The 57,677-nt window shown below is 43.2% G+C and overlaps 2 protein-coding genes across 2 annotated transcripts; one reads left to right on the top strand and one right to left on the bottom strand.

The window, feature by feature from the left end:
• Window positions 1–11,952: 11,952 nt before the first annotated feature.
• On the top strand, window positions 11,953–16,036 carry LOC147860617 (uncharacterized). Its single transcript, XM_087324477.1, has 8 exons — window positions 11,953–12,112; window positions 12,619–12,642; window positions 13,575–13,680; window positions 13,803–13,871; window positions 13,984–14,477; window positions 14,769–15,030; window positions 15,400–15,608; window positions 15,750–16,036. Exons 1-8 carry the CDS (start codon window positions 12,108–12,110, stop codon window positions 15,814–15,816), a joined length of 1,236 nt encoding a protein of 411 aa, XP_087180603.1. The 5' UTR covers window positions 11,953–12,107; the 3' UTR covers window positions 15,817–16,036.
• A 12,839-nt stretch (window positions 16,037–28,875) lies between these two features.
• On the bottom strand, window positions 28,876–31,574 carry LOC147860616 (cytochrome P450 78A11-like). The gene is made up of 2 exons (XM_087324645.1): window positions 30,476–31,574; window positions 28,876–30,142 (listed from the first exon to the last, which is right to left on the bottom strand). The coding sequence occupies exons 1-2, from the start codon at window positions 31,559–31,561 to the stop codon at window positions 29,513–29,515; spliced, it is 1,716 nt and encodes a 571-aa protein (XP_087180771.1). The 5' UTR covers window positions 31,562–31,574; the 3' UTR covers window positions 28,876–29,512.
• Between the last annotated feature and the right edge of the window lie 26,103 nt (window positions 31,575–57,677).

Here is a 57,677-nt window from a genome sequence, read left to right as displayed (position 1 = left end):
GGTTGAATCTACAAAAAAACATAATACCAAGTAAAATATTTTAAAGCTAAATACCTATTCTCAGGTATTTTAGCTAATAAAGCTATTGCCCACTATCACATAATATCAAAAAGCTAAATACCTATTCAAAGCACATTTTGCTATTAATAATTATCACTATAAGGTATTTTAGCCATTAAAGCTATTACCCATTTTTAAAGCTAAATACCTATTATCACCACATTTTGCTATTATCATTATCATATTAGCTATTAGAGCTATTACCCACTTTTAAAGCTACATACTTATTCAAAACACAATTTTGTTATTATCACTATTAGGTATTTTAGCTATTAAAGCTATTACCCACTAATGTAGGTGCCTCTTATGTATGGGTGACACTTGGCACTCGTGCATCTATCTTTCTCATGTATAAAAGGGGGGGTGAGTAATCTTATCAAGGGGGAATATAGACGTGAAATACTATTGTAATCAATTGACATGAAATACTATTGTAATCAGTTGACATGAAATACTATTGTAATCATAAAGGAAAGAAATACTATTGTAATCATCTAGGAATTATCAATAAAAGTTATTTTGCTTCTCCTCTTTCTTTGACAAGAAGCCCGACACCTCTCCAAACAGAATCAGAGATGCTCAAAATGGTCGGTTCTCCGATTGTACATTGCAAAATCATCCATAAATACCTGCATAAATGCCGGTATATAATCCGAAAATATTTCCATGATCACTCTTTGAAATGTTGTCGGAGCCATTTTAAGATCGAACATCATGATGACTGCTACAAATACACCCCATTCGGTGACAAAAGCTGTTTTTCCTGGCCATTAGGATGCATCTGAACCTGATTATATCCACTGAATCCATCGAGGAAATTGTATATTTCATGACCATCCACTGCTCCAGGACTCCATATGTGAAAGGTAACAAAAATGCACCTGTCACTATGGCCGCATTGAGTTTTCAATAATCGACACATACCCTGATCTTGTCATTCTTTTTGGGCACCATGACTATCGGGCTCAGCCAAGTAGCTTTCTTGACCAATCGGATGAAGCTGACCCGCACTAATTTGTCAATTTCCTCTTTCACCTTTACTTCATAATTGGGATTTAGTCGATACCGTCGTTGTTGCACCGGCTTCGCATCTTTGTGCAGATTAATTTGATGCTGAAAGAAGCCTGGATCTAGTCCCTTCATATTTTCGAACGACCATGCAGACACATCTCAGTATTTCTGTAGTAATTCAACGAGCTTTGTCTCGTCGGCCAACTGCATCTCTTTTGCTATCAACACTGTTTTTAGCTCTATATCATTGTCGGCCAGATTTAATTCCTCTAGTGCAGAAGCATGTACGCGTTGCGATACTTACATTTCTCTCGCCATTGCTTCATGCTGATGATGGACCTCCATGATAGTTTTTTCATCGACCGGATTATCAGCCTCCTTTGCTTCGTCACCAATATATGGCATGAGTACTTCGACGATGTTGATTTCAAATAAGGGAATAATTTTTGGATTGTCCTCAAAATATTGATTTTCTTCCCCGTCATTTAATCCCTCCGTCATATTGACAGCTTCAACATACAAAGGTACACCTTGTTGTGATGTGGCGACCCCTTTCCTAACTCAAAACTCGAATATTTGCTTTGCCCTTCAAGAATGTTAGAATATTCTTCTGCCAATTCTCTTTAATATTAGCAGTGCGAAGCCATGGTCGGCCTAGTAACAGAGGGTAAACTCCTTGTGCATCTAAATGGAGTACGATCACCGATATCTGAAATGTATGGCCACCAATGACAATATCGAGTTATCAGATCAACCCTATTGGTCGAACCGTACTGGTATTTGCCATTCGTATCCAGAATGAACATGCTTCCCAGGTGGTGATGCCTAGGCGATCATAGGTAGTTTCGTTAATAACATTCACTCATGATCCTCCATCGACTATGTTGCCCGACACTTCTTAACCCTGAATGATTGTAACCTTTGATCGTAGGGCTTTGCTCGTCCATAATTGTCGGTCCTTTTGTTGGATTCGTAAAATTCATCGACACATTTTCTAACTCTTTTCTTGCGATAATGGTTGCCACCTTTTCTGTGAACCGAGGAACTAATTTCAGTAAGCCAGTCAATGGTAATGATATCTGGGAGTCGGCCAAGACTTCCCATGTTTCATCCTCGTCAGGTGTATCCGTTGGTATGTCCTCATGTCGACTTCTTGACTTGTCTGATGTGACATTCGGGCCATTACTCTCTTGTAGCATTCTGTCGACATTGTTGTTGTTGGCTTCCTCGACCCATTCCTTTGCTACTTTCCGAACTGCTTCCTGTACATCCCACTCGGATTGTTTAGCTTTACTGTGAGTGGTGACTTGTTGAACCTCTGCAGTTACCATGTTTACTCTTGGTGCCTTGCCCTTATCCTTTGTTGGGCATTGATTTGCATAATGACCATCCTTCCTACAAATATAACAATTCGGCATTGACAGCCCACCGGATTCGCCAAAATATTGTGTTGTTCTATTGACAATTGACAGTTGTAGCCGACAGACACAATAGGTCGAACATTCGGTCAAGAAGATTGTGGTGGAGAGATGGGTTGGTCGACCCTAGTTCTACACCCAGAAAATAGGTCTGCAAAGATTAGTTATTATGATTAAACATACGCTTTTGATCGACTATTAGATATAATATCATCTGTGCAGCAAAGGCTGAATTCGAACATATGACACAACAAACAATACACAGAGTAGTCGACACAACAGATACTCTAACTACCAAAACTTATATTAATCAAAATAGATCGATACCAATGCAATGCTCTCGGTCCCTTTTTATAGGTGACTCGAGAGTCTCTCTCCAAGATTTACACTTGCCTTGTACCTACAATTATACAAAACCGTTCTATTTCTTAATATTACTCTAATTTTTATACTTGGCAAAATTATATTTCAAACTATATTTAAATTTTGTCCTTTCATATTCATACGACTTTCGACTATTGTTCATACTTCTTCGACTACGACTCCTTTTCACATTCGTCTGACTCCGTCCGTTCGACTTCGGTAGCCGACTAGCTAACAACTAGTCATATGTTTCACTCTCCACACCTTGTTGATGGCATTGACATTGGCACAAAACTCCAAATGTAGAATATAAAGGAGAGATGAAAAACTAGTGGGAGCTAGGAATAAAGGGTCCCTTGGCTAGATAAGTATGAATGAGGCATAAGAAAAGGCGACGAAAACCACTTCTGTGTCCTTTTCTTACTTCTTAAATGATAAGTGAAAAATGTTCTTCCTCTCTCTTCTTTTGGTTTACTTTAAGCTTTGCATTATTCCTTTGTATTGGCATGGCTAATCGCTGATTAATAAAGCATGGTCATTCTTTTATTTGTATTTTCTTGTTCTTGTTCTTGTTTCTTGTCATGGGTGTTGATGTCTTTTGTTAAACAATCGAGGTTCATATTGATCGTATTGAGATACATGTATATTGTTGGTGGTGGTGCCCGCCAATTGATAGTAAATAACTAGAAGCTGGTGACTAAGACACCCATGGGTTGGAGTTTGTTATGAAATGAAATGCTTAGTTACTTATTATGAGGAGTAATGTGCTTAATACATGGAGTTGAAATAGAATAAAGGTAAAAAAAGAGTAGATTGAAAGTAAATACTACACCAATGTGGTGACACTTAGAGGTTACAACAACCACCAATTAGGAGAATTACAACTCTACCAATGACGATACAAGAGAGAACATGACAATCATACCTAGTACATGTTGTATCTTTTAAGCTCGGGAACCTTTAGAGAAAGTGGGCATCTCTTTTATTGTTTCTAATAAAATACCATATCCTCCATATGCATTTCAAATGACCTCATTTTCCCACTATAGAGGCATCATACACCCTCTCGGTGTGTTCAAGTAGCCTATCTATTTCATTTTCACAAGCACGACTATTTCTTTTACATTTTTCCAAGAAATTTCATGTAGTCTTAGATTGATGCACCATGAGTTTTTACAAATATTCAACATTATTTTACCAGACTCCCCCTGTGTATACCACTTGCTTCACGACATGAGCTTTGTGTTTTCACTCTTCCATGCCTTTGCCTATTTCCCATTACCCTACTTTCAACAATAGTAATCTTTAGCAAGCATTCATGATTCCTTCGAGGCATACAAATCTATGCTTGAGCATTGACGTTAATTCATCACTTGACATTCACGAAACAAATGATATTATTTGGCTAAGGGACAATGACGCAACTCTTAGGATCCCGATTTGAAGGTATCGAAATAAGGTTGTTATAGATCAACAAGCTACACTTTTTTTTTCCCTGGAAAAATATCCTTTCATTAGTTATGAACAATTATTACAATACAAACTGACCTACCATCAAGTTACCATTGATCTGGTGCATTCTTCCTTAGGTCCCATCCCTCAAGGATAAATAGTATGAACACTCCACCACTCCTTAACCAAGTTATGTGATTGGTGGTGGGAACAACCATACTGGTGGTGCTAAGCACCATTTAGGTCTTGAATTTTGTACTGTGAGAAAAGGGGCCTTCTTCCAATAGGCAATAAATTTGAGACGTTGCAACACTGCAACATCCGTCTCACCTTTAATATCCTCATACCGCCCTTTCAAGGTATGTACCATCTCCATCCAGACATTTCGTACACTTTCCACCGGATGAACAGTAGTATTACCAAACACCTTAGAACACCTAGTAGTTAAAATAAACCACATTGTGGTGGTGCATAGTAGCTCCCATACTTCTTGCATTGTCTTTAACATGTAAGGAGCCTCCATTTGACTTCGTTGCACCACCATTATCATTCCTCTTTGAATTCTAATAATCGTGTCATTTGGGCATGCCTCATATGGCCACATCACTTGTGCCACTGTAGCCCATACTACCATACCCCACAAAAAATTGCAATCCCTAAACATACAAGCAATAACTTGGAACACTCGTCTCTTTACAAAGGCATCCAACAATAAACATGATCGTTATTATTTGAGCTATAGTTTGGCGACCATGCCACTCCGTTGCAATCAAAGGAACCCCTGATACATGGGTGAGGCACGCGTACATTCTTATCTTGTTGAGCTATATAGGTTGGCGACCAAGACACTCTTGCTCAATCAAAGGAACCATTCGATACATGGGTGAGGCATGCATACATTCTTATCGAGCGAGTTCGAAGTTACGGATGGAATGATGGTTGGAGCATGAGAGGTTTGAGGTTTGAGTGGATGTGATCGAAGGTTTTTCCTTGTTGTTGATGAATGAATGAATGAATGAATGAATGAATGAATGAGGAGTTTGGAGAGGGTCCATTTACACACGTAATATAATCATAATGTATATATTGTATGTATTATACAAATAATAACGTATGTATATGGGGAAAACGAAGGATGAAGAGAATGTTGCGCAGATCACTGTAGACGAAGAGGAAGAGATGGCTGACATGGTACACCAAGGGAACTCTCACGCAGCGCCCCCGACAACTCCTCCACGGTCGGCCTTCACTGTCGTCTTCACACCGGAAGAAGAAGAGATATTGAAAAGAGAGGTAAGTCGTCTACATTCCTACTCAATAGTGTGTAGGATTATAGGTTTAAGGCCAGATAGAGGAGATTTGAGAGATCTCCTACAAGCGGCTTTCCAACATAGGATCGGAAAAATCGTCGATGTGCAATTTCTTGGACATGCTTTCTATCATTTAGAATTGGATACCGCTGAATCCGTTGTGGTAATGTTGAATGCAAATACGATTAACATTCGAAATGCAATAGCTTGTTTTATGCCGTGGAAACCGGGCTTTGATCCCGTCGAAATGTTGAATTCGGGGCATCGTTTGACCCCGATTTCCGTGGTTTTCCCGAGAATCCCTAAGGAATACATGGCTGTACTCCCATCAATTGCAGCAAGAATCGGCACGATTCTTCCTCCTCGAGAGGAGACAATAGGAATGAAATTAACGGGATACCCATCAATTCGAATACTAGTTTCCTCAATAGAAAATTTACCTACTCAGGTACTTTTACCATCGCTTACCGGGAACTCGACATTCATGCAAAAATTGGAGTATATAGGTATGCCTGGACAATGCTTTTATTGTAAACAGCAAGGCCATGTTTTGAAAGATTGCCCAAAAAAGAAGAACGGGGTTAGACCCCAGAATGGTACAAATAACGTGTATACAGACGTTAACCATGTTAATCTGGATAAGAAGCAACAATCTCATTTAGGTGGAGGAAGAGGAAAGGGGAAAAATGTTCAGCCATCCAAGGATGAAAAAGGGAAAAATATCCAAACATTCGAGGATGAGATATGGAAACCAATTGAAAAACGGCACTCAATACCCAATAAATGCATTGAATCTAAGGGTGCTCACGTAAGTATAGGCCGTTATGATGCCATACAGGAACTAGATAACTCTTTGTCTCAAAATGATGTTCAGATATGCCAAATTAGTAATGTTTCTGAACAATCTACTCCTAATAGAGAAGGGACTGAATCAATTAATAATCTTGTTATGGCCACTCAGAGCAAAACAATGGAATCAAGTAAACAACATTTGAACTTGAGTAATGTATCGCGAAACCTTCACAGATCTACAAAACGTTCGTCTAGCTTGAGAGGGTTAAATGCGAACTTCATTCGCACAATCCCGATAAATTCTCAAGTAGAAAGTACTAGTGATTTTGCAATCAATCGATGGAATGCCACATATGGGTTTGAGTTTTTGAAATTTTTGGGAGACATAGTTGATAATGGCAGTGCATCAATACGTGTTCATGTTCTTTTCAAGACTATGCAATCTTTTGTAGGATTTTCTTTCCCTTTTTGTGGATATGATAAACAAACATGGGTGGCAGCGGATGTTAGATTGGTTATTAGACAACAAACACTACACTTCGCAAAATATGTTAATTGTGACAATTTTGGGGAAGTATTATTAAGGGGACTAGAGGCAGCAACTATACAACTCTTGCCAGTGTCTGATGTGATGGGGCGAAGGCAAGTGGTGGTATCCTTAGATGCTGAGATCCTTCCAAATTGTGGATATACCTATATCCATGAAGATGGACTATCGGAAGGTCAAATATTGGCTAAAGCTCATCATCATTATAGAATGGTACGCGATACGATACCTTTACAATCGAAAAGTGGTGAACAAGATGGTAGTGAGGCCAATCTTGAGCCGTTAGCGAAAAACATGAAAATGGCATCACAGCAACCTAAGTTCCCTTAAATGCGAGTGATGTCATGAAATGTTCAGGGGTTAGGGGGCCCCTTATATAGACGATACAAGTATCGTCTCCGTCAAGAAATTAACAAATGCATAGTGGGTGGATCCCTTGACTTTCTTTTAATACAAGAACATCATTTAAATACTTTTAGAATTTCTCGGTATGGTTCTATTTTATCTGGAAATTGGGACATGTTTTGGTCCCCCGCGATAGGCAACACGGAAGTCCGTGGTGGGGTTTGTATGGCTATTTCTCAGAGGTGGATTCCATCCATTATACAAAAACAAGTGATCATTCCTGGAAGGGCTCAATATGTTATTATGCAAGAGGGGGAGATTATATGGGGACTCTTGAATATATATGCTCCTAATACTGCTTCTGCTAGGCAACAATTTTGGAAAGAATTATTAGAGCATCTGCCTCCCCTTGATCATTGGTGTATCGCTGGTGACTTCAATATGCTTGAGGACCCCATTGATAGAATGGGAGGTAGCTCAACTACGATACATGGCCATGAATTAGCAATGTGGGAACAATTGGTGTTCTCCTTACAAATTTTAGATGCTTGGCATGCTCCTTCGATGGTTCATACAAATACCTCTCTTTTATTTTCAAGATAAGATAGACGTGTAAATGGTACTAACTTAGCTCGATTGGATAGATTCTATGTATCTGGCAAATTTATTTCAGCAACTGGTACAATACATATAATGCCAGGGACTACCTTCTCTGATCATGCTCCAGTGATTCTTTCAATATCAACCCAAAACCTTAAAGAATTCTCCAATATGAAGATTCCTGAAAATCTGCTGTTAGACAATAGCTTTTCCTTACAAGTGGCTCAATTATGGTCACAAAAGGATGTTGTACAGGAATCAATGGCGGTGCGGGTAGCTAATGGCTTACGATGTATTTCAGAATTTTTTAGGGGTAAATCTAAGGAGAGGTTCTCTATGATCCAAGAAAAGGAGAAATGGTCTCGTACTTCTCTTGTTTCTCTACAACGATTACAAGAACGTTATCCACACTGTACTTGGATTGCTGAGAAAATTGGGTCAGCAAAACAAGAACTTGCTGTACTATTAGAAAAGCGTGCAGAATTTCAATACCATAATAGGGCATCTAGTTGGACCCAAATGGGTGATAAATGTACAACTGAATTTTTTCATGCAATGAGACCCAATCATAATGCGGTTTCAATCAAACAACTACAAGATGAGAATGGGACAATCTCATCTGACCCTAAAGTGATGAGAGAAATAGCCACACGATACTATTCCAGCCTACTATCAGCTATTTCATTCTCCGATGAGGATTTAATAAGTCGGTCTTGTGTATGGAATAAAATGAGTTCAAGAATAACACAGGGTATGAATGCCGGTCTTCAAGACGTTCTTACTCATGAGGAATTGAGTGAAGCACTCCAAGCTTTGCCTAAGAATAGTTGTCCAGGTATGGATGGATTAACCCCATCATTTTTCATTAAATATTGGGACTTGTTTAAATCAGATTTATGTACAGCATTCCAACAAATTCTTCGAGAGGGCACTATGCCTTCACATTTTACAGAAGGAATAATTTACCTTATCCCTAAATCAGAAGGTCCTTCATTGGACATCAAGAAATGGCGCCCAATTACATTACTGAATACGGTGTATAAAATCCTAGCTAAAGCGCTTAGTATAAGACTTGGTACTATAATGCCTATAGTTATACATCCGTCGCAAACAGGATTTATTCAGGAAATGAGCATATTGGATAATGTGTATACATTTTGGGAATCTGCTGCCTTGGCAGCCAAATCTAATCAAGAGTTGGCCATTGTTATGCTTGATTTTGAGAAAGCTTATGACCGTGTTGACTGGGAATTTTTACAAGGTGTACTGGCTCGTTTTGGTTTCTCGAAAGAATGGATAAAAGGTATTTCTTCATTATATAATTCGGCACAAAGCAGAGTCTTACTGGTTGGGAATTATGGACCTTTGTTTACTATTTCTCGATCAGTTCGACAGGGTTGTCCTTTAGCTCCTTTCTTGTTTCTGTTTTTTGCTGAGGCAATGATTTCCTTTTTGAATGCTGGTGATATTGGTATACGCGGAATACGCATCCCATTCTCACATATAGAAGTAAGGGACGCTGAATTTGCAGATGACACTGCCCTATATTTAAAAGGTGATTTGGAAAATCTGCAGAAAACAGAATTGGCCATATCCACATTTTGTAAGGCTTCGGGTGCACTGGTTAATTGGAACAAGTCCTTTGCATTTTCGGTGGGGGATGTAGAGCCTCCTCTATGGAGTCCACACCCGCAATTTCGATGGATACCATCAGGTTGTCCAGTTCGATACTTAGGGTGTACGATAGGTATTGATCTTTCAATGGAAAATCAAGTGGCACCCCTCCTATTGTCACTGCGGAAAAAGTTGTTGTTATGGAGTTCAACCAAGCTATCTTTTGCTGGTCAGATTGTAGTGGCTAATCAGGTTTTATTGGCTTCAACATGGTATGTTTTGTCATGTTGGATATTCTCCAAGTCATGTATTCTGAAAATACGTAGATTGGTTCGTAACTTCTTGTGGTCCGGTAAAACAGAAGGCAATGCTCGGTCCAAAGTGAAATGGGATGTTATTACCTTACCTCGCTCTAAAGGAGGATTAGGTATTATTGATCCAGTGGACCAATCAAGAGCATTGTTAAGTAAGTTGCTCGTTAGAGGATTTATGCCGGGGCAAGAGATATGGAAAGTATTATTGCTTGACCGTTGCTCAGATTGCTTTCCTCGCTTAGGTGCTCCCTGGTCGAAGGATGTGAATTGGATATTTAGGGAAAATTTCCGAGTACCTTCAGCCACTAGATGGGAAGACAAATTTATTAGGACATTATTTGCAGCATGGAAACAAGTACTACCTGGTTTGCTTCGCAATAAACCGAACCCCAAACATTATCTTGAGTATCTCAGACAAAAGATAGTTTGGAACCCGTTGTTTACAACATCAGATGGTTTTGTGTTGGGTTCTAGACAATGGTTATCGTGGGGAAAAATGACAGAAGGTCCCGCGAAAACAGTTCAGACTTGGAAAGAATTTTTATCGCGATCGTTGGAAGAACAAAAAGAAATCTTACGTAATATGCATGGTGGACATATAATGTACCAACAAATTCAAGAAGCTATGAGTAGACAACCCATACCACCCAATAACACTGACCATAGATGGATTGGGGTTTTTTCAAGATTGGAAGTACTCTTGGCTGTTAAGGGTTATTCAAATGATAAGACATACCGGTTGTTTGAGGTGGATGAAACAAATCAATTGTCTCAGTCCGGGGAAATGGTGATAGATTACCCCTATGCCATTGAGCACAAGATAAGGATAATTGGATATGCCGATCGTAAATGGTATATTGATCCAATGATAGAGGAAATAAGGACACATTGGAAGCTGTGGGTGTTAGCTAAAAGACCGGTATTCAGATTAGATTGGGACCCAATTGACTATCATTGGACAGATCCTTACACGGGTAACAAGTTCAATTTCTTCCAATATTCTGTACAGTTGGGAAGACATGTACTTTCAGATACACGTGATGTGGTACCAGCTGCATCTCAATATTGGAATCAACAAGGTATTACTCCCCAATTCCTTGCAAAATTCTGGGCTATCTTATGGGCAAGAAAACAGCAACACAAAATATTATATGTACAGTGGTTAGTTGTACACAAGGCGTTGCCGGTTGGCACATGGTTGCATAGGATGGGAGTGTCTTCATGTTGTACTCGATGTCATTTACAAACGGAAACTCAAAAACATTGTTTATGGGAATGCATTGATTCTCAACAGACATGGCAACGGATCCTTAGAATTTTCGCTAATTATTTTCCCCCGTTGGTTCTCACTTGGGGCATGGTCGTTTGGACATCACTTGCCCGTGATGTGTTCCATTATGGCATCGAATCTATGGACCATGGGTTTTACACTAAAAATGGACGTGTTCGTACATTATCACTGATGTCATTACAGTTTTCAGGAGTAAGGAAGGAAGTTCAGCCAATATGGGAGATATTGAGTAGTACCACTGTCTATCACATTTGGAAAGCTCGGTGTTCTCTCGTTTTCCATAATCTGAAAACACCACCTGCTGAAGTGATTTCAAATATTTGGTTAGAGATAGTTCATGCTTTGAAGGGTCAATGGGATGGTATAGTGGGAGATTCTGATGCTAAAATTGCTCAACGGCATGAGTTTCTTATTATCTGGACAACTACTCCATTTGTGACATCCAGGTACACTACTCCTTATTGGCATTTTCAGCCACCGAAATGGTTGTTTCCCCCGCCGATTACATAGAGGTTTAAAATCTTGTAATTTGTTTATACTAATGACAGGATATCTTCTTTAAAAATAAAATAAAATAACGTATGTATATGTACATTTTGGTGTGCATGTGTTCTTATGTGCATTTCACAATATGTATATGTATATGTTTTATGTATATGAATACACATATGTATATGTAAATGTATGTGTGTGTGTATGTATGTATGTGTATGTGTGTATGTGTATGTGTATGTATGTATGTTATGTATGTATGTATGGATGTATGTATGGATGTATGTATGTATGTATGTTATGTATGTATGTATATGTATATGTATGTATGTATGTATGTATGTATGTATGCCATATAGAAATACTGTCTCCTTCCAGCTGCTCTCCTCCTCCTCTGATCTCTCCACTCAAGCTCTTCTCCTTCACACACAGAGAGGAGAGACAGAGAGAGCTTCTGTTAAGTACATCTCTGCTTCTCCATAACCCAAGTCTCAGTTTATGAGGTAAATATCTCTTTCTCTTTCTCTCTCTCTCTCTCACACACACGACGTTTTTCTTCTCCTTACTCTGTTTCTCTTTACTTTCTTATTTCTTCTCTCTCTGCTCTGTTTTCTACTCAGCTTCCTCGCTCCCCTCTGCTTTATTTTCACATGTCTATATAGATCGGCAGTGTTTCCATTCCTTTGTCATCATCTCCTCCACCACCACGATCTTCTTCATTTGATAGATCCATAATTCTCTGTTTTCATCGCCGTTTTTTCAGTAGAAAAAGCAAAGTTCGCAATATAGATCTATTATTACTTTTCTGTAAGGGATGTATGTATATTGACTGTGTATGTGTATACATATTTGGCATAATTCTTCCTCTATTTCTTCTCTTTCCGATCTGCTCTGTTCTACAGTGTTTCTCTTGAGTTTTTTTACGGTTCTCCTACTATTATTTCTTCTGTTGAACTGACCCCATTGTTTCTTATTTCTTATTTCTTCTACTGTTCATTCTTTTTTGCAGCACTAAGGAGAAGCCAACCCTTGGGTGAGTCTCTTTAAATTTTTCTTTAGAATTTGTTATATATAAATACATTCAATTTGTAGTGTTGGTTTTTCCATTTTTCAAGCTAGTAGGTTTTGTGCTTGAAATTATTCTCTGTAATTCATGATGTCATATGTGATTATCTTATATGCATCATTTGGCATTCATAGGATCATTTAGGGCTGTGATGAATGTATTCAATAGTAATAGTTTGTGAAAAGGTAAGGTAAAATGCATAATTACAGAGCCATAAATTTGCTGTATCCTGATAGTTGTAGCACCGCACCCATAGGGTGCAAGTCACATCTCACTGATTGAGAAATTTATAGAATCCATGTGTGCTCTTAATTTCACAATCTCTCAATATACCGTTAGATGTATGAAGTATTTCTGCATGAATTCACTTTTTTGCATATACAACCGTTCATGACGATGGGGCATTTTTGCTTTGTGTATGTATGGATAATATACCCACAACAGATAAATTTATGTTGGAAATATGGATAAAAATATTGATGCTTTCACATTGGGTTGTATAAATTTATGTTGGCGATATGGATAAATATATCCATGCTTTCATATTGGGTTGTACAAATTTATGTTGGAAATATGGATAAATATATCCATGCTTTCATATTAGGTTGTATAAATTTATGTTGAAAATATGGATAAATATATTGCTGCTTTCATATTGGTTTGTATAAATAATGTTAGATAAGATGAACTTATTTCGTGAATATTGATAAATATATGATGTTTTTCTTATTGGGTTGTATAAATAATGTTAGATAATATACATTTATTTTGTAAATATGGATAAATATATTGAGTTGAATAAATAATGCTAGATAAGATGAATTTATGTTAGATAAATTTAAGCCGTGTTTCATTTTTGGGTTATCCTCAACTCAAACTACATATACATTCTACTTCAGTGGCACGCGGATCAAGACCCGCAAACGGAATATAGCAGCTCCTTTAGATCCTGCAAGTTTTGCGGATGCTATTGTCCAAATCTATCTTGAACATGATGGAGACTTGGTATATTTTCTTTGAATTTTCCAAAATAAATATACAACATCATATTTCCATAGATCGATATAAAACCACATCATGCTTCTATATACAGTTTAATTTTATATCATGGCCCTGTTTACTTCCAGGAGCTTATTGCCAAAGATATTGAGGCTTCAGATCTTGACTTCTCAAGATATGGTGAAACCTTTTTCGAGGTAATTGCTGCATAGATGTTTATTTTACTTTTTTACTATTTTTTTAGAATTCATTTCAAAATGAATAATTTATGGAGTTGTATGGGTATTCCTAAAACTATGATATGTACAGGTTGTGTATACCGGAGGTCGTTTTCAACTCGGGACAACAAAACCTGAGGAAGATGAAAGGCAGCATTTCTCGATCTTGAACTGTGAACCATCACGAGAGAAAATTTTGCCACATGTTCTCTTTATCCAAAAGATCATACGCCGCCGCCCGTTTATGATAAAATCCCTTGAGAATGTGATGCAAAGGCAGCTCCAATCATTGGAACTTTATGGACAAGATGATCGCCTAAAGTTAGCAATATTTACTGCCCTCACTTTTTCACAAAAGCTCTCTGGTCTTCCTCCCGAAACTATCTTTGCGGCCTTACTAAAAGACAGCCTTGTTGCCAAGGGCACTGTCCTTGGCTTCATAACTGATTGCTTTAAAGAATACCTTGTGGAGAACAGCTTTGATGATCTAGTTGGGCTTCTGAAACGTGCTAAAATTGAGGATCGCCTTTTGGAGTTCTTCCCAATGCAAAAGAGGAGCATCGATGCATTTGCTGACCATTTCAGGTTCCATCTAAATTCTTTCTTTGTGGAAAAACACAAAACATATGCCTAGCCTTTTGGTTATCAGAAGAACACCTCTAGGGATTTTATCAAGTACCAGAGTACCCCCCAGTCTTCAAAATGGTATATGTTATAGAGGGTTATTCTGGTAATTTTTGGAAACCTAGGGTATTCTGGTAAATAGGAATAAAGCTATGGGTATTTTATGTCAGGAGATATTCCCTTTTATGTTTTTCTTGACATGTGGACATTAGCTTGATATGGATTTTTGTGCTATCTCTTTCTTTGTTGCAGCAAAGCAGGGTTAGGTCAGCTTGTTGACTACAACAGGAAGAAGGTTTTTGATGTGAAGTTGAAGGAATTAAAGAGTAGCTTGACTGATCAGATTTCTGAGGAAACTGACATGACAGAGGTTATTGAATCTGTGAAGCAACGCCGCAAAGAAGCCACCTTACCAGATGTGGATGTGGTACAAACTGTGTGGGATGCTCTAATGGATGCTATCCAGTGGTCAGGAAAGAATCAACAGCAGAATATCAATCTTGCATTGCGACAGGTAATGTCTTTATAATTCTGTTTTTTTTTCTTTTTGCATATATGTTACAAGGTTCTCGAATTTGTCTCTAACATTGATGTTGTTGTGAACTAATTTGAAATGGGAAGGAGACACTAGAATGGGCACTTTTTTGTTGGTAATTTGGTTCTATATGGGTATGTTAGATGCAATTATCATGCATACGATTCTTAAATATGGTCATTTTTGTGTGTATTTATTACCAAAATGTTTCTTTTGCATTTTTTCCAGAATACCAATTTCTAATGAGCTGAATGCCTTAAGATTTAATAACAGTTTGCTTGGCCATCAAGCAAACGGTAAAACTAAATGCCTAGCATTGATTGAGGAAGAGATGTCCATTCATTACAGGTGAAAACATGGGGTGCTTTACTTGGCTCCTTCACTACTACTGGAAAGCTTGAGTTGGAATTGATGTATACCATCCAAACATATTGCTATGAAGATGCAAAGCTTATGAAATTGTTTCCTGAGATTATTCGAGCTTTATACGATCAGGATGTAGTTTCGGAAGACACCATTGTTGTCTGGTTCAAAAGAGGCTCCAATCTGAAAGGGAGGTAAGGATGTATACAGCTTTTTGTTTTGCTTGATTAACTAGCAAATCTCCATTTTGTTGGTGTTCTTCTCACTGATGATTATTGAATCTATATCGATGATATATTTCTTACTTACATAATTGATTTTCCATCTGTTTGTAGACAAACATTTGTGAAGGGTCTTGAACCATTTGTCAAATGGTTGGAGGAAGCAGAGGAGGAAGATTAGTTTTCTTTTGAGTGATGTTGAACTTTGACACAAAGGAAGAAGTTTGATAACCTCAATTTCCACGGGGTATAGCTTTGCGGCTATTTGCTGTAGCTCTTAAAAATTTGAGTTGGTACCATATAGCATTGTGTGATTTTGATATAAGCTCATAATCTTTGAGTATGTGCTTTGGCATGAATTACTGTTTATGGTTTTAGTAATGATTGTTGTGTTATTTTCACTGAATTTGTCCGAGAAAATATGGATATATGGTGGTGCTATGTATCAACTTATAAATTTTGATTGAGGAGACAATAAATTGTGTGATCAAGTGTATTAAGGAGGGGGGCAGGGGTTAAAGTGTGCCTCAAATCTCAATAGTAGAGAGCATAAATATGGAAGAAGAATTAATGGGTTTCTACATCTTTATTCCTGCTGTGAATAGAATGTGATACATGCGAGGCTGTATTCAAGAGAATGTTGGAATGATACAATTCATAATGTTAATGCTCGAGAGAATGTTGTAATGAACAAACTCTTTTACAGACATTGATCTTTCCAAAATGATGGTTTGTGCAAAGGTCGAAAGGTGCGTAAACTTGGCTGGCTCTCTTTATGTGGTTGTCACTGCTATTTATATCATCCTCTTTTTTGGTTCTGCCTTAATATAGAAAGGAAGTGAAAATGAATGAAGCTAACTAATGGTAGGATGATAATCGCCATCTCTGCTGCATCATCTATAATAAGTGGATTGAGATGTGATTTAGTCATCGATGCTTCATGTTAGAAATGTAAAAATGTGTCTTCCGAGCGGTAAAGAATCATAAAACGATCATGGAAGTTCGTCACATGTATTAGAATTGTTCTTATGATGTTGTCACTTTCCTAGCATTTGTAGTTTGATCACATTGCTTGATGCTCCAATTTTAGCCTTGATAACTAATAGTAAAGGAAAATAGGTGTCCATGGGCATTCCTATTACAATGCTTAGCAACACTACTAATTTACATTTAAGAATCATGCTAAGTGCAAATCAATGAAATACTCAATTGCAAGAATGTTCTCACACAAACTACTAAAAACAAATGAGTGGAATGCAGCATTGTACTATGAAACATATTGGAGTTCTCACTAATGTTTGGAACATTACCAGCTATTATGGTAAACCTTTTGCACGTTGTAGTATTTCAGCATCTTTAAATAAAAGATAATAGGCTAGTTATGTTTTAATTTTTGCCTATACTTTGGTATTCTTCCCTAAATGATGGCATGCTAGCTATATTTGAATTGTGCTACAACACTTCTTCTAAATACATCAAATACTTGGAAATAATCTAAAGTTGTCATGTAGGTGGTCCTAAACATATCATCGCGTGAAAACTGAATTCAAGAAAGCAACATTCCATGACCATAATCCTTCTATAGATGTATATTATGTTCCCTTAAAATTGTTGATCACCCATGTGAAGTACATTCGACGGGAGAGTTTCAATGTTTGTATGTAGTTGTCAATGTCATTCAATGAATGTGGCTCCAAAAAGGCATTCTTGAAAAACTACCCAATTTATGCCGAAGCATCAACATCAACCAAAATAAATGCCAACATTAAAATGCTTTTGTGCCACCTTCATTTGTGTATTGCATCCAACGCCAAAAAGGCCTGCTTGAGCAAAACCCAATCAATGCACCAATGTTGATATTAACTAACGTAAAAGTTTGGCAATTAAATGCTTTCACGCCATCCATAAAATAGGAAGAACTTCCACCAATTCATTGTTGGAATATGCTCTTTTTCTAGATATTTCTAATTGACAACTTCATGAATTGTGCTTTATGATTATTGGGTTCATGGCATGAGTTTGAAAAGTGTTCTTCAACAAACCCCCAACCAAACAAAACCAATCAACGCATAACAATTTAATTATGGGCATTAAATAATTGTACAAGTTCGGGGATGTCCAAAATGAGCTCTATCTTGAATGTCATTGCTATGATGTAACAATGGATGACAAGGTTTTACATTCACATGTTTGGTGAATTACTAGTTAGTATACTCATCGAAAGATATGAGTAAACTTTTTCATACTTAAAACTTGTTTGGATAGAACAACCCATAAGGGAGAGTTATGAGAAGTAGCTCAACAATGGATACCAAGGTTTTACATTCACATGTTTGGTGAATTACCCGTTAGTATACTTATCGAAAGATATCAGTAAAGTTTGTCATACTTAAAACTTGTTTGGATAGAACAACCCATAAGGAAGAGTTATGAGAAGTAGCTCAACAATGGATGCCAAGGTTTTACATTCACATGTTTGGTGAATTACTAGTTAGTATACTTATCGAAAGATATGAGTAAAATTTATCATACTTAAAACTTTTTTGGATAGAACAACCCATAAGGGAGAGTTATGAGAAGTAGCTCCCACCACCAAATAAAGTCAGGCTTGAAAATGCTATATATAAGTCCAAATGACAAGGGATGGATTCCTAGGGAAGGCAAGTTCATTCATATTGTGTGTATTTTATTTTAGGACAAGACTATAGAAAAAGCTAGACCATTGAGTTTAGATAAACTTAGGATTACAATCGAATGGCTTCAATGTTAGTGAATGATATTAAGAAGGTAGGGGCAGAAGTGCACTATGGGCATGACGCATGTGTAGCTAAGGCACTTTCATTGCTAAAAGACATTGGTCTTCCAGATGGGTTACTCCCGTTGGAGGAAATCGAGGAGATGGGTTTTGTGCAGGAGACGGGATACTTCTGGATAAAGCAGAAGCAGAAGACAGAACACATGTTCGATGATATAAAGACGAAGGTGTCATATGGACAAGAAGTGAGTGGGTACCTAGAGAAGAAGAAGCTAAAGAAACTACAAGGGGTGAAGGCGAAAGAGTTTCTTTTGTGGGTGCCCATAAGTGAGATTACCGACCAAGAGACACATCCTGGTTTCACATACTTCAAATCCTTCGCTGGAATTGGTAAATACCATCCCACCAAAGCTTTCAACCTCCAACAAAACATCCAGATTGTGATGTGATCGATTTGCTTGTTTCCATTTAAATGTCTACTATGATGTTTTTAATATTGATGCATTTGAGCACATCATTTTGTACATGATTGTTGATTACTTTGTTGGTCTCATGAATTACATATAACTCGAGGATCCCTCCTTGTCACCACTTGGAAATTAAGATTATTAAACATATGTCCAAGTTTTGTGGATTTATTACTTGAGTCTATTAAAGAATAAATTGTACAGTCTTATTACAAATTTGGGAGTTGTTTCATTTCAATTAAAATTTGATGTCTATTGATTTGATTGGGAACATGTTTGAAAGTCAATTTACTTATTAGAAAGTAGGATTGCATTAATTAGAAAGGCCAACCACTTAGATTACTTATCCTTGTTGATTAGGAGAGGTTTTGATTTAGGATCACATAAAAATTAAAGATAACCATAAAATGTTGAACCATGTCATTTGTAGTAGGAAATATGTCACTCATAATTTATAAACACATGGTAGTATAGCTACATTAGTGCACTTAATAATTGTTGGGTGACAAAGAGCGCAAACATAGACTCTTGTATGTGCTTCAACGCCAATGGATAAAAAATTCTGTAACATCAAAAGCTTTAATAACATCGGGAAGAAAGATGCATTTTCTTACACATCCCACCAATCAATATTGACCTTATGGACTGGTAACATTGATGAGTTGCACATACCATTCAATATGGCCACTCCACACTTGCACACTTGAACTACTAAGTGTTTAAAATTGGTTTGTCATCCAAATAAAAATCCTTACAATGGTAGGAACTTTTGACCTCACCAACTTCATGGATCAACCTTATAAATTTAGCACAACCTCACAATAGACAATAGGACTATAGATGGTTGATCATCATCTATTTTAAAAAAGTATAAGAGTAAAGTTGAGATCTAATGGTACTCATCCATGCAGTTGTATGCATACGTAACTTGGTTCAATTATGTGAATGCATTTTCTCATACGAAGTATTAAGGTTATATGAATTGAAAATTTGTTTACAATGCAACAACCGCTTTTACATATTGCCATTCTACATGTTGTTAGCTACAAGATTACCAATGCAAAACACATTTCACAAATGGGTTTTCTACTTTTCATGGTTAGCTATGACTAAAATTGCTTTCCAATGGATCAACGTGCAATCCCCCTTTTTACTTCCTTCGGGAGACACTAATGTGTTTGTACTTCCACAAATTTTGTTTCCCTTCTCAATGATATTATATGGTTATGATACAATCTTCATATGATTCTAGCGAACCGGATTTTAGTTTAGGTTGAAAAAACTCTACAATGTTTGAGATGCACCCAACTCTACAACACTAATTTTTTAAGAGAGACAACTTTGGGGTAGGAAGCAAATCTCGCTTATAAATCCTAGGAAATTGCAATTACCTTTGATATAATAAAATTTGAAATGCTTTTATTTAGTTCACATTGGCCTATGTGATATGATGCATATTATCCAACAACCTCCATCAAAAAGCTTATGCGAATATAACTAGCATTGCCATTATTTACAACAATGCTGTGTTAGTTTCCATTATTTGTGTTATGGAAAGCAATCCCATAAAATCATTTTTTTTTGGAAGCATTAAACTAGCACTTAGAGTGTCTCAACTCTAAACTAAAACAAAAAGTTGACATAAAATGTCGATTGTAGGAGCCAATGAGTAGTTATATGATCTCGATTCTCTACCAAAGCTTAAATGATATATAGTACATCATCAAACCTTCGTTACACTAGACTTGCATGTAGTAATTTAACACCAACCCAATGAATCTATGAGGCAATAATTTTTGCAATCTTTAATTTATGCCATGTATAACGGTGGCGATGCCACATTGAGTGTTAGCATGTGATATCTTGAACTACGAATTCTCACAAAGTTGTGTAGTGGAAACACACACACATTTTATTGGGCATTCCAACACTAGGAATGGAGGGTGGTATACCAACTCTCTTAAATTCCAATTAGGAAAGTTAACTTTGTCCTAGCTTCAAATACTTACCAAAAGAAGTGAATTCAGGAGCACTGTTTTACCAACCAAACTCCTTACAAATTTGGGTGACTTCTTCTACATACTTATTTTATAGGCATTTTTAAGTTTTACATCTCATTTATCTATCACATCCATGTGCCAAAATTTGCATCCATTCTTACTTGGCTCAAGTTCTTCTCACAAATATACTTTGTTGTGAATATGGGGTAAGAGACAATAATGGTGCCATTCCATGCCTTGGGAAATAAGGATTGTGTTGTGGGGGTCAATGTTGATGATAACATCAAGGGTCAAGAGATTATATTTTATGGTTAATCTTATAAGTAGAGATATGAACCAACATAATTAAGTGAAAGAAAAAGAATGATTGCCCTAACATATTATAGGTTAAGGTACCATTGGTGTCTTGTATCTAAAAATAGAAAAGCATATATCATCATAATACTATAGAGAAATATCACTTCTTGCGCAAACATTTCATTCCTAATGTCTAGTCATGTTATAGACCTAGTTAAAAAATGGTCAAACTATTGGAGTACAAAATAAGACAAGGGAGCATTGGGTGCATCTTTTTTTTTTTTTTTCCAGAAAAACACTACTTCGCATTAGTTAGCAAACAAAATTACATCATAGAACACCCAAAGTTCCTCTCACCAGCCCTCACTCTGGCCTTCCCACCAAAGTGGACATAGTCCCCACCTCATTTTCAACAAACATATCCAAACAACTCCAATAACCTAATAATTTGTACCATATCTATATAGATTTACAACACCTAGACGCTGTTGGAAACCGGAAACAGCCATCGGGGTGCTTGGTAGTTCCATTGAGGCCCTGATGATGATCTGCCCACCATAGGAGAATTACCCCATTTCAGCAAGAACTTTGATCGAGATCTTTCAGCTGCATCAGATTCCCCCTTAATTGAGTCGTATCGTCCCCGCAGCCAAGATACCAACTCAAACCATATATTTAATAATACCTCACCGCTAGGGATCTTTTGTTGTTGAAAAACAAATTTACAACGGTTGGTCCAAATGTGCCATACCGATAAACAAGACACCATCATCCATATCTCTTCAAAAAATTCTGAGTTAGTGCCATGTCGAACTCCAGCCCGTTGAAACACCTTGCCATCCTGCACTATAAAACCATGTCCGTGGGGGTTTAACTGTTCAGCCCAACCTTCCCTTGTTAACTTCAGCCCTTGTACGGACCCCCATACAACTCTCCCATTCACTCCGCATGCTGCCACTATCCTGAGACTTCTACCCCAAATGTTAATAGCCTCGCTGCAATTCCAAAAACAATGAGGAATTGATTCCAAAGGGTGTCCACAACTTTTGCATCCAGCCTCACCACCACGACACCTAAGCCACTCCCCCACCGACACCGCTTTGTGACTAAGAAGCCACAACCAAAGCTTTATTTTTTCTGGCATATCGAGCGCCCATAGCCTCCTCCAAAACGACTTCAACCAGTCATCAGAAATGCCTTTATCCTTCCAACTATTGCGAGTTAGGCCAACACCCATCAATTTAGAGCCAATGATTTGCCTTCCTAGCTTGGTAGTGTACTCGAAAAACTGTTCAAGTTTGTCCGTTCTCGGTTTCTGCCACCACACCTCTAGTGGATCCCAATCCAGATCACATATGGGCTTGTTGTTAACTATCCAGAGTTTACGATCAGATTCCAGCTTCCCTGGGTCTGGGTTTACTTGCCACTTCTTACCTTCCAACATTGCCACCCGCATTGCCAACCACTGGCCATTGTCTGCCAAAGCACTTAGGTTGCCCCACAAACGATACTCATTAGATGGGCACCTGCCTCGGATAATTTGTGCATCGCCCTCACCTACAAACCACCCAAACTTAGAAAATAGTATGAGTAATCATAGAAAATAGGACATGGAAGTATTGTGAGCAAATGATCACTTGAAATGGATACACAAATCTTCTGAATTAAGTTTTATATTTCTATTTGATGTTTTAGAATACTCTAGAGTCTAAAGTATTCTACACGTATTCTATGTTTTTGAACAACCATTTTATAATATTTAACATATTCAATAAGTATTTAACATTTCAAAAAACGTTTTAAATTTAAGAAGTATTCAATGTATTCTACATATTTAACACATTTTATCTGTGGAATACATATTCTAAGTATTTTAAAGAGAAGGTAGAATACTTTTAGAATACTTACCATAATATGTATTGTAGGCATATTATGATTTGGAATACTTTTAGGATTCTACAACAACGATTTGGAAAGAACAAGAGTTACGAGATTATATTGAACACCAACGTTGTGCTAGAATAGTTTGAGAACATTAAGATCTTCACTATATATGGTGGTCGTAGTCCAATCGGTGCTCTCTACCTAACCATAATGCATCATTCCTACTCATAGGGATCATGCCGAGCAAACACATAATAGGTGTCCCATGAGCTTGACAACGCGAACATGAACATTGTGAATTGCTTCCATATTCGGTATCGTCTTAGACCCTATTGCTGAACGATGTTGTCAAAATCTGCCGAGGATGATAGGCCGAGGCCGAAACTGAAATCGTGTAGACAGCCAACTCGGGAGACTATATCTATAAATAGTCGAAATAAGCCTCTGTGGGCTATACTTGTAAATAGTCCGAAAGTTGTACTAGTATATAAACATCTAGGGCAATCATTATAGGTGTATCATTATTGTGAGATAGTTAGAACGGGGAAGTGCTCTCTATAACTGTGAGAATGCGTGAGAGAGGGAGGGTGTGAGTAAGTGCAACTCAATAGCCGTCTGTTGATAAAGAAGAGCTCGACATCGTTTCCTCTGAGTATCTTGTTGTACCCCCCTCATCATCACAATGATCTGTTTCGGAGCAAGTGGACTCCACGTGGTTTTTCCTAGTTTGGGTTTTCCACGGTAAAATCTATGTGTTCTCTGTTTTTTTAGTTATTCTGTTCTTCGGTTTTTGTCTAAGCGTTACTTCTTGCACACGAATATACGAACGGTAATTGGTTGTGGTTGGCCACGAGAGCAACACATTCAAATCTAATAAGACTTTGGAATCAAGTAGATCTTGATCATGTGGCGTTTTTCTTGCATGTGCCACATAACTTCTTCCATATCTTCTTCAACCTTTGACAATCTACTACTAAGAACTAGAAGTTGATCTCTTCTTGTTGACTTGTTTCCATTACCTCCTCTAAATCAAACATTTTGATTTTGATTTTGTTTTCGAGGAATCCTTGATCATTTTTAAAAATCCATCAACAATTCCTTTTTCTAAGCATAATTTTTAGCTTGAAATTGCCAAAACTCTAAAATCTTACTAAAGTCAAGAAGTTCCTTAAGTGCTTCCATGTGTGATGAGCCACTCATTGATACCACTTGAGGCATCCCTAAAGTCCTAAAGATTATAAACTACAACTAAAGGATTGAGAATTAATAATAACAAGATCACGTTTACAACACAACACTCAAAGACATTGAGACAATGTATGGATTGAATAAACAATATCCAAGATGGTGGCTTCACGATTCACAATAGTAGGTACAAGGTCATTAATGAGAGTTCTCTCCTTTTGTCTCTGATACTTGTTCTACAACACTCCAAAAGGATTAACTGTAAAAGCACAACTCACTTTTTTGTCAAGCTCTAAGTCCCTACTTGGGCTTGAATCTTCACACTAGATTGACCAAATGTTTTGCCAAATTTGGTCTTAGAAGACGTTAATATATATTTCTTTCCTTCTTTCTTTCTCTAATGTGCCATGTTAAGTAAATGTCATACGTAGCATGGCCCATGAAGACATTGGCAATAGTTCTAATGGCCAAGCGTGAGACCAAGAGAAGGAGAACACAATAAAGTAGTTCCAGCTCTTTAAGCCTATTGGCCACTCCAATGTGAAGCAAGAGAACTGTTTTGTAAAAGTGCTATAAAAGTTACTTTTGTGCCTTTATAGCTCTTCTTCTTCATTCTTGAGTTTTCATCCTTTTGTGGTATAAGCTAGAGCCCTCTTGTTAGATATAATTAATGATCAGCCCCAAGTTGTAAATCTATCCCCATATGTGCTCTTAGAGTGCACATGTTGTGATAACGCCCAAAATGAGGAGCAGCTAGTGTGCAACTCGACCATATGGGTCGATAAGGTGTCAATCTAGGAAACCATAGATACGTAGGACACAATGTATTTAGGAAGCGAAGTAGGCTAATAGGATTGGCTAATCAAGTCAACTAGAATATTTTGTGGGCAAGTTACGATGTACTTTCTTGAAGTATGTGCCATTGACTTCAAGATAAGTACTATCTAGCACTAGCCTGTATCTAAGGAGTTGGGTCATAATAAATGACAAGTTAGTTGATAGAAATGGAATATCTCCACTACAATAAACTGACTTGCATATTTAATGCTATACTCAGACCAAACATAGAATATCCACTTTCTCACACAATGTTTGGATTGATTATCAGTCCGCACTAATTTTGTCATGAGTTGGTCTAGATCCCATCGAAGCTCTAAGGTGTGAGCACATGGGTGAACTACCAATGTGAGCTACTCTCATATGTAATAGAAGTTTTATTTTCATATATCCACCTTTGTGGTTGTAACTCTATATACCTATCTATCGATTCTCAATATTTCTAACACCTCTCTCTCTCTCATACTTGTGAAGTGAGTGATTAGTGTGAAGTGTTATTTAGTCAAACTCTAGTCACTCTCATACTTGATCGAGGTGTGATTAGTATGATTGCGTAATCTCTTTTTATGAGTGTATGTGTCTAACACTTCACCATTTTTATGATTGGGAGGAAAATGAATTTAGAGTGTTTGGGGCCAATGTGGATGTTAATATTAGCAATCAAGGGATTGTATTTCATGATATATCGTGAAGGCCCAAAGTGAAATTGCATGTAATAGTCATGAAAGATTTCATGTGTAGGGAATATATGAACCAACATAATAGGGTGAAAGAACATAAACAATTATACTCGCATATTATGTGTTGTGACAACACAATTTTTCATACCTAAAATGTAAGCCAATTCATGTTGCACTAGAAAAACTTACTGTCATGACACAATGTCAAATTAGTACGTTGTGTGCCAACTCTTAATTTGAAATCACTCATGGTGTAGCTAAACTATGTCAAAAAGACCCCAATTGTTGGAGTAGGGAATAAGACCTAGGTGGCATCATAATACCGGCCTCAAAAAATGGATGAGTAAACTTCCGCATTCTCTACACAATTGTGATAATATATGGTTAATTGAATTGGATATTGTATAAAAGCTTGGGAATTGAGAGCTATTTAGCTTCTACATTATTCAATAACATGGCCATGCATAATTGTGTAGATCACTTATCAAACCTTGGCATAACATAATACAAAGTAGTCTTTACTTCAATGTGTATTTGCTTAATGTGAATGGATGATTACCGAACATGGTTTGATCCCCTCATTCATTCTAAAGAAAGAAAACATAAAATTGAGGGTCAAGGTTAACTTTTGGTCGTGCATACAAAATCAATAATTTTTTGTTCAAGTCATACTATAATTTGAATCGAGGACCATTACAAACATATGTGTTTCGAGATACAAAATGGATGGTTTTGTACACAACATCTTTAGCTTGGCATGGTAGTGTTAGGGCAAAAAAAAAACTCACTTTTATTTTTATTTTTTTTCCAAAAAACAACTCCTTCCATTAGTTATATAATTTTACAAATGAGACGATTATGTACAAATCCCTGTAGGGACGCGATAGTTCCATCTTATGTGGATCCCATGTGAATGCCCACTGACTCAAGAAAGGGAGAGGACAACCATTGTTGGATGAAGGTTATTTGTTGATTTTCAACTCCATCGCAGCCGCCCTTGAGGCCATCATATTGGCTCTTTAGAGTGGCTACAATTTCACTCCATATCTCTTGTAGTAACCTTGTTGGATGCGCGGTTTGGTTGGACAAGACCCGTCTATACTATTGTTTCCATAGAATCCAAAGAGTTATTGGGCTGACCAATTCCAACATAGCTTGAGATTTGTCATTAAGAGGAGTTGAGTGGACATTGCCGTTGGTGGCGAAAACAACCTCTTGTGCTTTTACCACCAAAGTCATCCCCTCCTCCTGATGCTTGTATATGCCAACTGGGGTCTGACATGATAGCCAATATATTTCCCCACTTGATGTAGCCTTGCGCCTGGCATAATTGCAACAAGCGGCCAACCCCTCGCCATATTCGATGGGACGTTGGGCAATCCCACAGAGCGTGTTGTATTGATTCTACAACATTTGGGCACTCTACACAATAAGGAGAGCTAAGGTTCCCACGTTGCCATGCTCCCACCGGTAGGGACTTATGTATTAATAGCCATTGGAACGTGGTAATTCGCCTCGCGTGTTGTTGTTTCCAGATTTTCTGCTAAAACCTGGTGATAATTGTGGGAGGAACTTGAAATGTGTGCCAGACCTTCGCAACAGCCGGCTCTCGAGCGGTTTGAGTAGTTAGAATGTGGCGACCCAATCTCGTTGTGAATTGGAAGAAAGGGATGGGTTTGCTTCCTTGCCCCGCGTAAGGATCACGCCATGTCCATTGCAAAGGGTCCCAACTGACCTTACTAGCCATGTGTTTTCATGAGTACATATGTGCCAATCGGGTTGTACTTTGATTGGATCTCAAACCTAGTTTCTTCCGCCAATTGGAAGATACATTCAGTGCATCCATGTGGAAGGCATGGTGTGACATTAGACGAGGGCTTAAGTGCGATCAACCGAGTTTCAAACCTGCCTGGCTCAGTCAACGTATCCTATGGAACCCATATATCAAGGATGAATCTAATCAACTACTGGGATCATGTAAGGTTGTCATGGGGATACATTGTAGAAGGCCCAGGAAAAGTATAGAATGTTGGCGATGGTTTATGTCACTGCCACTACAAGATCAAGCCAACATACTCCATGGAATCATGGGCGGATGGACTATGAGATAAAAAATCATTAATGCTCTACTGATTAGGGAAACTGCTACTCAAAGGACGACAATGGAAAAAAGGATAGGCCACGAGGAGGGATCTTTGATCCCGAGAGGTAGGGGAACACCAGATAGGATCGAAGTCTCTGAATTGCGAGACACTGAGACAACAACACAAAATAACGCAATTCAAGTACTCACGTATACTGGTCATAAATGGATTGTAGAAAAAAACTCACTTTTAATGTAGAACATTTGGGCATTTGTACAAATATTGGATTGATTGTGAGAGGTATATTTGAGTATGGAAATTCAGGTTATTATTTCCCAAAATATAGATAAAGGTCATAAAGTAGTTATAACATTCCTTTGTCTTTTGCAAGCATGAATAAGACAATTGTGTTATAAAAAAGAAATTATTAGTATGTGTCCCTACACTCCCATGATTAGAATCGAGCATGAATAAGACGATTGTGTTACAAAAAGAAATTATTAATGTGTCCCCACACTCCCATGATTAGAAACAATGAGAGCACATTCACTTCAATGCAAGATGTTAACTTTGCATTTTACATCAAAACTTTGCTAATAAGGCTACCAACTAAAGCCTTTGGAGGAATTCATGTGCAAAATGAAAATGATTATCATGTTAGGTCAATTGGGACCAATGTTGATGCACGACAACATTAGGAGAAACAAAGACCCACACAAACTCTAATTGAGTGCTAGTGAATGCTTAGCATACCAACTAAAAACCCTAAGAGCTATACACAAGAAAAAAACATTGTACAATGGCAACAAACTATATATCATACTTTCTCTGATATGTGTGTATCAGCTATATATGATACTTTCTCTGATATGTGTTTGTATCAGCTATATATGATACTTTCTCTGATATGTGTGTATCAGCTATATATGATACAAGTGTATCATGCTGACATTGATTCATTGCAAACTCGACTAAAACAGAACAATTGACGATTAAAAGCACCAATGTCAAAGACTCCACCAATTGACTTTGTAGAAGGTCGAATCTTACAAAGATTATAGAAGAACATTTTTCCTTTACATTGACAATGAAATGTTTTTTCTTTAGATACATATGGGTATCATCACAAAGCCAGTTTTGTGTATAGAAAATTGTGAGCTATTCAAGGAAGCATTACCTAAAAGGAGAGACCAAAGAAGCCCAAAACCTCTCCTACAAAGGAATCAACAAAAAAGGGTAGAAGAAAGAAAGAAAAAGAAGAGATTAAGAGAGCACCTGATCTCATGAAAAAAATATTGTAGAAGTATATTAGGTTGAGAAGGAAGAAGAAGAAGAAGAAGAAGACCTAAAATTATAGTAATCCCCTCAAGTGATTACCCTATCAAAAATTGTGTATCAAAATTGCAGGGAGACCCAATCAAATAACTACTATTAGGGTTCCCCACTCCAACAAAAAAAAAAATCCATCAAATCAATGAACCCAATTCTACATTCATCTTATACGCCAATTTTTACTTCGCCATTTCCGCTTTCGTTAATGTTTTTTTGTTCTTTTAAATACGACTCGAGGTTCCGATCCAGCTTTCCCCAAGAATCGCAAAAATCGGGGTAGCACACTCTAATATTAATCGGCCCTTGAGCTCTTTACTAATCGATTGATCGGCTATGGCGCCCAGGGAGGAGCCATCTTATGCAGAGAAGGGGAGCGGGATGCGGGCCTTGGGGCGGACTGCGAGTGGGGTCTTCATTTCACATGAGAGCTTAAGGACCTCGGCCGTGTCCACGCTCCCGGGCAAGCAGCCCTCGGGGGCCGACCACTCGAAGTGGTGGAGCAGCCGGGCGGTCCAGAGGTTGACCGTGGCCATGCCGAGCGCCCGGCCTGGGCACACACGCCGCCCCGCCCCGAAGGGTGCCAGCCGCAAGTCCCCGCCCCGGACGTCCACGTCATCTTCAATGAATCTCTCCGGCCTAAAAGCGGCGGGCTCCGGCCACACGTCCGCGTCGTGTGTGATGGCCCACATGTTGACCATGGCTGTTGTCCCAGCCGGCACGTGGTGGCCGGCCAGGTCAACGTCCGACGTGGCCAAGCGGGCCCACGAGAGGAGCGGCCCAGGCGGGTGCATCCGCAGGGTCTCCTTTACGATGGCCGCCACGTAGGGCAGGCTCGCCACGTCGGACTCGCTGACGCGGCGGCCCGGCCCCACCACGGCGTCCAGCTCGGCCTGCGCACGTGCCTGCACGTGCGGGTTCCTCACCATCTCCGCCAGCACCCACTCCATCAGGATCGCTGACGTGTCCGTCCCGCGGAATATCATCTCCTGCACCATCCCACCCAAAAACGAAAAATATAGAAAATCGAATTAATAAAAATAATCTATACAAAAATAACAATTGAATTCCTTGCTGAAAAGGAGCAGAATATTGTTACGCGCCTGCAATCATTCCATCGCACGTGCGCCAAATGAGAGGCACGTGCGAATACAATTACACTCCATGCACACCTTCTTGCATGCATGCATGCATGGCTTCCTCGCAGACACGCCATGCAGGACCTCATGCATGCATCTGATTTCATACACTCACCATGCATGCATTCATGCCAGACCATCAATCATGCAGACAGATTTGGATTGATCGACGGATTTTCTTACCCAGAGGATCGCTATCATGTCTGTGTCGGTGAGCTTCTCTTGCTCCTGCAGAGACAGAAGCACGTCCACAAAGTCCGAATCTTCTGCCGCCTTCTCTCCGCCATTGCGAGCCAGCGCCGCCTCCTGGCGATGCTCGTCTATGATCTTCTGCACGAACACCTGCACCTCGGCCACCAGCTTCTGGCACCTGCTATGGACACCTTGGAAATCAAACCATTTCAACAGCGGCAGGTGGTCGCTCCAATTGAAGGCGCCTAGAAGCTCGAAGCCTTCACGAGTCATCCTCTGCAGCTGCGCCGCTTCCGGGTGGAGCTCCTGCTGCCCAAGAGGCCCGGCAGTTAGAAGGTCGTAACGCCGGCCAAAGACGCTCTTCATGATGTTGTTCATCGAGGCTGCCTGGAGCAGTGGGCGGACTCGAACCACGCCGCCCTGGGATCGGAGGGCGGAGTCATGGATGGATCGGAGGAGTTGGGCGGTTTCGTACTGGCGGTGGGGCTCAAGGGCGGAGAGGCGCTTGGGCGAGAAGAGGTGGGTGGCGGCGATGCGGCGGAGCTTGCGCCAGTAGTCGCCGTAGGGGGCGAAGCCGATGGCGCGGTGGAAGAGGAGGAGCTTGGCCGACTGTTTGATGGGGCGGTCGGCGAAGGAGGTGCTGTTGAGGAGCTCACGGGCGACGGAAGGGACGGAGGTGAGGACGACGCGGGTGTTACCGAGGCTGAAGGCCATAAGGGCGGTGGCGCCGTGGGCACGGGCTAGGCCGGCCAGGGCGACGTGGGGGCGCTCGCCCATGAGCTCCAGGAGGCTGCCCAGCACGGGCCACCCGCGGGGCCCCCGGATGGCCTTGTCGGCGGCGGCGCTTCTGGCCTTGCCCCACGCCGGGCCGCCGGGGTGCCACCAGCAGGCCACCACGGTGGCGGCGGCGCAGACGGCGATTAGGGCGGCGGCATGGAGCGGCGAGATGGCTCCGCCGCCGCCGGGGGAGAGGCGAGAGAGGAGGAGCAGGAGGAGGTGGATGGCCGGGGAGGAGGAAGTGGACATAGGCGATGAGGAGGAGGAAGGTGAAGGAGAGGAAGCCGAGGAAGGATCCATGGTAGGAAGGAAGGACGGTATAGAAGAAGAGATCAGTGATAAGGTCGGTGTCTGCAGATGTGGGGGCTTGCTTTTTAAGTAGTAGGAAAAAGGAAGGGGGTGGATAAAAATGGAGGAGAAAAGGAAGGAAGGCTTACTACAAGTTTAGAGAGGGATTGCAGAAATAGAGAGAAAAAAAAGGGAAGGAGCTGAGCAGTAGCAGAAAGAAAGAAAGAAGAAGAAAACACAGAGAGAGTAGAAGTGTGTATGTATGTATGGTGGTGGTGTTTGGAGCTAATTTCTGTAATCCTCAATTTCTTCGTAATTTATAAGTGTGGGCTCCTCCATTTTATCTAAATTTATGTATTTTATTTCTATTTTCTTCTGTTTTGTTTTTTTTTTAAAAATCCCTGGGAAAAACAAACAAACAAAATAAAACAAACCCAAAAAACAGTTTCAGAAAATCGAAACCATTAGATTTGTTTTTGCGCCAGAGAGATAGAGAGAGAGAATAAAACGAGTCAATTACTTAAAAAATAATTAAATGAAATGAAATATTAAAATACGAAAGGCGGCCCCTCCCTCCCCGGGCCAATTTAAGTCGGCCTTCCGCACACGCACCCATTTCCCGGCAGCATTAATTATTACTGCGGGAATTTTAAAAAAAACTTTGTTTTAACTATTTTCACTCGGCCGCAATTTATCCGATTTTCCAATAATAATATTTATCCTATTTACTTTCTTTTTTCTAAGAGCTTTACCGCCCCGCACTCAACCCACACACACAAAATTCTCAGCGCCGTTACTTTTTGCTCCATCCATCGTTCGGACCATTCTAAAAGGCCGGCCAGTCGAATCACAGCCGTCCGTGCAGCCGGGGGAGAGAGAGAGAGAGAGAGCAAACGGACGGCCGCGATGATCTAGGCACTATGAGAGTGACACCAGAGAGAGGTAATCATTCGTTCAGCTGTATTTATGGAAGCGTGTCTGATCTGCTGTACTTGACGGCGCCTGGCGGCAGAAAACCCAAAGAGAGAGAGAGAGAGAGAAATCTTCACAAAAAAAGGCGGCTGCTTAACGGCCAAGTTAACGGTGCGCGGCGGGGTTGACGTGGAGATCTGGGTTTTGTTTTTTGGCATTGTGATTTTTTTTTCTCTCCAAGAAAAAAAGCAAAAAAGCGTTGGTAATAAAAACAGCAGCCCAAAAATAAAAATAGACCAAATAAAAATAGACCAAATAAAAGGGAAAAGAACGTGTTTATTTATTAAGGGAAAATAAAATAAAGTAATAAGCATGTTGAAAAAAAAAGTACGATTTTCTGGGGGGGTCTCAGGATTTTTCTGCGTGTGTGTGTGTGTGTGTGTGTGTGCGCGTTCTGGCAAAGCACAGTTTGGTGGAAGCATGTGAAACGCCGCTATCTCCGCCTCCACCCCCCCTCCTCAACAGAGAGATCTATTACCGCCCTATCTTTATCAATCTAATTTTTATTTATTTTATTTTGCTCTTTTTATTTTGATTGTATACATATATCTATTTTGTATTTTCGTTTTTCTTTTAAATTAAAATTAACATTTATTTTAGTTTTAGTTTTAGTTTTTATTTATTTACTTTTATCTATCTCCACCTCCCCCCCCCCCCCTGACACCCGCCCTAAACCTAGCGTTACGCTATTCTGCTTAATTAATTAGTTTTTTTCATTTAGCTATTTTGCTTACTTTAATTAATTTTCTCATTTAGCTATTGATTTTCGCTCACTTTTGTTTTTGTTTTTTTAGTTTTATCTTTCATATACATATGTACATACATCTTGTTTTTCTTTTTAAATGTAAAAAAGAAGAAGCTCAGGGCTCTGCATTAAATGTTCTCTGTTATAATTATTGCATTTTCTTATGTCTTATTCTTCCTTTTTGTTTTCTTAATATACATTTTATAAATTGACCCCCAGTCCAACTAACTCACCCCTGGTTTCCTTCCAACTACATATAGTTTAACTAACTAATCTAGTCCCACTATCTTATCTTCTATTTTATTTATTTTTATTATTATTATTGTATTTTTAGACCTAGCTTGCTAAAGAAGTTCTGAGCTTGGCTTTTGCAATCATATATTCCCATTTTGTCAAGCAGATATACATATATGATATCTTCCTACCCATTCATGGTCATGAGTGACAATCCCTCACATGATTTGGGTGATCCAAGTCAATAGCATCAGAGTACACTAGGGTGCTACAAACTACACTTTCTATGCTCACATCCTCTTTTCTCCTGCCCATAATCGTTCGGATCCCTCACCTAGAAAAACCATTTTTGTTGCCGATCTTTTTGAATGATATAAAACGTGTCAAGACCGATGTTGCAAATGCATTCTATGCTCTTGTTTTCATTCTCGATACTATGGCGGTTCTGTCAATAGCTATGTTGTATGTATCAAAGCTTGTTATGAGCAAACATGCAAGTAATGTGGATGATCAATCAAAAACTCGATTTAGGGGTATTGAACACAACATTGCTTGAGACTCTACAAATCCACAACTTTAATGTTGTAAACCACACGGTATAACCATTGCACCATTATTTGTATGAAGATTTGAACTTCAATATGGTGAATAGAGATCTAAAGTCTTAGATAATGTGATGGTGGACTTGCACATTCCCCACCCGCTCCAGCCCTCTCATCTTGAAGTAGTAACCATAGAGGCAAAGCTTTCACATTGTGCTTTAGTATGTAATGTCCGCTTTGATATCACTTCACGGTAACACACCAAATTCATTGAGTATTTCTTGTACCTTGCCCTAATGGAAAGTCTCTTATGTGCCAATTCACATTGTACACTTCATCCATCAAGGCTTTGTTGCATCAATTGACTTGAAGTGAAAATATTCGGGTGTTACCATCCATTCTCATGTATTCAACTCACGTCTTTATGGCAAGTGTCAACCCATTGAGTCTTTAATATTTATTACGTTGATTGACTTTTATTCAAGTTATTTTATGTATGGGATCACATGCTTATTTCACCCATTGTGAAGATTAAAGCAAGCTTCTTGTTATCCACATCCCTTTGACATAACATAAAATAGAAGATAGTCAGTCTAGCACATCATCATGAATTCCTATAGTTTTCCTTAGTCCTCTTTTCGAGGCAAGTTTGCGATCATTTCTTCAAAGTATTACTTTAGTGTAATAATGCTCCTAGTAGTAATGTTGAGATTGATAATCTCTTCCTGACAACATCCGCTTGAATCAACCTCTCTCTTTTCCCAATGATTATATTACACCCACTCATCGTGAAGTACATTTCACATTGGCATGAAAGCCCATTTCATCCCCTTGTAAACAAAAAGAAATGCAACTACCCAAGTCGTCATTAAAGCAAACTTGTGTACCATTGTATACAAACTTTTATGACAACCCTCACTTCACATTAATTTTGTATGTGTGATAGTTTGTACGATAAAATGCTTTGATTTTGGTGCTCAAGATATCACAAGAATCTTTATGCAACACTTGACGGGCTCACTGGAACATTGACCTCTTGGTTCTAGAGTTTGTCTTGATCCTTAAAGGAAATGAATTTATATATACGATATTTAAGGATAATAAGTTTTATAGAGTTGTATAAATAATGATACATATGTGTGTATGTCCTTAAACCACTCGGAGCAAGCTTCTTAGAAACTAGAGCCTTGAATTTTGTACAATAAACAATCAAGCGTAGGAGGTTAGACCAATGGTCTAATTTGAGAAACCGAATTATGTAAATAGCGAGTGGTTAATCAATCTATTTCACATTGAATGTGAGTAACATTTCAAATTATGTGAATGGAAAGTAGTAATCTTCAGTATAGGATCACAAAAATGTGGTTTGTTAGAATAAACAGACAAGCGGGTTATTGGTTTTTCCAATATTGATTAAAAGGTCGTTTTGAATAAAGCATGCATTCTACTTCTCGATTGATAGGAAGCATTTGGGTGTCTTTTCTCTTCTTGAGAAATAAACGTTTCTTGTGAGCAATGTTAGACCCATCACAAATCGAATCTTCACATCAAATACTATTGGGCGTCAACATGTCCTACAACTATAATTTACATGTCGTTTTGTGTTTCACAATCATTGTTGCTTTTGTTTTTACTCCCTAGGACATGTGCAAGAAAAGCGAACAAGTTCCTACAAGTTTGATATATGTATCACCTTTGTTTTAATAGGGCTTAGAACAATTTGATATAAAAAAGAAACATAAGGATTTTTAATTGAAGCTCAAACAATCATCGGCAAAAGTTAGTGAGGATGTAGAGCATCTAGTACCTAGCTTTATTAGCAACAAAGTACATTGCATGAATTCATTGAAGGTTTGGGGCCAAATTTATGAGAATCAAGCAAACATGTGAGAAGCCATGATGGGTATGATTGCAACCATTTTGTTGAAGTCTCACTTGGTTGGATTCATAATGAAGCTATTCAAATTTAGAGCATGTTATCATGATTACAATATTATGTTAACTCTTCTAAAGTAACATAATTTACTTGTAAAGGCACAAATTACAATCTCATCGACCTAGAATAAACATAGGCCCACAAACCATCCATCTATCTTTCTCCATTGTACATAGTACATACTATTATTGATTTATATATTTAGGTTGAGCCAAAAAAAAAACTATAGTGGACATCCACATCTCGCTTCTTGTTGGTCTTCTCTAACACTCTATAGTAAGCTAACAATAACCTAATATGGTTCATAGGTTGGGTGTGGGTCACCCAAATTGTTAGAATATTTTGTCTCTTTCTTAGAACATGCTTAAGGTCTTCTAGAAGACCACAATCGTGGGATCCTCTTGTAAGAAGAATAAGAAGAAATTTATTAAAGAGGCAACACAACCAATGAGAGACCAAAACTAATGTACACCTTGTAGGTTGTTTGGGAGAAGAACATTTAACAATAACAAATGTTACATAAGATAAAATCGTCATGCCAAGATAAGACTCAAATCTCCGCCCTTTTGTTGAAAAATGAGCACCACAATCGTCGAGCTATTCTTTTTATCTCAGCTATTTATAATGTTGACTCAATATAAGTCAATATGTTGATATCTCTCCATATGTTTTACCTCACATTGTGTGCCTTGTGGTGCACATGTGGTGCATCACTTGGCAATTCTGTTTTAGGGAGGCTCTCACATGTGTTGGCAAATTCTATATAAGCACAAGTTCAAATTTAAATCCATATAATGATTGCAAGCTAAATGGTACACCTTTTCTTTTGAATCTGGTTGTCAAAGGTTTAAATATTATTTGGTCCACATGTTACATCTTTGCTTCATTCACCTCTTTATATATAAACATTTTGAACATAATTATCATAATGTTTTATTCTAAATCATTAATATAATCTTTACATACATTACAAATATGGCTTGTATAATTATATACCTTGTTAATACTATTCAAGCTTAATATTATTTTAGTAACATGAAAGTCATATGCATTTATCGGTTTGTGGATTTGCATTGTAAAGTCTTCCTACTTCACAATACAGTTGTAGCCTAAAAAACATTGGTGATGAAATCAACATGGGAGTGATGGAGAAAGTAGGTATCACGAGTTCTATGACATATAATTTGGTGAACCTGACATGAAACATTGACGAATTGGAGTCTCTGATAAAAGGAAATGGCGGAGGGCTGCTTCAACGTAGAGATGCTGGCAAAGGAAAAGAGCTAGAGTCAACAATCAATGCGTTGATAAAGGGAATGAAGGATTTGCAACTCAAGTTTGTGAAGCTTGAAGGGTGAAAGCTTGGGTGTCAAGTAGAAGCCCAAGGAGGGGGAAAGAGTGACCATGTCCACTAGTGCATATAAGTGACTGTAAAGAATCGGGTGTGATTCCGTGCAACGGAAGAAATATGTGTGTGTATGTGAGAGAGAGAGAGAGAGAGAGAGAGATAGAGAGAAAACACAGTGTGTATAGAAAAACAATAAAACTGTATTAACAAGAGAATAAAACAACCAACACTTACAAAGAAGAGGAGAAGGTGCTTATATAGTCACCTTCTCTCTATGTTCTCTCACTATAACCACCTCTTGGGAAGGAGGTGAAGACTTAACTACCTAGTAACTATGTGTCATAGGACTTAACTTCTATGACACATTAGTTATGATACAAAGTGATGGGATGTTCACACACTTGGCTATTCCTAAGGTGTGTTCACACACTAGGGATGTTGTGTTTGATTCTCAACACACCTCTTCAAACACAACTTCTAGTCGCTAGATATTCGACTTGGTGATTGGAATCCGGGTTGGATCAGTAATCGGCTCTGGTAATTGGCTCGGGATCCTCTGTGGATGGCCGACTCACTCTTGTGCTCCGTTCGACTTCATGTCGGGTGGCGGCTCTTGGCGACTCCTTACTCCTTACTCTCCCTCAAGCTCGGCTGGTCGGTGGTTGAGAAACCTAGGTTCGTCATGAATTGCCGCAACTTGTCGGCTCCTAGGGCCTTCGTGAAGATGTCGGTCGTCTACAGGTTGGTGCTGATATGTTGTAGGTCGACATCTCCGGCTAGGACACGTTCTTGGATAAAATGATAGTGCACCTCGATGTCAGATGTCAGTCGTATGTAGGTTGGTGTTGATATATTGTAGGTCGACATCTCCGACTAGCACACATTCTCGGATGAAACGATAACACACCTTGATGTGGTTAGTCCGAGTGTGGAAGACTGGATTCTGAGCCAAATGGATGTTGCTCATATTGTCGTAGTATAAGAGGATTGGATCTTTAATGGAGATGTCCATATCCTTGAGAATCCTCTTAAGCCACATGGCTTCACATGCCGCCACTGCCGCACCCTTGTATTTTGCCTCTGTGCTCGACAATGTTATTGTCGGCTGCATTTTATTGCTCCAGGAGATAGCTCTGCTGCTAAAGGAGAAGACGAATCCCGATGTGTACCCTTCGAGTCGAATTCATGTGGCTGACTTGTAGAAAATGCCGTAATCCATCGTCCTACTTACATACCTTAGTACTCTCTTAGCACAATCCAGATGAGTGTTGCAAGGTGTTTGCATGAACCGACTAAGGAGGCCGACCGGGTAGCTGAGGTCGGGTCGAGTAATAGTGAGGTTGATTAGGCTTCTAACTAGCTGTCGATAGTGAGTCGGCTCACACTCTTCTGTGCCGGAGTCAGCATCTAGCTTCAAGTTTCGATCGAGTGGGGTTGCAACGGGGTTACACTTTGTCATCCCAAACTTGAAGACTAGATTGAGGATATAGTTTCATTGGGAGATCATGATGCCGTTTGGAGTTCGAATTACTTTTATACCTAGGAAGTAATGGAGCTCTTGCATGTCCTTCATTTCGAATTGGCCGAAGAGAAGCTTTTTGATGTAGTCCATATCTGCTATGTGCTCTCCTCCAATGACCAAGTCGTCCACATATATTATGATAAATAGTTGTCCTCTAGGGTCGCTTCGAAGGAACACGGAATTGTCGGACTTGGACATTTTGAAGCCGATTTGATGAAGATACTTGAGTTTGTTGGGAATTCGGTCCCATCGGATGGGATCCGGAGGAGTCGGATCGGACAAGCCGAAGGAAGGAACCGGACCGGATGTAGCAACCAGACCGAACCAAAAGGTATCCGGATGGATCTAGTGTGAACCGGATCCAAGGACATATCTGCAAATATGTTTCTGGTGTGCCTGTAAAGGCTATATTTGTAAATAGCCCTAAGTCATATAAGTATAAATATGACTTAGGGCAATCACTTCAGGTTGTTGTTGTTAGTTGTATTATAGTTGTATAGAGAGAGAGAGAGAGAGAGGCCGCCGGTTGATAGTTGTACCTCCTTTCTCATATAGTGATAGTTGGAGTCTGTGGGCTCCCGTGGTTTTTTCCCTATTAGGGTTTTCCACATAAACATCCTGTGTCATCTCTTCTCTATAAGTGTACGAAACTCCATTTCTATTTCGTTCTCTCATAAAGTGTTTGAGTCTCGGTTGTGGCCGAGCGCTATTCCGCACAAACTGGTATAAGAGCTAACAAGAAAATGGAAGAGTCATTCGGAAGCATGTTCAAGCTCAATGGCTCCAACTACCCAGTGTGGAAGTCGAAGATGAGGGACATGCTCGTGGTCAAAGATCTCTAACTCCTGGTGCAGTTCGGGGACAAGAAACCGCATAAGATCGATGCGATGACATGGGAGGTGATGCACATGAAGACGACGACATACATATGGTGCTTCATCGACATGAGCCTGTACAACAACTTCAATGAAGAAAGTAAGGCTCATGTGCTCTAGGAGAAAATCGGCACCATGCTAGAGAGCAAAAACGCCATAAATCAGGTTTTGGTATTCCGGAAGTTAGTGAGACTCCGGTACCACGACGGATCGAGCATGGTGGAGCACATGAATGCATTCTAGGGGCTCATAAATCAAACAACTTCGCTTGAAGTACCTCTGGCCGATGAGGTACTTGCATTGCTCCTGCTCGGTTCCCTCCCGGACAGTTGGGAGACGCTAGTTGTCACTTTGGGCAATGCTGGGCCGGAAGGAAAGCAGTTGTCCCTAGCAAGGGTAAAATCAAGCTTGCTCGATGAAGAAGCTCGCCGGAAGGATCAGGAATCGGGAACTGACCCGAAGGCTTTGGTTACAGAAGATGACCAAAACCGGGGAAGAGGCCGAAATCGGAGTCCCCAAAACTAGGACAAATCAGAGACGAGATCAAAGTCAAGGGGAAGGCCTACTTGCTTATATTGTGGGAAGCCGGGGCACTTCAGAAGAACTGTCGGCATCTTCGGAAAGAGAAAGGGGTTGATACCACTGATTCGAAGAAGAGTTCGGACCGGAGAGGTCCGGATCGGAAAGGAACGTCAAAAATTGTGACAAGTGAAGAAGAATTGTTGCTCATCACCTAGGAGAATGAGTTAAACCTTGTTGGCAATGAGGCAACATGGGTTGTCGATTCCGGAGCATCGTTGTCGTGCCTTTCGGCGCCGAATCGTTTGCGTGAGTCGGGTGGGAACCCCTGGGGTTTTGAACTAGGAGAGGAAGAATACGAGACAAGTCTAGTTATGAATAGGTTGTAAGAAAGGAAGATATAAAACTCATGAATCCCACGAGTATAGTGTATTAATTAATGATTTAGGAAAGAATATGAATTTAGATTGCAAGAGAGAAATAGATGGAAAAATCGTGAAATCCCCATGAATATAATATATTAATCAAACCTTCAAAAAAATCCCAACCTCCCCCCATATACATCTTTCTCTCTTCCTTATATAGTGATGAGAGAGTCTTTACAATCCATGCTTTTTCTCTAACTATATAGATTCCATGCTTTTTCTGTTGATAGACTATATGCATTCTCTAACATGCTTTTTCTAAAATGGATCATGCGTTTTTTTATCTAACTATAGTTTTTTTACGTGAAATAACCCTTCAATGTGGGATATTTACTTTTTAACACTTATGATATTAGTGTAATGGTAAGGCTTTACATTATAAACATGAAGGTACAAGGTTCCAATCTTGCCCTATACATGTAATATATATATTTATATTTTCGTCTATTTCTTCATATTTATGGAATCTAGCACTATATACGTTTTTCACGTAGTGTACGAAATACACTACGACACTCGCCCCCTCTGAACCCGCACATCCTCCGGTATGTGCCGAAGTTTCCAATACTTGTTATTCTCCTTCATTCGTAGTATCCTCAGTCTCTTCCCCTATGTCAATGATTAATTCTAGCCCACTTTCTTTGCTTCCCGAACCTTCATAACTCTTGTCTGATTGCTCCTTTGTATTGGTGTTGTCAAAACTAATATAGGGTTCGGCGTTACTTCGCTTCTTTAAAATCTTCACTCGTTTCCCCGCTACAGGTACCCGTATTACTGCCCCGTCCAACTCACATAATTGGTAGGTTCCATTGTCGAAAACTTTCCGAACTTCGTATGGTTTGAACCACCTTTTAGCGAATTTCCGAATCGTTGTGTGTTGATGATCCAAACTATTGTCATAGACTATCACCCAATCTCCTTCGTCAATCTTCCGTGGTCGTAGACGGTGCTTTGTATCGAATTGACTTTTGTTCTGGAACCATGCTTCTTGTTATCGGCGTATCGCTTCCGCTATGTCTTTTGATCTCCCTTCTAGCTGTCGTATCCGGATCACTAGCAGTTCTTCCCGGCTCATCTCTTCCTTCCATGGTAGCACAGTCCATGTTGCAATTGCGGTTTTTGTAGGCATCACCAGAGCTTGTCCGGTCATAAGTTCTACTAGCATATAACTGGTCCCAGAACTATGCGTTGTGCGATCCGCCCATAGTGCATATGGAAGCATCTGTGGCCAATTCTTCACCCTCCTGTCGCATGCCTTCACAAGTGCTTTCACGATTGGACTATGTCCTCGTTTGATCTTCCCGTTGGCTTCCGGATTGTATGCCGTGGTTAGTGTTAACCATACTCCATGTTTAGTGAAGAATTCCCTAGCTTTATCAGAGTCAGGTTCTCCCCAATCCACAATCACTTGTCCTACGCACACGTACCTGCAGAACACTTCTTCCAAGAGAAATTGGCATACTGCGAAACATGTTTTCCTCCGTAGCGCCCGACCTTCTACTTGGTTCATCAGATCTTCTGAGCTAATACCAAGTACTTCTTATGTCTGATCCTAGTTGGCATGGCCACAATGTTGACCATCCATTTGAGGTTGATTGTCGGTGAGAATGTCGGATGTAATTCATCTCGGTGTCGAACCCAAGAGTAGATTTGGCATTTTTCGCAACTTCTCGTGAACTCCGCTACATCTTTGTACATATTCTTCCACCAATATTTTTGCTTGATCTTCGCGAATGTTGCCCATGGTCCCTGATGTCCAGCCCAATTGGATTCGTGAAATTCGGATATTATTCGATCTCATTGCTCTTTTGTTCCGACTACCCGCAATGGTATGCCATTTGGTCTTTTCGGCTCCAGATTAATCCATTGTTTAAGAAGAACTTCCAGACTTTCCACTTCTTACTTCGAATCCTGGCTCTCTTTTCCATATTGTTCGATGATTCCTCGATTTCTTGAATCATCTTCCCGATCATCAGGCTTTCTCCCTCGTATTTGGCTTCCCGAAATTCTCGTATTACGTTCACCAGGCATATGTGCTTTGAATTAAATTAGGTTTCGGAAACTTCTTCATTTTCGGATTCGGATATGTCCTCTCCAAACCATGCCCTTGATAGCATATCTGCTATCGTGTTGTCTTTTCCGGATATGTGTCGCACCTCTGGATTAAGCGACTTTACATATGCAATCCATCTTAGCATAGCCATGTCCGGTGTTGCGAAGTTTCGCGCACGTGTGTTACTTGGGCGGGACCACGGGGGTCTTGGACTAGGGAGTACTGAAGGGATAGAGAAGACCCGAGGTTTGCTTTACGACAATACTACTTCCCGACCCCTTCCCGAGCAAGGGCTCGTTGCCCCTTTTGTGAGGCCAGTGGCTTTTGTTGATCACGACTCGTCGAGTTTTCGAGATTACCGCACGAGCCAAGTGATCAAATGGGTACAAGCAAAGATGAGCACGCACGGTGACCACACAAGGGGACGATAACACAAACACGAATGCCCATATGTCTTTATGAGGAGGAGAGGTGCATGGGCATGCCCGAACGCTCCCTTGTCACAAGACGTCGAATGTACAAGGAAGACACAAACTACACGCACAAATGCTCGGACGCCTTTATGAGGAGGAGAGGTGCATGGGCAAGCCCGAACACTCCCTTGTCACAGGAAGACCGAACATACAAGGAAGACACAAACACACACACAAATGCTCGTACGTCTTTATGAGGAGGAGAGGTGCATGGGCATGCCCGAAACGCTTCCTTGTCACAAGACAACCGAACGTACAAGGAAGACACAAACACACGCACAAAATGCTCGTACGCCTTTATGAGGAGGAGAGGTGCATGGGCACGCCTGAAATGCTCCCTCGTCACAAGACGGTCGAACGTACAAGGAAGACACAAACACACACACAAATGGTTGTACGTCTTTATGAGGAGGAGAGGTGCATGGGCACGCCCGAACGCTCCCTCGTCACAAGACGATCGAACATACAAGGAAGACACAAACACACGCATAAAATGCTCGTACGCGTTTATGAGGAGGAGAGGTGCATGGGCATGCCCGAAATGCTCCCTCGTCACAAGACAACCGAACATACAAGGAAGACACAAACACACGCACAAATGCTCGTACGCCTTTATGAGGAGGAGAGGTGCATGGGCACGCTTGAAACGCTCCATCGTCACAAGACGACCAAATGTACAAGGAAGACACAAACACATGCACAAAATGCTCGTACGCCTTTATGAGGAGGAGAGATGCATGGGCACGCCTGAAACGCTCCCTCGTCACAAGACGACCGAACGTACAAGGAAGACACAAGCACACACACAAATGCTCATACGCCTTTATGAGGAGGAGAGGTGCATGGGCACGCACGAAACGCTCCCTCGTCACAAGACGACCGAACGTACAAGGAAGACACAAACACATGCACAAAATGCTCGTACGGCTTTATGAGAGGAGAGGTGCATGGGCACACCCGAAACGCTCCCTCGTCACAAGATGACCGAACGTTTCCGTGAAGAAAACCGGCCTAAGGAGGAATCAATGAATAAGATGCATGAACCAACTCTTATGCGCGGGCACAAGTAGAACCCCACAAGTGTACCATAGGAAGGGAGTTTTGTACTATAGGTAGGAAGTTTTGGGTCTCCGACGACGGAGGTTGTACGATAGCCGACATTGGTGGCTGGGAGAAGAAGAGGGCCGAGGAGCGTTTCAGCGAGTGCGGAGTCCTCAGCCCTGACGAAGAAATTAGTAGCACCGTGAAGGCGGTCTCTTTCGATGACACCTTGGGGGAAATGGGAAAGGTGATCGAAGAAGGCCTCTGTGAAGACCGAGCGATTCCGGTTAACTTAGTGGAGATGTATGAAGTCATTGCCGACTTCGGGGAAAGGGTCGAGTTGGATCGAACGGCCCGCGTGGATACGAGGTACAAGTCGCGGCACCCTTATCGGAGGGCAGCGAGGAACGGATGAAAGGGGTCGCGTCAGACCCATGTTTGCAGAATCCGTCTGGCATAGGACACCGGTTCACTGACAAAACGCTACGGGAGCTCAAGGTCGGTGGGGGTTGCTTCCTACTGTTGGCGGAGGAGGAGAAGTTTTAGAGAATGCTTGAAGGCACGAGAAGGCCTTCGCATTCTGACTGGAGGAGATCGGGCGCGTAGACCCAACGATCGTGGAACCAATGGTGATTTTCACGGTACCGCATGTGCTGTGGAATCTCAAGCCGATTCCGGTACCAAGACCTCACATCCCGAAGTTGATGGAGCTCTTGAAGTAGAAGGTGGAGATGGGCATCCTCGAGCCGTCGAGTGCCCCATATTCGAATCGGTGGTTTACCGTGCCGAAGAAGAACGGCATGCTGTGCTTCATTTAGGATCTGCAGTCGATCAATAAAGTGACCATTCGGAACGTAGGAATCAGACCGACCATTGACGAGTTCGCGAAGGCCTTCGCCACAAACTCGGCCTTCGCCAGAAGGTCGATCTATTTGGTCGATGACTTGTCCTCGGGGTACGATCAGTTCCAACTAGTTGGGGAGAGCAGGGATATTACAACGATGCGGTCACCTCTCGGCCTAGTGCAGATGTGTACCCTACCGCTAGGAGGGACCAACTTGGTGGCGCACATGGTGAATGCGATGAATAAAGTGTTGAGAGACTGTATCCCATACATCACCATGCCATTCTTGGACGACATCCCAATCAAAGGATGCTCAGTGGAAGATGAGGACGAATCGGTTGGGCCGGGACGGTTGCCGTAGATTCGTGGCGGACCACATCGACGACTGCGAGAAGGTGCTGTAGAGACTCGAGAGCGCGTGGCTCACCTTGTTTGGAGAGAAATCAGCTTTCGGGCAGTCAGAGATCATGGTCGTCGACATTATGGCTGGAAACCATCCCCGGCAAAGGTAGAAGCCATCTCCGCAATGAAGGAAGACTGCAAGTCGGTTACGGAAGTCCAAAGGTTCTTGGGCACGTGTGCGTTCTACCACATCTGGATTCCGCACTACGCACACATCGTGGAGCCGCTCTATGGGTTGTTGAAGAAAGGGTGCAAGTTGGAGTGGAGCGGGGAACATACGGAGTCGTTCTGGAGATTGAAAGAAGCGCTTACCGTGGCATCGGCACTCCGGAAAGCGGTTTACGGTAAGGAGGTCCCGATTTACGTGACTGTAGACACGAGCCCGACCGGGATAGGATGGGTGATCAACTAGGAGGACGAGAACGGCACGAGGTTCGCCATCCGGTTCGGGGTGAAAGTACTTAGCGAGCGACAACGAGGATACGCCCAGGTTAAATGCGAACTCTGGGGTATCGTTTCGGCGGTCAAGGCCGACAAAGACTACTTGATCGGGATGGAGGTGATAATCGAGACAAACTGCCTACCGATCCTTGGTATGGTTTCCGGATGCGCGACGCCGGACCTGGCGATGCTCAGGTGGATCGCATACATTAAATCCCTGAATCTGGAGATACGACACATCTCTGGGAAGGACAACGCCATGGCCGACATGCTTTCGAGAGCATGGTTTGATGACGAAGACGACATGGTTTTGGAGGACGAGGAAGTCGGCGTGGACTTCTTCGAGTCGGCTTACGTGACGACAAGGGAAAGGAGCACACTGACGGTTAATGAGTTTGACGAGGGCGAGTACGACGGGGAGTGGCTCTAGATTAGTGAGTTCCTAAAGACGATGACGCCGAACGTGGCGTGGAAGAGAGAAGAGGCTAACCGGATTCGAAAAAAAGTGTACCGGTTCTTCCTATAGGACAGAAGCATATGGAAACACCCGAAGAAACGGTATCGTGAAGAAAACCGTCCCCAGGCGCAAACCGTGTATAGCGTGTGTGAACCGGCCCTTACACGTGGGCATGCCCCTTGTTGTATAGTAGATAGGTAGGCACAAAAGTCGAATCCTAGGTAGCAATATTCTATAGAGAGAATTAATGTGATGTAAATGGGTGAAACGGCCTCCCTCCTTGAGTTATAAAAGAGAGGGAGACGGGGAGGGAAGGTATCGTGCGCTAGAGGGGACGAAGTGCTGTCAGACTGGGACCGAGCTCTTCTTCTCTGTCGTTCTCCATAGCTTTCTTTTGCACAGGTTCTCGAGAGGCTGATTCTGCTCCGTCGAACGCCCGTGTGCTTCCGGAAGAATCTCCATCTTGCTCCCCTGTGTGCGTGGGTGATCAGGCGTTGGCATCCATCTCGCCGACCTGATCGGCTGTAACCGTTCGAGTCCTCTGCATACGTACAAATACATACATATATTTATATACATACACTAGTGTTCTTATACTCTATCTCCTGCTCAACTCGTGTCTCCTGTGTTGTTGGGCCGCATTCCCGTGCGCTTCTTTGTCTATACGTGTGTGAGCGTGTCTCTCTCTCTCTCTCCCTTTTCTCACCTATTCCTCAGTCCAAGACCCTAGTGGTCCTGCCTTGTTCTCCACGCACGCGCGTAACAACGTGACATCTTTGGTAAACCCGACGTGAAGAGGCGGCAGAGGAGTAGAAGATGAGGGGGTCGGACCTCGCAGAAGCCATGGCTTCGGCTGTGGACCGTATAGTGAGTGCGCACAAAGGCACCGGCGCCCTTGATAGGGCTATCGAGGCGGTTGTCGGTACGATCGGCCGGTTTAGTGGGAAGGATGCCACGAGCTACTTGGCGTCCTACCAGGCTGAGATGGTAATGAGGGACATTCCAGAAGAGAGGCGTCTAGCCGGATTCCCTCGAATGGCGATGCCGGGCATCCATACGGAGGTGCTTGAGGTACGGGCCGAGAGCCGGACCTGGGAGGAGTTCGAAGGTCGGCTCCTCGAAAAATACGGGCTTGAAGATGCGCTTCAACTTTTGAAGCGGAACTTCATGGAGTGGGTGGAGACCCCCGACAAAGGAAGGAACGCGTCGGTGCTCCTCCGGGAGTTTGAGGAACGCTTCGCGCGCCTCTCGGTGCTTGACTGGACCATTCTGGACACAAGTCGTGTCCTATTGTTTGTTAAGTCAGTTGACGAGCGGGATCGGGAGCAAGTAGGCCTCCTATTGGAGACTGATGACGGGCTGACGGCCAATTGGGCCGTGGTGAAGAGGGTATGTGGCTGTTTCGACAAACGGCGGGAATGGGTTGACAAAGGATCGACAGGGGTGGGCTCTGTCGTAGCAAGGAAGCTCGAGCCAACACCACCAACGAGAAGGGAAGAGAACCGAGATTGGCTCGAGACCGGATCGGCTTCGACCGACATGGTCAAGGGCTCGACCGGGGGAGCAGCTCTGGAGGAACTGACGCGGATGGTAAAGGATCTCCAGATCACCCAGGCATGGAGGGAGGGTGGCGAACAGGCCCGTGACCGACGACCTCTGGCTGAAAACAGGTGCATGTGGTGTGACGCGGTTGGCCACATTCGGAAGGACTGCGGGGACTTCGCCGAGGCGATGAGAAGCAACGTGGTGTACCTGTGGAACGGTCGGGTGCACGCCAGCGAGACCCGAAGGGCCTTGAACCTGAACGTCGGGCGAGGGGGTATGAAAAGGCTGATGGAGGAGGCGGTGGCTCATCACGCAGAGACCGTCCACTACTCGGCGTCAGCTGGTATTCGGGTCGGAGGTGGCGAGGCCCCGAAGACGAACAAAGCCGGGTTCTGGCTGACGATGCTAGAAGGCCTCGCCGGCGCACGACTAAGGAAAGAAGAGGCGGACCGCGCGGAAAAATGGGTCCGGGAGGTAACCAGGTGGAGTGACCTGGTGGAAGAAAAGACGGGCTTCGTCGAAGCCGCTTGTCAAAACTATGAGGCTCTGGTGGAGGACAAGCGGGTAGGAAAAACCGGAGGGGCCGGGCCCTCGCAATGGTATGAAATTTGATTCGGGCAAAGGCGGAATGAGAACGGTGTAACCGGCGCCCAGGATAATCCCAAGATGGGCGGGTACCTGTTGGGCATAGAAATCGAAAGATCCACGGACCTGTGAAAGGTCCTGGAAGAACGAATCCTCGACAGCAAGGTGGAACTGTCGCTGAGGGAAGTGCTCGGGATCGCCAAGAAAGAGTTCCACGACTCCATCGTAGACTTGGTGAAGAGGAAGAGGCTGTCGACGGAGACAGAACCGGAGAAGCCGGTGGAGGTGCGGACGACGCACATAGAGGACATGGCGCTAGAAGACGAGTTGGTGGAGAGCCACTATTCGAGGCCGCACTGGGCCAGAGCGACCACGGAGACCCCCGTGAAGATCGGAGATGTTCATGAACCAGTGGTGGCGTTGGTGGACCACGGTTCAAAAATCAATTTGATGTCCATGGACTTCTACAAGAAGGGGAAATGGCCGATCAACACCAAGCACGGGTGGAAAATACGGGCAGCGACGCGTGCCACCGAAGAACTGCATGGAGCCTGCCCGAATGTACGAGTAAAGATCGGCGATGTCGAGATTGACCAACACTTCTTTGTGCAGGAGACGTCCTCACATCCGGTTATACTAGGAGAACTATACATCACGGCAGCATGGATGGAGACCAAGGTGCTAGACAACGGCTCGACCTATGCAAGGGTCAAGAGCCAGGATGGGCGTCACTCGGTCCAGTTCCTGACGGTGAGACTAAACCATGAGCGGAACCGCGAGACCCTCGGGGGCGAAAGCCGAGAGGATTTTTAGAGAGGGCTATCAAGGCGTGGGGCTGTGATAGTCCGGACACTCTGGGAAAACCCCACAAGTGTACGATAGTGAAGAAGACCTGTACTATAAGTAGGAAATTTTGGTTCTCCGACAACGGAGGGTGTACGATAGTCGATGTCGTTGGCCGGAAGAAGAAAAGGGCGGAGGGGCGACTTCGGGCATGTGGTATCCTCGGCCCTGGAGAGGAAATCAACGGAGCCGTGGAGGCGGTCTCTTTCGACGATACCTTGGGGGAGCTGCGAGAGGTAGTCGGAGGAGTCCTTAAAGAGAACCGGACGATTCCGATATGTTCAGAAAGGATGTACGAAGTCATCGCGGACTTCAGTAGAGGGCTCGAGTCGGATCGGACGGCCCGGGTGGACACGAGATACAAGACTGTGGACCGGAAGGTGAGGCCAGTCGCGGCTCCCTTGCCGGAAGGCAGTGAGTTGCGAATAAAGGGGGTTGCGTCGGACCTGAGTTTACGAAATTCGGCCCGCATAGGACACACGTTCACCGACATAACGCTACGTGAGCTCAAAATCGGTGGGGGCAGCTTCCTACTGCTGGCGGAAGAGGACCGGTTTCGGGGAATGCTCGGAAGGCACGGGAAGGCTTTCACATTCTCACCGGAGGAGATCGGGTGCGTAGACCCGACAATCGTGGAACCGATGGTGATATTCACGGTACTACATGTGCCATGGAGTCTCAAACCGATTCCAGTACCTAGAGTTCACATCCCGAAGCTGATGGAGCTGTTAAAGCAGAAGGTCGAGATGGGCATCCTCAAACCGTCGAGTGCCCCATACTCGAATCGGTGTTTTACCGTGCCGAAGAAGGACGGCACGCTGCGCTTTATTCAAGACTTGCAGCCGGTCAACAAGGTGACCATTCGAAACGCAGGAATCGGACCGACAATAGACGAGTTCATGGAGGCCTTCGCCGGAAGGTCGATTTACTCGGTCGGTGATCTCTACTCGGGGTACGATCAGTTCCAGCTAGCCATAGAGAGCAAAGACATCACGACAATGCGAACTCCTCTCGGCCTAGTACGGATGTGTACCCTACCGCAAGGAGGGACGAACTCGGTGGCTCACATGGTGAACGCAATGAACAAGGTGCTGAGGGATTGTATGCCGGACATCACCATGCCGTTTTTGGACGACGTCCCGATCAAGGGATGCCCGGTGGAGGAAAAGGATGAGACGATCGGACCGGACCGGTGCCGGAAATTCGTGGCGACGCACATCGATGATTGCGAGAAGGTGCTGCAGAGGTTAGAGGGCGCGAGGCTCACCTTCACCGGGGAAAAATCGGCCTTCGGGCAATCAGAGATCATGGTCGTCGGACACCTATGCGGGTCGTTCGGCCGGAAACCGTCTCCGGCTAAGGTAGACGCCATCTCCGCGATGAAGCACGACTGTAGCTCGGTCACGGAGGTTCGGAGGTTCTTGGGAGCATGCGCGTTCTACCACATATGGATCCAAAAATTACGCCCACGTTGCGGAGCCGTTATACAGGTTGCTGAAAAAGGGGCGAAAATTCGAGTGGAGAGACGAGCATACGGAGTCTGTCCGAAAGATGAAGGAAGCACTTGCCGCAGCTCCGTCGCTCCGAAAGGCTGTCTACGGAAAAAACACTCCAATTTACGTAACGGTAGACATGAGTCCGACCGGGATCGGATGGGTCATCAACCAAGAGGACGAGGACGACATGCGTTTCACGATCCGGTTCGGCACGAAGGTCCTCAGTGTTGGGAGACAGGTCCCTCCGGATGGGAAGGGAGAAGAACAATGCCGATGAACAAACTCGGCCGAAGCCGAAACCGGATGACGAGTACCCGTCTACGGAGAGCCAGATGGTGCAGACCTGGTGAGAACCGGATGAGATTGATGTGGCCGATTTGCTTATGCCATAGCTCTATGTCGGAGTCGGCTTTCGTGCTTTTCGCGAACATGGCGGATTTCATCTCGTGCGAATCGAGAATGAACATCCGGCTCTCTCTTCTTCCGCGTGCGATGATTCGGCCTTCTTTTTCGATGAAGCACCCTTCTTGGTCGAATCGTACTTGCATCCCTTGCTCAACCATTTGGCCGACCGAGACCAAATTCTTTGTGATGGTGGGAACATGCAAGACATTTTTAATATATGTTTGCTTACCTCTTTCGCCGAACGGAACATTGCCGATGTGCCGAATCGGGTGCGTAGTGTCATCTCCGGTTTCGACATAACCGGGTCGCTCCGGCTCTCGAAGTTCGAGAAACCATTCTTTGTGGGATGTCATATGGTTTGAGGCTCCGGAGTCAACAAACCATACGTCCTCCGGATTGAGGGCACTAGTTGAGGTAGAGGCCGACATAGAGTTTGCTCTATGTTTCATCATGAACATTCCGCCATGGTCGGAGTTGTATGCGTACATTCCGCCACGATCCTCGTAGTCGGAGTTGTGCCCGTACATTCCGCTATACTCTTCGTAGTCGGAATTGTGCGCGTTGTCGTGAAGATTTTCGTCCACAAGCGGAAACCCGAGCAAAGAGAGCCAAAGAGCGATGTGCAACGTTGCACACGTACATAATGTATTTGTAATAGTAATAAGGGTAAAGTGTATTGTGCTAGAAATGCCCCATAGGATCCCTAAGGTATAAAGGTGATGTGGTCTTGTGCGCATATCCACGCGAGAGAGAGAGAGAGGTACTATGCGGTACATAGGTACCTAGTTGTTTGTGTGGAGGTGGGAGTTAAGGGGCCATCAATCTCACCCTCCCCAAATCAAGGCAAATATCCCCTTTGAATGAAAGGGGATATTTTAGTCTCACTTTTGTAAACGGTCTTCCCTCCTTGTGCTATAAAAGGAGAGGGAAGGCACCATTGTGGGGGTTGCCTATTTTGAGTGTGCGAGGTATACCACATAGGTCGAGCGTTAGGGTTAGGGTTAGGGTTTCTTTATCTTTCTTCATCTTCGTCGGTTAGGGTTTCGAGTAGTCGTTTGGTGTGGCCTATGCGGCCACCATTTTGTAATCGTTCATTTCGTTTTAATATATCTTGTTGATCATCTTGTCTCCATCTTCCTCTTGTTCGATCTAATCTTTTGTTCATTCTTCTTCTTCTTCTTGAGCAAAGCTTCCATTCCATGTCCGATTCCTTCTCCTCTACTCCTTAGTCCAATACCCTCGTGGTCCCGCCCTTCTCCACGTACGCGCATGGCAACGCGACATATTTGGTGAACCCGACGTGAAGAGGCGGCAAGGGAGGAAGGAGATGGAAGACGGAGACATCGCGGAAGTAATTACGAGAATGGCAAGGGATTACGCAAGAAGGAGAGAAAGACGGGAAGAGGCGTACAAGTACGATCGACGTGAGTTCGATCTATGGGTGTCGTCGGCAAAGGCTCCTCGAAGTGCAATGAAGGCATTTCGGGAGTTCGATCTCCGGTTTTCCCAACTTTCGGTCCGGGATCAAGAATCGGTGGGGGCGGACAAGGTCCCACTATTCTTGAAGTCGATCAACGAAAGGGGGAGAATGGCCATTTTTCCCTACCTCGAAGACGATGAAGGGGCGTACGGCCTCACCGAAGATTGGAACGAGGTGGAATGGGCGTGCATACAATGCGATGAGAGGCGGTCGGCCACAACGCGGCCCGCAAGCGGCGGAGAAGAGAGAGCGGCGATCAACTACGCACTACCGCCGAAAGAGAGCTCAACACAAATCGGTTCGGAGGAGCTCGACATCGAAGCCTTGGTGCGGGAAGCGTACGAGATCGTAGAGGCACAAATCAAAGTCGAAGAAGGGCTTATTGCGGAGTCGGGCCCAAGCGGATCGGAGGATAAGGAGGCCGAAAGAGAATGGTACATCGGTACCACGGGAGAGGGTGTGGAGCGAGCCACCCTCTTGACATACGGAGAAAGATCGACCGAGGACGAGGTCGGGGACGGTGAGGCGGCGATCGCCAGTTCGAGCGGACATGAGGGAGTTCGGGCATGGATGCCCGAAACATTGAGAGAGGAGGAGACAAGCGGCGGTGCCGCGACCTTACACACACCGGCCCTAGAGGCACCGGCGGTCGGCCCAATTGCCGGCGTGAGACCTGGAGCGACGGGCGGTGGCAAGGCGGCAAGGCGGGCAACCGAGACAACGGTATGGAGACCGTGGAAGAGGAGGCGGCAAGCATAATTGATGCTTGCATATACGGAGGCGGGGTAGCCACGGACGACGATGTCGGAATGGAGGTGGCTACGGGCATAGCATCGACAAGCGGCGACATTGCTACCTTACACGCACCGGTTCAAGAAACCCCAGCGGCCGACCTGAGTGCCCGCGTGAGACCTAGGGTAACGAATGGTGGCGGCAGCAAGGCGGGCGACCACGACGACGATGTGGGAGAGGGTGCGGAGCGAGCGACCCTCTCGACTTGTGGAAAGAGGACGGCCATGGATGAGGCCGATATCTACGGATCAATGGACGCCACTTCGAGAGTGGGCGAAAGTTTCGGGATGCGGTTGCCCGAAACGTTCTACGAGGATTTCGCGAGCATACTCGAGGCTTGCGAAATCGAGGAAGAAGAGGAGACGAGCGGCGATGCCGCAACCTTCCACACACCGGTCCTAGAGACTCCAGCAACCGGCCCGAGAGCCGGTGTGAGACCTAGAGAGACGGACGGTGGCGGCGGCAAGGCGTGCAATCGAAATGACGAAGAGGAGGTTTGTAGCGGGTGGAGGCAAGATCCCTCGACACCGGGGCCGGAGACTTCGGCGGTTGCGCCCAAGCGCGGACATAAGACCGGAGAGATGGGCGGTGGCCGTGAGGATGAGAGGCCCAGAGTGGGCACGTGCGAAAAGACCGAAAGAGAGGTCCGGAGCAGCATCGAGGAGCGAGTCGGGAACCGACCTGACCGAAAGATGAGCCGGTCGGTAATCCGACCCGACCGGGAGGTGGAGCGGAAGAAGAGTGAAGCGGGGGCCGGTCAACCGGGCCCGAACCGAAGGAAGCCGGCAAGACCGGGATTGCTTGATCGATTCGTAGCCGGGCACGACGAGTAGGGGTCGGTGAGAGGCCGAGAGCAAGAGGAGCCCTCCAGACCTATGCTTGAGACTTCGGCGCTTGCGGATCAACGGAAGACCGAAGAGATGGCGGGTGGCGGCGAGGAGTTGGAAGACAATGTGGAATCGGGTACCGGAGCGGATGCCCGGTATGGGAAGGACAAAGAGACCAACGCGGAGGTTGGGTCTATGGCGGATGAGCGTGAAGTGAAGCATGCACTACGGCTGGCGGAGGGTCAAGGAACAAGCATGCACTCGGGGGAGCGTCAACGAGTGACCGGAAACGGTGGACCGATTGAGCCTTTAAGAGGCGAGGACTCGGTGGTGGACTGAGAGTGGGAGGAACCCTCCACACCTACCCGTGAGGCATCAGCGGTCGCGGATCGAAAGGAGAACGAAGAAACGGTGGGTGGCGGCGAGGAGTTGGAGACCAACGTGGAGGTCGGGTCTACGGCGGAAGCGCGACATGAGACGCATGCAATACGGCCGGTGGAGGGCCAAGACACAAGCATGCATACGGCGGATGGGCGACACCGATTGACCGACGATGATGGAGGGGTCAAGCCTTCAAGAGGCAAGCGTGGGACGAAGGACGGCGCGACGAAACACCAAGATCGACGACATGGGCCGAGCGCGATCGGCAAGAGTGGAGAGTTGAATCTAGGAAAACGGAGGAGGTGCGTGGAGAACGGAGGGCTACGCACCGGGGAGAGAAAACGCGGTGTCCCGAAGGACATGCGAGGCCAATCGGGCCAAGAGGGCGCGGGTCGAGGCGAAGCGGTAACGAGAGCCACGAAGAAGGACGGGGTGATGGCACGCTCTACCGCGAGAGAGCACGGCGAACAACGGGGAAAGCCTACAGAAGGCAAGCGCGGAGCGGAGAGAGTCGGCACGCCGAGGTGTGCGGCATGCAAAGGGCGGAATCTGGCATGCGACCGGGAGCGCATCCGGAGGATATACGAGGCGGACAAAGGAAGAGCAACCGGGTTGGCGACGACGTTCGGGAGGACTGAACAGGGAGGAAAGCACGGGCATCGGATACGGCGGGTCGGATGTTGTCGGTGGTTCAAGGACCCACGGTGGACGTGGCGGATCGGGTGGAGGCAACGACTCGGCGAACATCGTCGAGTGTGGCGGATCGGATGGCGCCGACGGTTCGAGACCATTTGGCGAGGATGGTGGACCGAAAGGTGGCGGCGGTTCGTGTGGACGGGGTGGTCTTGCTCGAAGTCGAAGACAAAACCGGGCGGGCCCACGAGGACGCTAAGGACTCGGTCGGTCGTCGTGGCTGAAAATCTCGTGTTCTCTCCCCTATGTTTTGGCACATACCGGTGGATGTGCGGTTAGGTGGGGGCGGATGTCGTGAAGATTTTCGTCCACAAGCGGAAACCCAAGCAACGAGAGCCAAAGAGCGATGTGCAACGTTGCACATGTACATAATGTATTTGTAATAGTAATAAGGGTAAAGTGTATGGTGCTAGAAATGCCCCATAGGATCCCTAAGGTATAAAGGTGATGTGGTCTTGTGCGCACATCCACGCGCGAGAGAGAGAGAGGTACTATGCGGTACATAGGTACCTAGTTGTTTGTGTGGAGGTGGGAGTTAAGGGGCCATCAATCTCACCCTCCCCAAATCAAGGCAAATATCCCCTTTGAATGAAAGGGGATATTTTAGTCTCACTTTATCTTTATCTTCATCTTCATTTTTATCTTTATCTTCATCTTCGTTGGTTAGGTCTTCGAGTAGTCGTTTGGTGCGGCCACCATTTTGTAATCGTTCATTTCGTTTTAATATATCTTGTTGATCATCTTGTCTCCATCTTCCTCTTGTTCGATCTAATCTCTTGTTCATTCTTCTTCTTCTTCTTGAGCAAAGCTTCCATTCCATGTCCGATTCCTTCTCCTCTACTCAGTCCAAGACCCCCGTGGTCCCGCCCTTCTCCACGCACGTGTGTAGCAACGCGACAACGTAATTCGTGAGTTGTCGGCTTGTGGAAGCCGATTCACGCATCTTCTTTCGGCACTCTTCTTCATGGTGGCCGAGCTTTTCGCAATATCCGCATTCGGTTGCGTTTTGACGGCTCGGGCCGGAGTGGAAGCTCCCCCTTCTTGCGAAGGTTCCTCGTTGGCCTCCGTTTTGCGGCCGAAATTGGGAGTTGTTGTCATAGGTCGGACCTTGTCCGCCTTGTCCTTGGCCGAATCGGCCTCTCGCTCGTCCGCGTCCTCTTCCTCCATTAGAGTGCGTGTAGAGCATGTGGCCTTCCAACTCATTGCTCCTTGTACGCACGTGGTTTTCTTTGACCAATAGCATTGATTGGAGCTCGAAGGAGGGAGATTTCTCCCGTGCTAGAATGGTGGTTCGCATCGCGCCGAACCGTGGTGCGAAGCCGCCGAGGCATATTTGCACCATCTCATCATCATCTATACTTACGCTTATTGAGCCGAGCGAGTCGCAAAGCTCCTTGATCTTCAAGGTGTATGTCGTGATGGACATATCCCTTTGTTGAATGTTGTTCAACTCTTGGCGGAGTTGAAGCTTCCTCATGGTCGTGTTTGCGGAGAAAATCTTTCGTGGGTTTTCCCACGCTTCCTTCGGCGTCTTGGCTTCTTGAAGGAATACGCAAGGTAAAAGTATATTGACAAAGGAGAAAGACTCAACATAATACAAGATGGGAGGAGGGTGCTTTATGTAGTCACCCTCTCTCTTCATTAACTACAAGGCACATGGAGCATGGGCAATGTGAAAGCTCATAAGTTATGTTTCATAGAATATGATTCTATGACTCATACTAAATGCTAGAATACAAAGTGGTGACATAATGGTGACTCTTGACCGTTGGAGTGTCTCTTCACTCTAAAGGTGAGTTCACACACTCGACCAAGTTGAGCTTGATTCTCAACACGCCATTTTTCGCAAATACGGGTTCTCATCCTTGTTGGACGATGACTGAACACCTGTGAGTTCCTATCAACCCTTCTGCTGCGGATCGTCTCAGTCATCTCCAAGAAATTCACGCTACCATTATCCACAATTTGCGTGATGCTCAAAGTACATACAAGAGGATTGCAGACCGTCATCGCCTAGACTCCTTAGAAACGTTTCAGGTCGGGGATCGTGTATGGCTTCTACAACACAACATCAAAACCAGTAGGCCTTGTGGTAAATTAGATTACCGTCTATTTTTTGTGCCAAGGTCCCCATATTTTGGCATCTTTCTACCGATGCCTCACCATAGACTACCCAAGCTACCCTATACATTTCAGGGTCTCTGAATTCCTTCGTTGTTTTGCAGTACTCATATGCAAATGCTCTAGCAAAT

Source organism: Azolla caroliniana, unplaced genomic scaffold (genome assembly GCF_043228905.1).
Source record: "Azolla caroliniana isolate FFs.n. ecotype wild unplaced genomic scaffold, voAzoCaro1.0.p SCAF_9, whole genome shotgun sequence".
Taxonomy (NCBI): Eukaryota; Viridiplantae; Streptophyta; class Polypodiopsida; order Salviniales; family Salviniaceae; genus Azolla; species Azolla caroliniana.
This window is presented reverse-complemented; position numbering and strand designations above follow the sequence as displayed.

Bases quoted from the DNA above. Each gene is read 5' to 3' on its own strand.
- LOC147860617 (XM_087324477.1), top strand. The intron at 13,681-13,802 runs GTATATTTTCTT...GTTTACTTCCAG, and splicing joins TTGAACATGATGGAGACTTG to GAGCTTATTGCCAAAGATAT. The intron at 14,478-14,768 runs GTTCCATCTAAA...TCTTTGTTGCAG, and splicing joins GCATTTGCTGACCATTTCAG to CAAAGCAGGGTTAGGTCAGC.
- LOC147860616 (XM_087324645.1), bottom strand. From the start codon at position 31,561: ATGGATCCTTCCTCGGCTTCCTCTCCTTCACCTTCCTCCTCCTCATCG. The intron at 30,143-30,475 runs GTAAGAAAATCC...GGGATGGTGCAG, and splicing joins ACATGATAGCGATCCTCTGG to GAGATGATATTCCGCGGGAC.